Consider the following 59,952-nt stretch of genomic DNA (forward strand, 5'->3'; position numbering starts at 1 on the left):
TTGAACAGTTATTGCGTAAATGCACGGACAACACTGGAAATGCCATTTTTCAATCTTTCAAGAACCATAACTCCTGAACGGTAAAAGTCAAAATCGTCATTATTGAACTTGACCTTCATTTTGTTGTCAGTAACGACATATTAAAATTAGTAGCTTTGGTTCAACGGTTCACGAGTAAATGCACGGACAACATTTGGTTGCCACCGACCGCCGTACATCCCCAAATCAATAACTGACATTTTTGTCACAAAAATCCGGTTAAAAATCAATCCGGGTTACAAACTAAAACTAAGGTAAGCACGTCACTTATAAGAGGAAAACATCAAAACAACAGAAGCACTGAAGTGCAACAAAAAACCAAAACGGAAACGAATAAGGTCACAACTGCCGACTAACTTAGTACAGGACGTTTTAAGAAAAAAATAGTGGGCTGAACCTGATTTTGAGGCTCGCACTTTTTTATACAATAATAGATATAACACTAGAACGATACCACTACATGCCAGGATTACAGTACACATAAATGAAAGAACATTACGAACAGAGAAATACACAAATAAACATTACAATAGGATTTTCCAAAGGTACCAGGTTTATGATTTAATACACCATACGTATTTCTCGTCTACATGAGACTCGCCAGTGAAGCTCTGATCAAAATAGTAAAGAAAGCCAAACAAGTAGAAAGTTAAAGAGCACTGATGATCGAAAATTCCAAAAAGTTATGCCAAAATACGGCTAAGGTTAAATTAACTCATCATAGATACGATGATTGAAATTTTATATTTTCGCCTGACGCAGGTTTCGTCATATCAGTGACGCTCGAATCAAGAAATGTTAAAAATGACACCTTAATTGCGAAGTTGAAGAGCATTGGGGACAACAAATTCCTCAAAGTTTTACCAAATACAGTTTAGGTAATCTATTCCTGAGGTAGAAAATACTTAGTATTTCAAACATTCAAAGTTTTGTTAACGGTTAATAAGTCCTGTAAACATAGTTGCTTTAAACTAAAATCATACAAATTACACTTTAAACTGACAAAAGCAAGCAATCGAAGACAAGACGCATGTCTCAATCTAACCTTTTATGAATTGTTTTATTTTAAATTACAAGTTCACTCCAACAAATGTATGCTCAACCACCAAAAAAATTATCTCGAATACAAGTTAGTCTTTTTTAAGTAAATACAATAAATGTAAAAAGAAATTCCAATCAGATGCATTTCTTATCGTATCTAACAAAACTGTTCACATGAAATCATGCTTGTTTTATATTTGTAAAATTTATATCTAATTTATTGACTAGCATAGATAAATCACCGTCATACTATAAGGTTGTAGGTTTATTTCTAGTCCAGAAAAAAATCAGTTGTCCAAAGTATGAAAAAAACAGTTTTGTGAATATTGCATCAATATGTGATTGTAAGGTAAGAAAATAATCACTTGCAATGATGCATGTTTTTTAATGTCAAACAAGTATAGGTCGCCGTGTGGCCTTCAATAACGAATCAATACCGCAATCTATAAAAGGTCCCTTAATGTCAAATGTAAAAAAAATAAACGAGAAAACTGACAGCCTGTTTCATGTACAAACGAAAAAAAACAGTTTATAGTAACAAACGAAAAACACTGGATTACAGCTTCCTGACTTACGACAGACACATACATAATGTGGCGGCGTTGAATATGTTTTCTGGCGCCTAATAAAACCCTCCCTCGAACATAGGGCAGTGGTGTAACATAACAACATAAGAACATACAATTAAAATCAGACGAAAAGAGCTTAATACATGCACATAACACACACAAAGTACACTGTTCTGAGAGCACTTACAGTAACTGGAAGCTAATTTAAAGTCGATAACAACTATTAAGAACACTAGATGTATGTTTCAGTATAATACTTTTAAATCAACCTTCATTTCAAATTGAATGGTAACATTCATGATGACACGAGCTTCTACAATAAAATGTATAGGTAAAACAAAATGGTAATAATTGTGTTTTCACGATCATAACGAAATTCTTCTTTTAGTAATTTCACAGGGTTGTAAAAGCGTTGACCGGTCGCACATTTTTAAAATAAACATTTGTTATTTACTTCGGTCAACGATTTTACGATCCAATGAATTTACCAAAAAAAAGCATTCAATTCTCAATCAAAAAAACATATATCTAAGACTAAAATTTGTTGTGTAGTTATCACAGATAAAATGTTGAAGAGAAATATAGCGATTGTTATTGAAATAATTCATTGATGAAGTTTTAATCAAATTTCATTTCATACTTCTTTCACTACTGTACATCATACAAAAACGCACGACCCTTTCTGTTTGCAACTAGTAGTAAGTTTGATGACTGGTCATAATACACTGTCTGTGGATTCAAAAGACCTTCGGCGTTCGATAAAATTTGTCTATGATGTTTTCCATCATGAGAGACAACCACAACACTGTTTGAATCAGTCCCCACAACATAAACGTTTCCATCTTTGTCTACAGAAATACCGTGTGGATTATGTAATACTCTTTTGTTCGTGAATTCCCATTGTGTCGTTCCTTGGAAATCAATACATCTCACTGTGTTGATTTCTTGGTTTGTATATAAAATGTTTTTATCATAAATTGTTACATATGAATATCCAAATGCACTTAGTGATCCAGATCTTATTGAACCTCTTGTTTTGTTTTTTAAATCGATTGTTTTCATCCCATTCCCTCCTTCGCAATATATTAATGTTCCTTCATCTGTTAGCACCACCCCCTGATTGTATGATTGAACATCAAACACTTCAGTAACTTTTCTTTGCTCTATATCAATGCAATTGATATAACGAGAGTCAATGTAACGACCAGAAGTAACAGCAATTTTATTGTTACCTATATACACCATATCAAAACATCTACCTGGTTTTATTTCGAAGTCAGTTGTACCATCTTTGTTAATTACTATAATTTTATTTTTCGAGTAACATGTAAACATCATTCTTCCATCTGGTAGTATGGTACACCCTCTAATGTCAGCTGCATCAGTATTGACGGTTCGTCGTAACGTCAGTGTCAGGTTATCAATAGACTTTGATACAGTGGCGACAATCATCTTTTGAGCCTGTTGATCTTTCTGTCTTCTTATCATAAGTTCGTTCGGCTCATTGACAACAATTATTTCTCCAAAGGATTTTACATCTATTGCAATATTTTGTAAAATCGTTTCAATTTTCAAAGTCATTCGATGATGATTTAATTTTCCGCTTTTAGTGATTGTGTGTACAAAGTTTTCATTTTTTGCTAAATCACGCTCCATATCTTTTACTGCTAATAATGTTTGCAAATCGGAAGCATACTGCTTAATACTAGCTAAGGCAGCTTGAAATTCTGTAATCTCTTTTTCGTTCTTCTCAACCTCGCTCAGTAGCTGACGAATCTTCTTACTCTCGGTCTCCTCTGATGTATCAAGATCTCTCAGCAATGTCTGGTGTAGTTGGTCTAGATGATTATTGATCGAGGTTTTAGCTTTTTGGATTTCAATTCCAATGCTCTTCTTTTGATCTTGTAAAGACGCTAAATTTTCTTCACGGTCTTTTCGAATTTTTTCGATATGCTTTTTAACCTCTTTCAGAGTCTTTTCGATATCTTCAAATACATTTGACGACTTAATACCGCTTATGACATCATCTATGTCTTTTAAATCTTCACATTTATTGTGATCCTCGACCACACACCGTTTACAGCACGGACAATCATGCTTCTTACAAAATATTTGATACTTTTGATCATGTTTTCTACAGGACTGTGCGATTTGAACAACGTTGCTAGGTAACTTCTGGTACTCGGCTATCGTCACGGTTTCATGATTACGTGTTCCTTTGGATAAACTGTGATGGTCCTCACAATCATCACAGAGACCCTCCTCACAATCTGAACACCATATGACTGACTGTTTACTGATATTGCGTAGATCACAAACTCCACAAATATTCCAGTTACTTGCCATTACTCTGAAATTATATCTTTCTATGTTCAAATCAAAAGTCAATTTGAAGTTCTATCATAAGTAAATATATGGTTCACTACTGACCCATTACGAATCCATAGAGGGTTAACAAAATCCAAAGGGGTGAGGCCGAATGTCATTATAATGGAATGTAATGAGACTGTCAAACAAGTGAGAGGTTCAGCTAGCTATAACAACAGGTTTAATCAAGCATTTTCTTGAAATGCCTGTACCAAGTCAAGAATATGACAGTTGTTCTCGATTCGATTGATGTGTTTGAGCATTTGATTTTACCATTTGATGAGGGATTTTCCGTTTTAAATTCTCTTAGTGTTCGATACATTTATCATTGTACATTTTTTTATCATCATATCATATACATCTCTTTTACTAAAAACAACAAACAAACATAAAACAAATGATACGATTCAGTGAGTACAACTCGTGGTTATGGCTAAATATAAATTGTCTAGAAGCATAAAAAAAACGGGTCTAAATAGAACAACCAACACTGATGTGACAAACAAATTTATAAACTTAATAACACAGGTTTATACTATAGTTAATATTGATTCACTTATAGGGTCTTTGCATCGGAACTAAACACATTTATTCAAAAACCAGTTGTTGGCATGACACGGGTTATGTTCTGCTCATATATGTTATGATGGTATGATACTAAACCCCTAACGGGAAGGATTGTGCCTGATGTTCATATGATGAAATCATAATCTTTCAGTCAGTTTAATTGAAGTCTGGAGCTGGCATGTCAGTTAACTGCTAGTAGTCTGTTGTTATTTATGTATTGTTGTCATTTTGTTTATTTTCTTTGGTTACATCTTCTGACATCAGACTCGGACTTCTCTTGGACTGAATTTTAATGTGCGTATTGTTATGCGTTTACTTTTCTACATTGGCTAGAGGTATAGGGGGAGGGTTGAGATCTCACAAACATGTTTAACCCCGCCGCATTTTTGCGCCTGTCCCAAGTCAGGACCCTCTGGCCTTTGTTAGTTTTGTATTATTTTAATTTTAGTTTCTTGTGTACAATTTGGAAATTAGTATGGCGTTCATTATCACTGAACTAGTATATATTTGTTTAGGGGCCAGCTGAAGGACGCCTCCGGGTGCGGGAATTTCTCGCTACATTGAAGACATGTTGGTGACCTTCTGCTGTTGTTTTTTTTCTATGGTCGGGTTGTTGTCCCTTTGGCACATTCCCCATTTCCATTCTCAATTTTATAGTACACCAGAACAGATCAGACGCACGTTTCTATTTTTGACGTCTTCCACTACCAACAAGTTAATATATGTGCGAATACACCGAACACGAAGTCGACGACCCTGTGTTTATTTTATATCAATAAAAGAACATATTGGTTCTTAATAAAAATAACAGAGATACATGTATTATTTTATACGATTTTCAGTTCTAATTTATTGAACCAAAGTTGTTTACAAACTTTTACCAAAACCTATGCCCATTGACTGTTTTTCGATCTGTAATGGTTTGTTTTTTCACTATCCTTCAACATGCGTGTATTTTATTTGTAATACTTGACACTGATTGCCTTAAGGGCGTCATTTAGCTATTCTACAGATTTATAACTATAATATATTTGTGATGAACGATGAAACGTGGATCAATTTGGATTACCTCCCGTTTGTCATAATAAATCTTTATTGAAAAGAAGTATATTATCATTGTTTTGTTTGTTGTGTCTATTTTCTTTTTATTATATAGGTAACATTTTGCGTCATATCAAGTATAAAAGCTCAAATACAATAAATGTGACTAAAAGAATGATATCCAAACTTCGGTTCAAATATATACTCTCCATTACTTCATGTTTTGTAGTGTTAACATGAACGGCTATTTCAATTGTAAAGAGTTTTCTGTAACGTATTGGGTTTCGTGTCTAATAATCAGCACACAATTGAAAAATAAAAACGTATGTTTTGTTTATGAAGGAGTATATAAAAATAATTCATAACATTATCAGACGTACTTACAACCCGGAAGATTATAATCAGCATATGATAACACACCCCATTTATCGTGAACAGTTATTTCCCTTAAAGTTTGCATATACTTCTGTCTTGAGAAAGGGAGCGGGTTTGGAATGATTTTCATTACTGTAGTATTTTATATTTTAGACCATTATTATATAACATATGTCCATTATTCACCTGCATTCTTTATATGTTAGCACCTTTTAATTATCTTTTCTTTATTTTTTTGGGAAACATTTTTTCGCTATTCTTAATTTTAACCCATTATTATGTATTCCAGACATTGAGATAGTATTATTATGCTTTCTTACATGGCGAAGACCAAAGTACTTGATTCAGTAAAACATAAAAACAGTACCACGTCTTATTCAGGATTTATCAATAATTTTTCTCATCGAATCGATTTTTGTATTTGTATACGATAGTATAAATAAAAAGTATATGTACTTTCTTTAAAAAATAGTTATCTGACGCATACAGGTGTGAGCATAGAGTTTTTTATCTTTTTAAGACTTTTTTTAACACATAATTCCGTTATTTTATTCTGTCAGAGATTGTGACCTCATTCATTACGTTACCACAGTAAATCGTCCTTCGTAAATTGGACACAAACTGAAATAGTTATAGTTTAAACATATTTCCTTTGCTAAATTAAAGCAAAATTGATTAGACACAAGTACAGCATACTTATGAAATCTTCTCCATAATACAATATAGATAAATACAATAATAGTATGATGACCATCCATGTAGAGCAAACAATTTATAGAATATAACACAAGCTACTATGGGTGAAAAGAAGTGAGAAAAAAAGAATGTTTGAAAAGTCATATAATTCTGTGATGATGAGGTGAGTGTTGATGATGATGTTTCGTCGGTATCAATAACGCTTTATGAAGGTACTAGACATCTGCTTGACCTTTTGATGAAATTTTGAACTGATTTGAAAATGTGAACATTTTGTTTGTTCGAAAGGTCCAAGAAAATTAGTTTCCGCCAATTAATAGTTTTGTATCTAAAACAAAGATTCTGAATAGCCAGTTAAAATTATTGAATAAGGTTTTTCTACATGCATGAGGTGTTTTTTGGATACACGAACAAATAATAATGGACACCCTTAATATCTGACTCACATTGGCAAGAAGGATCGTCTATAATATTAGCTCGAAAAGGTCAAAGTTTAAGATTGAAGCGTCAGAAATAGTCTTACATTAAGTATACGTAAACAGAATTTCAGCAAATATTGATCATATCCTTTCATATTTAATTTCTTTCGAAGAACACCTAAATAGCTTACATACCTCCTATCAGTATAAGATTAAAGTAAAGCTCACAAGCTTTAAAAGCAAACTCTGCAAACTGCGTTCCTTTGAATCTTGGAAGTTGAAGAGAATTTGCAATCTTGAAGATTGACCTATTTCCGTTATATATTTATATGATCGTTTCTGTTATCATCGTGTAGTTTGGTCCAATATGATGAAACTAGTTCAAAAAAGAATATGTGTTTTGGAAGCAAAATCAATAACAAAGATATGTCTTGAGGCCATCTAAGTCATGATGAAATTTGTAGCACTTCCGATCAGGCGATTTTCATTCTTTTACATTAATAAAGAACCATTGAAACATCTTATAGCTGATGTGTTTCTCTCAGTTTTGGTTTGTAAACCGGAATAGTTTTCTCTCAATCGATTTATGACTTTTGAACACCGGAATACTACTGTTGCCTTTATCATATTGTAATTTCGAATTAGTAAAATCGTTTTGTTGATATTTCTTTTTTATAGATATATTCTAGTCATGTGTTGTCTATTGTTCTAGCTTCTTTTAAAACTACAACGGTACCATGATAATTTATTTGTATATATCTCAGTGTTTGCCAATAAAATTTTATTAATCTAGCTACTTTTATGACTAATGCGGTATAGAGTTTGATTCAATAGGCAATTTTATTTCTCAAAATAAATTGTATTACCAAAATCGTTGTTTCTATCCATTATCCAAATCATGTATTTATCTAGACCTTGCATTCGAAGTCAAGGGCTTTACATCATTAAGTTTTGTTTAATACGTTCGAACATTCACGGAAGTCTAGATGAGGTGACAAAAACATAATCAAAACACATATATAGGTTAGCATGCAGTCTGTTCAAGCCTTTTACCATATTTAAGTCTTAAATAAAAATCTACATAAATTATTGGAGGGGTGTCCGCATGTGTACCAAACAAAAGCAGGTGACACTTAGGGGCCCTTCAGAACTAACAAGTCTACGGCAAACTGTCGACGACACTGCAAACAAACAAAATGAAAGATCCTTCTCTAATAGTGGCTTTCCTCATACTGATCATGGTAAGTACGAAATATATGAAAAGCGGGAGGGATTGTGGTAAAGACAATAGGAACAAAGCCGTTGTTACCTCTGACATAGATATTTCATAACTTACTCGCGATGACTCCATTACGTTTTTTCGAAAGTGCCACTTGAAACTCTTGGTTAGTATAGCTTCCTTGTAAGCAGTCATCTTTATTAAGGAAATAGTGATAGGAATTAAATCGCTGGAATGTCTTATTAAGTTGGAAAATATACATTGTATACTCCTTATGCAGGCGCTGCTGGAATGATGATACATAGAATCGCGGAAGGTTCACAACTGAGAAGCTAAGTTCGTCTCATCTATTATAACGTTTTGTTATTGACCGAATTTCTAGATGTAAATCAAGATATTAGACAGACATAGCTGTGTCTGTGGTTTCCTAGTTTTCATGTTTGATGGGATAGATGCAGTCAACAATCACCAAACTTTGAATTATTCAGTGAGAGAACCTTAATATAACGATAGAAGTTAAAGGATATAATGCTAGCTTATTTTCCTGAAAAGCTGCTGTATGAAATCTGCTTTTTATGACAAAGAAACAAATCGGCAAAAATAAGTTGGTTCCTATAGGAATGCAAATTGCATGATATTCCTGTTATACATGCATTCGACTCAGAAGTCTCTTCAGAAGGTAAAGCCGGACAAAATTGGCCAAAAAATGAATAAAACGTAGATGTATTGTAACACTTAGTGGTACACAAAAGACGACGAAAAGATCAACAACTCCACAAAACCATACACTGAAATGAAAAGAATGAACATGAAGAACCCTTAAAAACTTGGGTTAGTCTCGGATGCTCCAGAAGGTTTAGGCAGATACTACTTCAGAAGTAGCATGCATCAGTCATGTTGTTCATGGTAAGAACAAATTCGATGATAAGTCTCATTCGGAGATGTAATCATTGACACAAAGAGGGTGGGATTGTGGTAGCAAGAATAGGAACATATCCAATGTCATATGTGACTGACATAATAATTTCACAACTTTCAATCAACTCGCGATGGTGTCCATAAAACTTCCGAAGGAATGACTTCAATTTTTAGACCTTTGAATCCACCAATAGGAAATGCAAACTTTATAATATTGTTTTAAATAGAAGATATCTACTCCATATGCCAACGCTCATGGAATGTTGCTACAAAGAAATTGAAAGTTCACAATTGGAAATGGAAAAGGGAAATGTTTACGCCAATAAGCTAATTCGTAAATGAATTTTTTTGGCGTAAAGTTTTGATCTCAACCCACACTCATTGAAAATGTCTAGATGTAAGTAAAACATGCAAAAGATGCAAAATATAAAAGAAAAATACAACAAAACATTTTTTTAATAAATTAATTTATATGACTGAATGTAAATAAAATTTCTATTAATACTGATTAACTTTTTGTCCTTCGCATTTCTATGCCTGATCTTCCTTTACCAACACAAATGAATCTCCAAACATTAAAAAATATATTTTCAAAAGACAAAATCCCTGCTTATTTAATAAACAAAATCAATAACCTAATCGTTGTTCTGGGGGATGAGTTATTTTATAAGAACTTGGCACTGTGTATGGAATTTCTTCTTCTTGCGTTTTTAGTCCATTATTTAACCCAAAGTTTCCGTTTTCGATATCGTTTTTACTTTCTTCTGTTCCTTCTCCATTACCGTTTCCGTTCTGTGCGTTTTTGTATGCATGGAATCTTTGTAGATTTTGACGGTATCTTGGTTGTTCCCAAGGCCATGGTGGTCTGTTCAAGGGTTTTGACACAGGTGGGTCTACATTTTCAGATATCCATTCTGGGTGTACGACGAAATATGCTTTAGATGAAAATGAATTCTGCAAAAGAATTTTTCAATGTAAATAATAGAGAAAAAATACAATTCTATTTTTGTTTAATGGTATTAAAATAACATTTAGGACTCATTTCATTTTGGATTTAATGTTTACCTTAAAACTAGTAAGAACTTTTCGAATATAAAAAAATACGATAAGATCATGTGTCCTATGACACCACATCCCGGGCACATTCGGATTTTTTTTTAAAGTTCATAGCATGTGTTCGTTATTTCAAATTCATATAAAAAAATTCCGATATAAGATCCAGATACAGGACGGACAAATGGACAATTGATTGACGGACACCAATATGCTCACTACTTTTCTTCTCCAAATCTTCGGAGACGTGGGACGATTGATCACGGGAAAAGGGCGTCGACAAAATCTAAATCATCTATGCGCAAATAGATTAACTCCACCGCATTTATGCGACTGTCCCAACTCTGAGCCAGGAACCTCTGACCATTGTTAGTCTTGTATGTTTTTTTTTAATTCTTTCATGTATTAGAGTTTTAGAGTGACGTCCATTTTCTATGAACCAGTACTCATTTGTGTTTAGGGACCAGCTGAAACCCGGGTGCGATATTCTCGCTGAGTTGCAGACCCATTGGTAGCCTTGGGTCTTAATTTTCTGCTCTTTGGTTAGGTTGTTGTCTCTCTTACACATTCCCCGATTTAGATGAAATGCTAACTGGATGTCATTCTCTGACCATTTTATGATAAGTATGGTATGTATACAGTATACATCAAATGTTTATTAAATCCAGGTGATCGCATTAAACATTGATCACATGTAATCTTGTTTTGGTGCTTAGATATATGTCTAAAAAGGATCATAGCTTAATAACTTATCAAAACTTAACTTCGTACATTTTAAAGTGGCTGTCACTATAGTGAAAACGAATTAATCTTTAAAATCTGAGCATATCCAGATTAGAAATACCTAACTTTATCAAATCCTTTCAGTCAAAAACAGTAACTTATCTTTTCCATTTACATACATAGTAAAGATTTAGAAACTGGCGCATTATGAAGTTGGCAGTGAAACATATATAAGGTCAAACTTTGTCAAATTGTTTGACCTTGTTTGACACCTTTATCCCGTTTAGTATCAATTATATAAGTTATAAGCATTGATTCCAAATGATATTTTATGTCTAGCTTATGTCGATGATTATATTGTTTTTACCATTTCAGCTTCATTGTATTAAATTGAATAAGCATTCCTAAGCTTCTGTAAAAAAGTGTTAAAATGTAGGTTTATCACTTTATTTTGTTTATAAGTTATATAACTGAAAATTCAGTCTATTCGGGTCATATTTATCTTCTTTTTTTTACGTGAATAGTTGGCAAATAGGGAAAGATATATGCGAATCTCAAATCTTCTTTTATTCTAATGGTCTTGCAGCAAGGAATGTAACACTGAGTTACTTATAAAACGTATCAACAAATTATTTTTTGCTTTGAACAAATGGATAAAAAAAATCTAAATATGTATCTAACATAAATGGAAAATACAATATTTCGTTCATATCAAAGTAAAATCAACCTAACAATTTAACTTTTAGTTAAATCCATAAAGTGATTTTCTCTAAAGATGAATACAAAAAGGCGGAACAGTGATTAAGGAGTAAATATTTATTTGACTACAACTCGGCAAGTTATTAACACAAGGTTTACAAAAAGAAAATCAATGGGGGCACATTCTGTCTCTAATGTTTGTCTTCAACAAACCATTCAAGCCTTGTATGTACGGAAATAATTTATAAATGTGTATACACAAAAAAAATGGAACATAATGCATAGAACAGGTTTCGCCATCAACATGAAATCCTTTAGAATAGAAATTTTGAAATGATATGCCTGTATACAGCAGATTCTACTGAGTGTAACTTACCCCAAACATACTATCTTGATGACTGTAGTCAATATTTGGTGGTCTCAGCTCTCTGGAATAAAAATAATACAAAAGTCAACCACTTAATTTCTGAAATACAGAACAGAACGCAAAAAATTATTCTTAGAAACGTATAAAAAACATTTGGATTTATATTTATATTTGTATTTACTTTTATTTTGAGAGAATTCACAGGTATAAATCAAATTCAAACTCTTCGTGCCTTTGGATAGATAAATTACGTCAGTTTTAATACATATCTGACAGATTTAAAACAAAGCAAAAAGCAAGTAAATATTTCACTGAATTTCTACGTAAAGCCATGTAGATGTATTCTAAAATAATATGTGATACATAAGCTTGTCTCAAAACCCCTCCCTCTGACAAATATAAATACACACTGCTAAGATGTTCGTGTGAGGTTTGACTGTGATGAAAATGTGCACCTAAAAGGGAGCAATCTGGCTGTCTAGTTACAGTAAAAGCATGTACAAGCACACCGAACGATGTGATATTAAATTCAAACTCCCAACACAGTCTAAATAAGCCCACTTAAAGTGGAGCGTTAAAAACTAATAGTACCTTCTGCGTCGCCTATACCTGAAAAACACATCCAATTCAAATTTAAAAGTGATTCTGTCGAGAAAAAAAAATTCAACCAAAAAATCCATTTCCTTTCTAGTTAAAACATTATGTTAATCGGTTTTAATTTAGTTATTTGATATCATATTATATGACATCTAGTTTTTCAAAGTAATTCACACGACAAACCATAAAATCATATATTTTGCAAACCCTGTTTCTAATCTACTCGCAATTTGGACCGGAACTCTTCAAAATCAAAAATGACATCAAAATGTCAACATCAGGTCTTCTACTATATACAAAAGTTAACATAGCTTTATATCCAAAAACAACAACAAGAGGGGATATAAAATAAAGAGATGAGGTATGATAACCAAAGAGACCACTATCCACCAAAGATCAAAGTAAAGTTGATGTAAGCAATTATAGCTAACCGTACGGCCTTCAACAATCAGGAAAATCCCGTATTATATATTAGTCGATTATTAAAGACCCTAGCTATTATTTTGGTTAACGCAGGCCTAGTGATCTTAATCAAGTAACTCATCAGAAAATAGAAACTGCATGAATGCAGTTTACAATTATTTTTATCTCCTTTTTCATCTACAATTACAGTGGTTGGTTCAGAGGGGTGTTGATAGCACATATTTGATCAGGACAATTTCGCCCCTATCCTGGGACACTGGATTCTATCATGAATTTTAACAATTTTTAATACAATTTTATACAGATTATATACTATAGCTGAGTAAATCGTTTCAAAAGTTTGAATATCAGGCAAACCTTAATTAAAAAGCAGGACATTTACATCCATTATTCCGTTTCTTAGCTTCAATTTCACAATAGTTTTACTACCCTTTTCCATTTTAGATGTTTAAAAGGAACATATAACATTGTTAAATATATGCACTTAACAAACATTACTTTTCACACTTTAAGTGGGTGTAATATGCACAAGCAATATCTCTTAACATGTATTATATTAGAGCTTTATTTGAAGGCAATAAACCCGTATTTTCAAATTTAATTTAATTTTTGTATTAAAAGGAATTTAAAACATATTATTACCTAACTTTGGTCCATATGTTATCTCTTTAAAAAAAGTAACTGCATGAGACCCATGATTGACGGCTTTATTAGAAAGATATATAAAACTTTTATGAAAACAAAAGATACCCTACTTTTGATCCAAGCTGCTCAATAAAAATGCTGTTGAATAAATTTACGATATCATAAATGTTTTCATATTTATTTCATAGTGTATTGGGGTTAACTTCAATGAGTATGCAGAATGACAAAGAGAAAATAATAAGAGATTGTCAAAACCTTTTATACATAAATGAAAAGTCTTTGCTTTTTTTATAAAGACATTAAATGTGATAAAAAGATAGAAGTATGATATATTTTGTAAAATCTCATATAAAATGCATTTGTAAATAAAGTTTATTGTTTCTTTTGAAAAAAAATCAAAATAACTGACATTTTTAACTGCTTTTGTCTCTTTATTTTACTGTATGTGGTGGGATTTTTTTTTAAGCACTTAACACAACAGTAGACTTGCATAGTAATGACTGGAGCAAGTAAAACTTATTGGAATATTAATATTTCGATTCTTATTATGCTTGCTGCCCAGAATAAAATGATGATAATAAGTTGATTATGGGTATTATAGAACGTTCGATGTTATATAGGGCACGTGTGCATAATGTTGTATACTGAAGTTAAGATTTGTTCCGAACAGACGGACTTTCCTACAGGGCCTTCGATAAATTAGTACTACGATTGGATTTCTTAACTTGAGTGGTTTCATGGAACTCATTAATTTTACGCGACATTCGACTCGAAGTCAAACACAGCGTGCCGATGAACCTGAAATGCAGCTCAAACATTAACTTGAACTTTATCACGAACTTTCACCCAAACTATAACTTGAACTTTTTCACGAACTTTGAACAAACTTGAACTCGAACTCGAAGTCAAACTCTATGGTTATTCACACTCGTCATGATAAGTCATGAACCATGTGAGAATGATAATCCATTTTGATGTCGACATATTTTGACGTATTGTGCTGAGACGTAACAATATTTAATAATGTGTATAAACGCAGTATAAATTTTCGGGTTCGGTAAAGTTTAATTGCTATGCTTAGTACGGCTGTCAAAATAGGCTTTATATTTTGTTCATAAAAGGAAAAAGGAGATAGTTGCATGTAGTTTATTCCGTATAGAACACCGTTCCGTTCTTACACAAGGAACACTTGGTGTTCAACCAAGGTAATTCTTGGTTCAACTAACATTTTTTTTAAGATATTCAAATATTTCATTGAAAATGATTGAATACATGTGAATTCAATATCATACATGCTTTCAAATAAAAAAAAGTGCATATAAAGTTCAAAATCAAAAGACGTATTAATTTAAACCGTTCAAACGTATAGAAATTAAAACAGTGTTGTATGAATTAAAAGTTGATTTAAATGCTTTATCTGAACGATTTAGTATTTAAAAGAAGTACAACGAAACAACAATCGGTGAATTAATTATTGATTGTAAAATCATATTTGAACAATTGTAATAAAAAAGAAACATTTTGAATTGACTGCTCGCTTGTGACAGATAGACGACATAGATACAAACATTCGAATACATTGTTACAAGTATTATATAGGACAAGTCTACTAATACGTTCTGGGTTAGTGTAACACTATAGAGGGTCTATTATTTATCTCTAAAAATAATATCTGCCAAATAACTTATGATCCTTAAACAAACACTAAAACAAAACATAAATAAAGGTTGTTGGGGGTATTCGCTTGAAACCAATACAACACTTTAATAATATGGAACGATGTCTTTTAGGCTTAATGCATTACATATAAATATTCATATTATTTAAAATGTCAATTAAGAAAAAGAAGAGAGTGAGAAAAGATAAAACAATGACATCGACCCTATAAATTTGTGTTCTTGAGCTCACCCCTTAAAAAAAATATCATACACGTTTGGATTTTTATATAACTTTGTTGGATAGTTGGTTGTCATGGCTCGGCTGTTTGAATGTCTCACAATATAAAAATAGAAAAATATCCTGTACATTGACCTAAAATGGTTACTTTTTCAAATTGTGACTTGGATGGCCTGAGAGTTGTCTTGTTGGCACTCATACCAGATCTTCTTATATCTACGTATGGTTTTCAATGATATAACTCTCCACCAGAGACATGAGGACGAGGAGGTGAACCTACAAGTCGCCATACTGCCTTCAACAATGAGCAACCCTTTAGTGTATGAAAAGCTATAAAAAGTCCCCCGTTACGGCAAAATATGAAACCCTTCAAAAGAAAACCAACTGTCTGATTTATGCTAAAACAGCGAGACCCATTGGAATACAGGTTTTTCACTTGGGATAAGGACATAAGAATATGGCAGAGTTAAACATGTAAACGAGCGCTCGTCCTTCCTGTATAACTATTGGCCCCTCACACAACATATCAACAAACTGCAAAAATCAATTAGAAAATGGGTCATCCGCACAAAAACAACTAAAAAAAAGACATAAATATACAGCGTTCTTAGAGGACTCGCAGTTACTGAAATCAAGTTCAGAGACCACTTTTTACTAATATATAAAACATTGTATCCGTGACTGAGACAAGCTACTGAAACCAAGATCAGAGTCCAATTCTAATTAATAAATTCATGATTCTAATAAATGAAAAAAGATTTCAAAGACTAAGATGTCTATATATGGCAGTCTTATAATTGTTCCGTTATGAAACAAAAAGTTATCTAAATATCATTTCAAATCTTGAATAAAATAACGATTTATGCTGATGATGTGTACAGTGCTACAACTGTGTGCTGACCAGCTAGTCGAATTAATTAAAAGTTTAAAAAAAATTTAAGCGTGTTAGTATCTGCAAACGTATACCTGGCTGAAAAAAAGAATATATAAACAAAAAAAAAACTTGCAAATAAATTGTAAAATCACTTACTCTGCAATTTTATTTTTAGTTGCTGGGTCCGTTGACTGGGACATTGTTCGATCTCTGAAGTAACTCGGAAAAACGTATTCCTCCCAGAAGTGACTATCGTACTTGTCCTCAATCTCTATAGGTAAAAACCGATTAAACATTGTGATTTTAACTTTCCTTTTTATACCCCAGATTATATGTAAAATATAATTAGGCCTAATCAATAGAAACCGACCTTATACACATTACAATATTTATAGGTATAGCTTTACAACATATACCATTTAAATATTTAATTCTGTACAATAAATGTTCCAAAAAATGATTTGGTATGCTTGTTTCTTATGGTATCTTTGTCTAACGTTAATATCTAAAATAATAAAGACGGAGCCGAATGCACTTCAGTTTTTTAACCATGCAGTTTATTTATCAACTGTGTTGACCATTTATGTGATGTGTGCATTAGGTAAAGAACAAACACAAATGATATTTTATTAATGGGTATAGTTTGCTTGTGCGAGATCATCACACTAGATATAGAATATAGCATTTTCGGATTTCGTTTTTAAATTTCGTATGCATTTAGTTTGTTGATTTGTATCTGAATATAGCAGAAAAAGTGTTACGTAGCATTCAAACTTCCATAGACACAAAATTTTATGAAATAGATTTATAATTGTTTAGGACGGATCTTGCCTTTGATAGAAAATCACCTCTGTTATAATCAGGTATAACATAGTAACCATGACGAAAACAACACGTGATCGGTGATTCCGAGGTTAACATGTAAAGCATAAAGGTTCGATCAAGTTTGAAGACTTGAAAAGACATATGTTATTATATGTCTCTGATACTTGCTAGTGTTAACTTCATTAACATATATATAGTAACCATGACGAAACAATTAACACATGATCGCCGAATCCGAAATTTAAAGGTTCAATCACATTTGTTATGTACCATACGGTAATTCTTATTGAACAATCTGATCTTAATGTTTTGTTATTTAATTCTTACATTAACAATTTAATTATTGGTTAGATTACATTCACGCAGCACCTGTCCAACCTTTAAACATTGGATATATGTATGAACTGAAACTATCTAACTTTGCGGGGGTTTAGAATTCACTCATTTCAACGAGGGATCAGTCTTTAAGGGGGAAGTTGCTTATGTATGCCATATAGGTCGCGCGAAGTCAAAATTATGTCAGCTCACAACTCACTGAATCAGTAGAAACCTGGGACTATATAGTAACGTTACGCGACTGAAAAACTTGTATAAACAAATACCACTTCAGTAAAATTCATACAAACAAAAAATTACAATTGGTGGGCTGTCTGTTCTTTGGTCGGGTTGTCTCTTTGACACATTCCCAATTTCCGTTCTCATTTAAAAAAAAATATCGTAAAAAAGGAGGTTGACAATTCACTTGGAAAATTAACCAAAGACTATTATTAGTGTTTTTCGTTTCTCATATTGATTAGACCGTTGGTTTTCCTGTTTGAGTGGTGTTACACTAGTCATTTTTAGTCCAGTCAATCTAGCAGAAATTGGACGATTGCAACAGAAGACTTTTAAGTTTTAATCTTTAGCATTATACCCCAAAACACAGGAAAAAGTTAAACAAATTATAACTTGTGGAAGACTTAAAAATTAAAATTGGAGATAACTCTGCAAAAGAATATTAATAAAAAAATGAAACAAAATTATAACTTTACCGCTTCTTTTTAGCAGAAGGAACTGATTCTTGATATTTTAGCCGTCTTTAGAGTATAACAAACAACTATAAAGGAGTTACCATATCTTTTATCAAGCTTCAACCTAAATTTCGTAATTCATTATGACTAGTTGAACATGATTTATTAGATTTTCGACATGTCAAGGTACAGAATCTCAAATTTAATAAAAATAATTGAGCATATAATCTTCTTTTTGTGGTTTAAAGTTTCTTTAAACAAGGTAGATGCTGAACAAATATGATATACAGATATAAACAATACCAAATTTGCAATTTCTTCAATAAAATATGTGCCCCAAAAAAAGAAAATAACCATAACTCTTTGGTTTTGTACATTTCATGAGAGAAAGATGATATAATATAGTCAAATACGAACGTATCCCATCAAAGTATCATGCTTTATGTGAATTTTAAGAAAATCAACAAAAAACTGACAAAAAAGGACTAATTTTTGCAGATTTATCTTCCCTTTCCAATGATAATTTCCATAGGAAATTAAATTGCTGATTTTGAGATTTCCTCAAGTTAGATTTTATGGGACTTTTCTTTTGTGTATATAGATTAGAACTAAAACATTGTCTGTTGCAATTAGTTTGAGGTTAAACCTTAGTTTGACTAGACTATTTCAGGTCCTTAATAGCTTGCTGTTTGGTGTTAGCTTAGGCTCTGTGTTGAATGCCGCACTCTAACCTATAATGTTTATTTTTACTAATTGTGTCTTGGACGGAGAGTTGTCCTATTGGCACTAATACCAAATCTTCTTATATATATGACAACACCCATACCAAAGAGGAAATCCTAGGCAAACATACGTCTTTTCTGCTTCTAATAATTTCAACCAAAGATGAAAAACTGGATCTTCCTTTATTTTACTGGACACCAAAATAGCATAAGCGTCCTTACAAACAAAAATATATTGCTGAGTCTGCAAAGTGATCTTTAAAGCTTGTTTCCAAACTATCAACAACAATTGTAATAACATTTCTAGATGGGATTCAGAGTTTCTTTAAAACTTATCAATCTAGGGGTAATTACTAAATGGATGTCAGAGGTGGAAACTTGAGAATTCAAAAACTCTTTTGAGGAAATTACAATCCATGTCTCTTTCCTCTGGCAAAATTAACAGTATAAAAGCATTTGACTATCTACTCTTTATACATTATTTCCCAATCTTAGGTTAACAGATTGAAAGAGTAAGTACTGCTTTGTTTCATTGGAAGGAATTGTTAAAGTAGATTCAAATATCTTGTTTAAGGAATAGATGAATCATACTTTGTCAAAAATAAAATCATTTCTTGATTGATAAGAAATTTTTATGTTTGGAAGACAAGTTTTCGAACAGGCAATCAACATTCCTTTTGGAAGCCAGCTTTGTCTCTCCTCTTTTTAACTAGTTTCTTTATTAACTTATCTGGCCCAAGGGGTCAAATGAGCTATTCTCATCACAAGTTGTATGTTTTTAGAGAATTTTGTGTTGCTTGTAGATCTTTGATAGCTGTTGTTGTATTCACACACAACTTTTTTAAAGGACAATTTAGATAATGACACCACTCTTTCAGGTGTTTTGTCTGACGAGGTTCAACAAACATTAATTTAAAAGGTTATCTTTTATAAAAATGTCATACTTTATAACAGATGACTTTGACTTTTTATGATGGACTTGAAAAGAACAACCAGATTATTTAAAATTGTCAAACTAATTAGTTTACACAAATTCACCTGTACAACAACTCTTCAACAAAACATGTTTAAAATTTTCTGTTTATTAATAATAATGCATTATAAAAGACAAAATATAAATCTGTATAAAACTTAAAAGTATGCCCTAGAACCATTATCATTATAAAACATAAAATGCTGTAATTGAAAAATATTTCTACATGTACATCTGAACCTCCACAAAACTATGACACAATATAAGGTTCCAATGTTGGTGCACTGTTTGTCCTTGAATGAACCTAAACCTAAGAAGTTAGGGCTTTGATATTGACCATTACTACAATATGTAGCTTAAGAATTTTTAAAAACATATAATGCATGAAATAGTCTTCAACATGAAATATCATTCATCAAATACAGTAGTACATTTCAAAATTACTGTTTAAAGATCATTTTAAAAAATAATTGTGAATTGTGGTTATCTCCAAACGAACATAAAATTCTAAAATAAACAGATGTGATGTTGTTGCCAATTAGACAACAATCGCACAAAAAGCAAATGAAAAGGATTGTAACAACTATAAGACACCAATATCAACTCTGAAATTTGTAACTTAAATTTCTACAAAAAAAAGCTAAACTTTCTTCACATTCTTTTACACAAATTCACCATTTTTCAACAAAACATTTTTATCCAACTATCTTTTTTATTTAACAATAAAGCATTATAATGAACAAAATATAAAATCTGTATAAAACTTAAGTATGCCCTAAAACCATTATCATTATAAAACATAATATGCAGTAATTGAAAAAATATTTCTTCCTCTGACTCTTAATAGAACTATGACATAAAAAAAGGTTCCAATGCACTGTTTGTCCTTGAATGAAGGGGGTTCAGAGGGGTCCTGATCTGGAAATCCCGGTCTTAAAAACTTAAAAAACATGAAGTCCTGAGGTCCCAAATTTAAAGGAATTTAGATCCCGACATCCCAAAATTTGAAAAGAATTACCGTTTCCCAAAAGGATCAATCCTGAAATCCCGAGCTTAAAAACACCAGATCCCTACATCCCAAAAAAGGTCCTCCCCCCTCTTGAATGAAGCTTATGATTAGTAGATAGTGCTTTGGTATTGGGATTTATTATTAACAGATCCAAGGTTTGAAGAAACAATAAAGAGTTATTGTCTATAATAGTGACATTTTTTTAACTTTTTTATATATTTTTTATGCCAATGTTGTTTTTTTTAATTTTGTTATCATAGACAGACTGAAATCTGTACCACATATATTTATATTCAACAAATAAAACCTATCACTGAGCTTTCTAATTTGATTGATGGTCAGTGACTTTGCAAAATTAATTGGGTTTTTTCTATGGGATTTTAAGAAGACAAAACATGTGCATGGGGAGTAATTCTTTCATTAACTGACACTTTATCATCCTGACATATAATCCTTATATTAAAACATTTTTATTGTTTTAGAAATATATAACATACACATTTTGTTTTTCCAATCTTAAAATATCGATGTGAGCTAAAGTTATTTTTTTTTTAAAACAAAAAAAAAACAGTTAAAAATATTCCAAAATTAAAATCTGGAGAACAAAATATTAATTTCGTGTGACTTTTATTAATATTTGAATAAATTCAATTTATTAAATTATATATAGCTAATGAAATTTATCATCTGATGCATCATCAAAACATGAAAAATCTTGCATTAAATGCAGTAGTATATTTTGTAACTACTGTTTAAACAAAAAAATATAAAACAAATTGTGGGTTATCTCCCATTGAACATAAAAATTCAAAATAAAAAGATCTGGAATTTTAACTTTTCACAAGAGACAAAAGCCTAAAGGACAAGTATATCAACAACTTTAAGATACAAAAATCATCTCTGAAGCAATAATATCTAAAATGTGAAGGCATAGTTAAAAAATTTACAAGAGAGACTACCATTCGATAAATTTTTGCTTTCCAGAAGAAAAAAAATCTTGCAGAAAACTGATATGTGTTTAAAAACAACTTGTATTTACAACTAAATCACAAATCACAAGTTATAATAATAACATTGACAAGTTCCATAACAAAATAACATCACTAAAAGAAAGAAAAAAACACATTTTTTTTATCCAGTTCCCCTCTTCTTTAAAATCTTTAATAACCATCACAGAAAACATAAAAGTAAAACAGCCAATACAATTTCTAACAATCTTTTAAATTTTTGGTGGCTTTTGGGATTCACTCTGAAATTTAGTATTGTTTATTTGACATGTTCAAGAGCTGCTTCTGTATTTTTGTAATCGGGTGAGAAACTGAGATTTCTACCTCCCTGAGGTAGTAAAATTTGCCATAACCTTCCACGTTAAAAATAATTGTGATAATACAAGAGTAAGATTTGACGAATGATACAATAAACTTTTCTTACAGAGACCAACATTTAGTACATTTATAAAATAAAATGTGAAATTTTGGCAAGAAAAAACAAGAATAATAATACTTGTAAAAAATGCCTATAAAATGTGACATTCTTCTAAAAACAAACAAAACACAATAGCAGCAAAGTTTTTTTTAATTTTGAATATGTTTGACTTCATATGTAAACATGCCCTATAAAATTCAATGACATTAACACAACAAATTATTGGTTATTCCAGGAATGAAGGCGAAAATGGAATTAATAACTTTTTTTTAAACTCAAATGAAAATAACATAAAAATGTGCAACAATCACAAAAGTTGCCAAAAAAACTTCTGTACAAGTACATTTGATCTTAGGGAATTAAAAAAATAATTTCAAATTGTTATGCTTTTGGTGTTTTTGAATAATTTTTCTTTCTAAATTTTGCTATTTTGTAGTTTTTCTTACGTTTGAAATCTTTTCTGACCCTTCAACAACTTCTACTCTTTAATAATTGTAAGTGTCTATCACAACATTGATAAGTAAATGAGATACATAACAAAAACTGTAACAAACTATATATATAACATGTATGTACAAGGTATGATAAAAACTCTACATTGGACTAGAAATATACTGTAATTCAAATCATCAAAAACAATGCACATATTTACAAGGATAGTTCAGTTATTATCTTTGCATGTTTATACAGCATGTATAAACTGAAAAAGACAATCAAACAAGCATTACAGAACAAATTAAAAAACAAACAAAACTTCATAACAAATTTAAAACTTAAAATGTTCTTTAGTTTTGCAAAAGTCTGTATATAAGTTTTGCAAAAGTCCTCATACAAGCCTTCAGATTTCATTTACTTCTGCTTACATTAAAATTTTGTGCTTCACATATATGTGAAGAGAACGGGAGTGGATCATAACCCTTGGCTAGCGAAGATGATATACCCAAGAAATCCACCAAAATTTTTATCCCACCAAATATATATACAATATTAGGTCAATGAAAGAAAAATATAAACTTTTTTGTATGAGGCTGAGAAACTGGGGAAGCGCGAGGTTCTACTGAGCCCTTCCCCTGTTTTGCGCCGAGTACAAAAAAGCTTATATTTTTATGACATTGTTATCACGATTGTTATCACATGCCTTTCCGTAAGGTTATCGCATGGCATTCCGGTGATACTCGACAAATTCTGGAAAATACACCTCCATGCTACGTTTTTAGTGAAAAACATTACAAAGTAGTGTACTAAACAATTATTTGGATACAGGAAAGTATATTGTGTACAATAAAAAAAATGAAATTAAAAAAAAAATAAAAAAATTATTAAATAAATGCATTTTTTTAAAGTTTCAAACATATGTTTCTTTAAAAAAAAGTTGACTTTTCCAAACTGTGTTCATTATAGTGTTGAATTATTCTTTTGTCGATTTGTCCATATTAAAATGTTGTTTTTTCTCTGTTGAGGCATATGATAGAAAGATTTCATATCAAATGCATCAAATTTGGTGTCCGACGTTTGTGAAATTTTCACTCTTTGAACTTCTTTTCTGGAACCACGTAAAAGGATCAATATATGAATCTTTTATTTTTCTCTACTGTTGAAGCATATGATAAAAAGATCATAACATGTTACTTTTTCATATCTCATGTATTATCAGCCCTCGGTCAATATTAGCCCTTGAGCCATGCGGCTCTTGGGCTGATATTGAACCTAGGGCTGATAATACATGCGATATGAAAAATGCCATGTAATAATCTAATATTAGCAGTAACTAAGATAAATTAATTAAAAACAATCTAATAACTCATGATGAAAAGGATAACTACATGTATGATAAGCTACTTTGAAAATGAATCATACATCCATAAATACAATTTTTTATTACTAAAAACTAAAATATTTGTCATGTATGCACTTATAGCTACTAGTAGCCATGTTTGTTTACAAATAGATAAATCCCTGTCTTTAACAAAATAACTAACATGGAACATTTTAATAACATGGTTAAGAGCTAATTTCACAAGGCTATCTTAAAATTACAATTTCACACTGCTATTTTCTGTATCTTTTCTGAAAATAATTTATAAACTCTTTTACATATTTCTGCAGTCTTCCCTACCCTCTCTGAAGTCAAGGAGTAACATTCTTTTCTTGACTGCAGCCTTTCATCTTCTTGGATATTGGTTACCTTAATATTACCAACTATGATTAAAAATCAATGTCTCCACTAAAATATCTAGCATTAAATTCATCAAACCCTATAGAGAGTTTTCCATTTTCTCCAACAGAGACAGGATAAACTTTGGCTTCACGGTTTTGTCCCTTTGGCATTCTTACTTTCCCAGTCAGTAAATCAAATCTCCAACTATGCCACGGACATCGTATACATAAAGTATTATCTGGCATTTCTTCAATGTCTCCTAAATGCAGTGGACCACCTAAAACAAAACCATGTGGTTAGTTGTATATCAAAGTTGTACACAGTTACAAAATTAGTTATGAAAAAATAAACATCAGTTCACAAATCCCTGAAGTTGGAGAGAAAAAATAAACCGAAAAAACAGTGTGTACTAAGGTGTTCATTAAGTATCTGCAATTCAATATACACTTGTAGCAAGATCATTTATAATTATTTATATTTTAAATACAATGTACATCTAACTGTATGCACCTGCATGTGGACATTTTTCATTAATGGCAAAAACATCTTCTCCATGTCTGAACAAGGCTATTTTCTGCTCATTACAGTTGATTAAGGAACCAGTTCTACTATTCTGTCGCAGTAAACCAGGACGCTGTATTGAAGTTTGTACTACTTTACATTTTTGTGAAGGATCAGACCAGTCAAACAAATCTGAAAAATATAAAGTTAGATAAATTTATAGAGTAAAGACTTAAAGTTACCATGAATGTTAAATTACGTACATCACACATGTATAAGTACAAGTCAGAAATGTGTTCTATATTTATACATGTACATGTAGCTGATGAAATATCTTGTCTTTTTAGTTTAAACACACAACACAACATTTCAGGGAAACAGGTACATTTTTGTGTACATGTAGTCAGTAATAAGAGTTCATAGTGACTTTGTCTATGTCCTGATGAATTATTATATAAACCTTAAGCATACATGTAGTACATGTAATTAACATGATTAAAGAGATGTTAAAATGAAATACATGTCATAGACATACATTTAGTTTGAAAATGTTTTTCGTTCAAATCTCCCTTAGTTGTTGTCGCTGAGTGGAGATCTTCCTCATTGAAAGTTTCCCAGGTTGGCAGATACATGTATAGTATTGGCTTCATGATGTGTGAGTAACCATTCAAAATCCTAACTGGAACACTTATCTAAAAATTGTCAAGTGGGTTAAAGTTTGAAAAGTTGTTTCAGAATAATTGATAAAATTATGTTTATATCATCATCATATACCATACTTTGTCATGTTCATTGTACGTAAACAGTTTACAGAAACCACAAACTGTAAGATGTGTGCATTGAAAACAATGTTATCTTTTAGTACGTTATTTTTATAGTAATTCAAAATAAAAGTCATATCTAGTTGTTCAGGGGTATACATAGATACCCAACATGGCATGCCCAAATGAAAATTTTAGTGTATAGATCAGACATGGACTCATGATAGAAGTATTTAGAGCTACTAAATTTCCATATGGTACCAGAGTATTTTATCCCATCAACAGGAATGAATATTTTGTAACTGCTTTGCATTTCAGGCCTCTAACTCTGGTCAAATCAGTCTATTAAACTTGAAATTCATATATGACTTCCTCATCTTGATGCATGATGTATATCAATTGATGTTTTCAGCATTTTAAAAACACATGTTCTGGCGCCCTTGTTTGTATTTACATTTGAGTCAAGGACAAATAACTGTAATTTAAGAAACGGTGTCGGAACTAACAATCTTTCTTTCCGGAAACCGACATACTTATAAAAAAACTGAGTTAGCCTTCTTTGGTCATAACACTAAGTTCTGGATTGGGGCCTCTATTTCTTTATTCTTGAATTTTTTCAACAATTTTTCTCTATTTTTTATCTTCTTTGACCCTTATTCTCTAATCTTTTATTATATCGTTCAGAAACCTGATCATTACTCTCAGTCTGTCATCTGTATATATGTCAATTTGAATCAATTGCTAATTTCCCCTGAACTGCAAAACAGTTACAAAATATCGACCAGTAATGGGATTAAGTTACAGAACTGTCCTTGGCATGTCACCGGCAAAAGGCTAGTCACGGCACCCAGAAATGAAAAGTATCATGCTTTCCCAGAAGTCGTTCTATGTTGTTGCATCGAAGAGAACTAGAACGCCGCGAAGGCAGAACATAATACAACGTAAATCATGACATTATGTAATTTATTCATTACAATATATGCGGCCTGAGAGGAGAATATTGTCCACTATTGCGTATTTCGTCGCGCAGACTAAGACCTAAGACTATATATACTATAAAACACATGGCTGAGTTAAACTGAGTAGTCCCATGCATCTAAAACTGACAAGCCAACTTGTGACGAGCAGGTTACTACTCCCCGACATCTCAACGTCACAGCCAGTGCTAGCTTTTGGAAATGTATTTATTCTATTTAGGATTCTTTTCTACACTTTTGTTAATAGTTTTTGGACATGTAAAATAAATGTCCGAAAGATAACTTACCGATGGCTTTACTTCATACATCGCACTAAACATGCATGAAACGGGCGCATTTGCCCGACTAGATGTACATTAACGGCAACCAAACAACAATCAATCAATCAATCACGTTCATCAACATTTGGATTTTGGTTCATGTCGTCTCTGATAAATTTCTAGGGTTCACCAAATTATGTCAAATACTTTTCGACTAGTTTCTCCAAGTGTTCATAATTTCATAGTATGTACGCCGTGTTCCTGAATATCCAACACGTCACTTGGAGAATTTATTAGCATATGGATGTAATTTTTTTTACCGTTTTGTATTAAATAATATAATGACAAATGAGTTATATTATTCCACACACTTAATCGTGGTACAGATTTATATTAATATAGTTTCTATCATCGAGAAAAAAACTATTGTAGGTAAATGACTTTTGATACCTTAACCATGTTAACCCCATGGCGGTACTTTACGTGACAACTAAGCTATGCATTAACCCTAACCTTGACCCTTTACCTAGATATGTGACCTCTTAGCCAAAAACATAATTCAAAATAAACCACCTAAATGTGCCCTAACCATAAAATGCCCTGACACAGTTCTAGTAATAATGCTATAGTATTTTGAACTTTATGCCTGGCTTAGTAGCTGACTCAGGTACCATGTCTGATTGAGTAGCTGACTTGAGTATCATGCCTGGCTGAGTAGCTAACTTAGGTACCAGCTATTTTCTTATCGGAGCAGTGTTAACTTTCGAAGAGCTAGAATCAAGTTTTCATATGATATATATGCATGGTGTCTCCTCGCCTTCATTGTTAATTGAGCCACATCTAAAAACGTATGTTATTCATGATTTAAATTATGGCATTTATAACTACTAGTATTCATATATGTTTGCTAAGATTGGTCAGAAACGTGAAGAACCAAAACATAATTGAATTTCAAAAACATCCACCCTTAGTGTCTTCAGAAACATTGTATACTGTGGATTCATTATTATTCGTTGGATACCAATATTCGTGGGTTTCGTTGGTACAAGTAAACCACGAATTCAAATGTTCAACGAAAACAAACTTCTATAAAGTTGTATCCAGACTTTGGCTGAACCACGAAATCAAATATGCACGAAAATGCAAGGTTTCAGCATTCCAAGAAAATTGGTACCATAGAAAATAAAAGAATCCACAGGACTATATGTCTCCTGTGTTTGTTTTAGTATTGTACAACCATTTGAAATACCTTTTCTAATTTTTTCACCTGGGTAAGGTTCTACCGCTCGACTCAGTAGAGTATGCCTCGTACCAAGTTCTATTCCACAAAAAATTTTTTTATGCCTAATAATGATAATAAATAACATGTTTAACCCCGCCACATTATTTATGTATGTGCCTGTCCCAAGTTAGGAGCCTGTAATTCAGTGGTTGTCGTTTTTTTTTATGTGTTACATATTTTTTTATATCCCCTAAAAAAGTCAGAGTCCATTTGTGCAAACTGCATTCAAGGTTCTTGCACTGCAGTACATTTTATAAGCTGACATGGTTCATTATCACTGAACTAGTATATATTTGTTTAGGGGCCAGCTGAAGGACGCCTCCGGGTGCGGGAATTTCTCGCTACATTGAAGACCTGTTGGTTCTGCTGTTGTTTTGGTTTTTTTTCTATGTTCGGGTTGTTGTCTCTTAGGCACATTCCCCATTTCAATTTTCAATTTTATGGGTAGATAGTTAAATTATATTGACACCTTCATATAAAAAAGAAAATGTGGGTTGATTGCCAATGAGACAACTCTCCAGAAGAGACCAAATGACACAGAAATTAACAACTATATGTCGCCGTTCGTCCTTCAACAAAGTCCATACCGCATTGTCCGCTTTAAAAGGCAACAAAATGACAATGTAAAACAATTCAAACGAGAAAACTAACGGTATATATATATCTCACAAGTCAGACATAATCGTGCATGTCATATACCAATTAGACAACTTTCTACAAGAGACCAACATGACCAAAGGACGATAATATAGCCAATTATATATAGGGCACTGTACGGCCTTCAACTATGAGCAAATCCCCTTCTGCATAGTAAGTTATTTAAGGTCTGGCATAATGCATGACAAAATGTAAATAAATTCACTTAAGTATTCTATAAACAACAAAAGAATGAAAAAATTAACGGACAGCTTTCACATTGTGTCATGCATTATGCCAGACCTTTACACATGTTACAAGCACACATCTAGTCATATAGGCCAGTATCATGCCACTGATCTTAACAGAATTTAAGATATCATAGTATATCTACTTTGGAAATTTAATGGTGTATTTTAAATTTGGCTGATTTTAATTTTAGGTTATTAAAATGTTCTTATCCGTTGTTGTTATGTTTTATCTCAGGGTTTTATGTTTATGTTCAAGTATGCTCTCAAAGTGGGGTCATTACTGGATGGCTATAGCTATAGATGGCCGTATAACGTCCAGTTGAAAATTAAATGAATATTTAACGCATGATAATTCCCTGAGTGCCCTAACATCAAAATTCAGGATCCCGGCGTCTGAGATAGAACATATATAAAAAAAAATACACATAATGATTAATAGTTTAATATATTTTTACAAGGAATTGTATACTAGTATTTTAATAAACAATAATTATTCCTTGATTTTTATAATATAGTCACTACATTCTGATACATGTGATATGTCCCAGCTACATCACGGTTCAAATTAACATATTGTTTGGTTTCGTCAAAATTTAAAAACTAATGTCTTTTTAAAATCTCATTTAGTATAATTTATCTATTTTTACAGAGAATGTTTGTTTTTCTTGCCGTCATACACTTGTTTACATCATCAAGTTTCAAGCAAATGGTATAATCCTAGATCAGTCTAATATGACAATTTAGCGTGGATTATTCTATTTTCCATTCATTGATTACGGTCACTGTGTCAGTCAGATGGAATATTCCAATGATCTGCTGAAGTGACCTGAAATGACCTTTCTTCTCGGTTATCATGACCTGATATGAACCAAGGATCTCAGTCAAGTCCAATCGTCTAGACTGCACCATACCATTCAATTAATAGGGGTGGCAGCTAGCTGTTTTAAGAAATGCTTATTAAGATATTTTGTTTACTCTGCTATTCAAAAGTTTAAACAGTTAGAGTATTCCAAAAACCATGAAAGAGACATTATATTGTGTGCAATATTTTTCTCTTAGAGTTACTTGTATATATATATATATATTATATTACAATGATATTATATTATGCTCCTTGTGAGCCCATTTTATGGAAATAAAGCATCTTCTCTCTTCTCTTCTATATATTTAAATACATCTTAAAAAACGGTCTTCAAAAAATTTGTAAAGTCGTTCTTAATTAAAAGCAGTAGTTTTTTAAGTGTGTTTTGGGGTAACTTGAAAAACATGACTTCTGTATACTATGAATATGACAAAGGAGTGTCCGCATTTATATAAATACGAGAATCCCTCCCCCTTTTTTCCTAAATCGTTTTCTATTAATTTCAATTATTTTCGCGTTGTGCAATTTATCAGTGACCGCTGTGGATAGTGAACTTGGAATAAATAGTAAATTACAAATACAAGTAATTTATGTTTCTAATGATACAGGAAAACGCGAAATAATTGAAATTAATAGAAAACAAAAAAATTACGGATTTTGGAAAAAAGGGTGAGGACCAAAAGAAATTGTCCTTTCCCTCAGTACCTACATGTATGGTGTAACATCTGTCAATACACAATAATAAAAAAGGTCAGAGTTCAACGGATTTTGTAGAATCCTTTTGTGCTTGTTCTAAATGTAACGTTTTTGCATGATAGATTGCTTTCGTTTGTTTTTTAAATCATATTACTGTTCGCCTTCTTTTTTGATCCGACAATTTCATGAATGTTTTCAATGTAGCCTGGGGTCCTGGCTAATCTTGTCAGTATACCTTACGACGCGCAGCTAGATTGGGCCGGATCCCAGGCTAGTTTTCAATGCTGTTCTTTTATTGAATCTAAACACGGGTGAAGGAGCTGGTTTGTGTCCTTGTCCCACGGTTTGGCGAAAACAGAATTACAGTGAATTACGCTTAAAGTATATAATAAGACAAAAGGTCCTAATGTTGTTGGGTTTTTTTTACTGCATGATCACTTCCAGAGGTTCCTACCCTCAGCAACCCCAGTCTACTCGTATGGTACTTCTAAAATATAACACAAATATAAAAAAGAAAAAAAAAAAAATGTGGTATGATTGGCAACTTTCCACAAGAGACCAAAGGCCCCGAACAAAGCCTACTATATTTCTCTTAATATATAATAAAACAAACTTTTATTGATTATATGTCTCATTACTGATAAACAAATATGGATTTAAAACAATATCATTATTAAAATAAATACATCAAATGCTTTACATGTAATTCATTAATGTTGATAGAAATCTAATCGATACCGATGAGAAAAAGGAAGCGTCCTCGCATCATTCTTTTTAACCTTTAGTGACCTTGTTGTCCTAAAACTGATATAATTTTTAGGGTTAATAACCTCTGAAAGATCAGTTTGTCATTGATTTCAAACGTTCATTCAACCCAATAGGGTTCGTTCAACTATTTTCTGCGTGGTCGTTCACCCCAATGTTGCGTAATTGTAAAAAAAAAATATTGGTCTCGTTCTCGTCAAAGTATTGAACATATATATAGGAATTCGGTAGTGAACATTTTACTACGAAGTTGTTTATTACTTTTTGTGTATTGGAATAGAGATCTATAGACAGTCACACCGTCAATCAATATTTTAAGGAAGTATCTGTTTGTTATATTATATTTTATTTTACAATTACCCACACTTAATCAAATAAACTTGAGAACAAAACATTAGGCACGATATAAATAATTCAACATGTTATTGTTTGTTTTCTCCAACTGCAAAAGAAATTGATATTTTAAAAACTTTATCCCTTGTTTGAATAATTGAAATGTTTACATTTTTATTATTTCTACACGATATAGGAGCTAAAATAACAAAGAATTATATTTAAAAGAACAATTGAACATCGCGGATACTTAATTGATAGAGGGCACTTCCCGCTGGGGCTTTGTTTCCCCACTCTTTTCATATATTTTAGATTATAAAAATGTATACCTCTTCATTAGAAAAATGTCGAATTTTGAAATTGAAAAATTTATCAAAAGTTACTTATTCAAACAACCCTCTACATAAGCAAATCAAAACAACTTTAAGAACAACATATTAAAAGATGCAATCTTAATGATGTCATACAAGAAAATCTTGAAACATTTTTTGATCGTTGGTACAATATTTTGTCGATCCTGTTACCATTTTCAGAAGAAATTTTGGGTTATTAAGAAAAGGTTTAGATAAAATGTTAATCTTATCAAAATAGATGTAAGGTGTGTTTATTCTGAATGTTCTGAATCACAAATCCGACAAGCTTTCATTTAAACCATTACAACTGAAATTTCCATTAAAAATAAAAAAAATTAAGCATGGGTGTACTGAAAATTCGACATTTTTTTTTTAAATAACCCATATAGAGAATCACTGACGCGTGACCGGAGCGGGCCCCCTCTTCGGCAGTCAGTGGGCCCCGACTTACATAAATTTCTAGATCCGCCGCTGAGTACCAAGTAATGAAAACTCTATTGACCTTATCCAATATTTCTTAAAGTTTTCCCCACCTATTCACATATTTTCAAGATGGAAAATGTTACCTAGTCCAGCGGCACGTCCTATCGTATGGATATAAAAGATGGTGTCTTCAACCTATGCCAACATTTGATAAAAATATATTCAACCTACGCCTACAAACAAAACACAATAGGTGTTGTTATAGCAATTATTAATTAATAAAAGGTAAAATACAGTCAGTATATTTAAGCATTAAAATTTTACTCTTTGAAAATTCAGAAACTAAAATAAAGTATTTGCAAAATTGTGTTGTAGTACAAAATGAATAATTAAAAAATATCTAAAAAGACAAAAACGGTTAAATAGAACCCTTGATACTAGCAAAATTTTGTTGAAAAAATATAAAATTCATAATAAAAAAATAGATTAAATTTTAAATTAAACACTTTTAAAATTTAACAATACTAAAGAAAACAAGAGTTAAAAAGCTATTTCATTGGTGCAAAGGAGTAGGTCCAGCTAAGGCCCCTTTTTGGCCCCAAAATATAGCAGTTTTACAAAATTGTAAAAAATAAAAAAAAAAAATAAAAGATGTGGTCTGAGTGCCAATGAGACAACTCTCTCATTCAAGTAACAACTTATAAAAGTAAATCATTATAGGTCAAAGTACGGTCTTCAACATGGAGCCTTTGTTCACACCGAACAGCAAGCTATAAAGGGTCCCAACAAATGAAAGTGTAAAACCATTTAAACGGGAAACCCAACGGTCTAATCTATCAGTATAAAAACGAGAAACGAGAAACACCAATCATATATATAATCAACCGCATCATCAAACGACAACTACTGAACATCAGATTCCTGACTGTGGACAGATGCAAACAAATGCAACGGGATTTAAACGTTTTGATATGTACCATCCTTCGCCCTGATCTGAAAAAATAGTGAAACATCACAACATAAAAAAGACACACTATAAGATATCAATTGAATATTGGAAGTGACTCCCTGAGCGTTGTCGTCCGCCAGTCTTCGTCCTAAATTTTGAGAAAAAATCCTCTTCTCAGAAAATGTTGGCCCAAAATGTAATTTTTTTTTACCTGAATTTTTCTTAGGGAATCCGGTTTAAAACTCTGTGGACTTGGCCCACCAATCAGCATGGCCACTGATGGTAAGTGAGCTACCATTTGATTTCTATGGTGGGGGGGGGGGGGGGGGCTATGATGAAATTTAAAAAAAATAGGCAGGACAGGAGTATTGAGTAAAAAAAAAAGCAGGATGAGACACTTGCAAAAAAAAAAAGTCAGGATGACAATTTAGGTAAAAAAGTCAGGATAAACTAAAAAAAAAAAAAAAGGGCAGGACCGAATAGAGTGAAAAATAAAAAGGCAGGACAGAGATTACAAAGACAGGACACAATTATTTAATCCTAGCCCCCCCCCCCCCCATAAAAATCAAATGGTAGCTCCCTAAAAATACAAAAAATACGGGTAAAACTGAATGTTGGACAGAAAGAACATTCACGGTAAAGTTCGGTAAACATATTTGTTTTTCGTTTGTTATTTTCTACATAAACTATACCATTAGTTTTCTCGTTTTAATTGTTTTCATTTGTAATTTTGGGGGCTTTTTTAAAGCAGGCTATTCGGTATGGCTTTTGCTCATTGTTGAAGGTCTCACGGTGACCAAGAGTTGTTAATGTCTGTCTCATTTAGTCTCTTGTGGAGAGTTGTTTCATTGGATATCATACAGGGGCGGCGGATCCAGCCATTTTAAAAAGGGGGGTTCCTAACCCAGGACAAAAGGGGGTTCCAATTACATGTCCCCATTCAAATGCATTGATCGTAAAAAAAAGGGGGGGTTCCAACCCCCGGAACCCCCCTCTGGATCCGCGCCTGTCATACCACATCTTCTTATATTTGAATGATAAACATAAAAGTAAACAATAACGAAAAAACAGATTATCCGTTTTGGAGTCCACCCTTTGAAGATCTTTGAAAAGTCACATTAAAAAAATACCAGTTTTTATTTGATATATTATGCATGCATCTTGTTAAAACTTTTAAAGAAAGGGATACAGTTTATGTTGTTATTTTTGTTTATATGTCATTTATATGATTTCCCATTCAGTCAAAATCTCTCGAAGTTGTGTTCTAAATGCCTAATCAAATTAAAATGGTCATACCTCCAAGGATTTGTACAGTAAGTACTGTACAAATCCTTGATACCTCTTTAGAATAATTTTATGTTCGGAACGACATCCTAGTCCATACCGTCATATTTTTAACTAGAATATGAGTTTCCGGTTGTACAGCGGCATTTTCAAAACAAATGTACGATTGTAATTTTCCAAGTATATGAACTTTATAGTAGTCCTGTATGACATTTTTCAATCAATCAATTATGTTCAGCAGTCTAATATAGATTTGATTCATAGAGCTTATGGTCAACCCCTGAGTGGAAGTACCCATAGTCACCCCACATATAATTTTTAATTTTAATTATTTTTATGCCCCATGCACACACAGGGGTTTGTTACAATTGCCGTGTTTACTATCCATACGAACCCCTAAAAAAGCATGTGTTTTTTAGGAGTTCGTATGGATAGTAAACCCGGCAATTGTAACAAACCTCTTTGCCCTACAAGTATACGATAGCAGAGGGGCATATTTTTATTTGTTGTTCTGTGCATCCGTTTGTTCGTCCATCTGTCTTGCTTCAGGTTATATAGTCTTTGGTCAAGGTAGTTTTTGATGAAGTTGGAGTCTAATCAACTCGAAACTTAGTTCATATATTCTCTTTTTTATGATCTTTCTAATTTTAATGCCAAATTTCAGGGTTTACCTCTTTTTCACGGTCCACTAAACATAGAAAATGATAGTGTGAACGAGTAGGGCATCCAGAGGGGCCCCGGCCCCCCCTTTCGTGGGAAAAATTTGGTTGATTATATAGGGAATCATTTAAGCATGACTGGAGCCCCCCCCCTTAGGTCAGTCAGCAGGCCCCCCCTTAGGAAAAGTTCTGGATCCGCCACTGGCATCCATGTTCTATGGACAATCTTAACAATGATGCTGATGGACACATTCTTGTTTATTAAATAAATGTTTATTTATCACTTTTAATATATGTCACATGTACATTGTATACATCTTATCGCTAATCCCGGCAGACCCGGCACCTTGAACTATTGATGCATACAACAATCACTTTTCCATTGTGGTGTCAAATATTTTGTTTTATGACGTCAGAATTTTACAGGAACCTGTGAGATATCCAGTAATGGTGGACAAATAGCAATATAAGGTGTATTGTATGTAGAAATTAATGTCAAACAGCATTTGAGATTTTTGCCTGTCGACTTGTAACTTGTTAACTTGTAATAGATTTTGATAAAATTGTATATCATGGCTTTGTGACACCAAATATGTTGACCCAGCTTTAATATTGAAACTTTGACCACGAACATTGCATGTATCAGCCAAGTCATAATGTATTTAAAACAGACATACATTTGTAGTCCAAGATTATTCTGATGTCTAACAGCTGTTTTGACCCATGGTCTCAGCTTGTCTGGCAAAACAGCCTTTGGATGTCAGAGTAATCTCAGACTTAACGGAAGTTGATCATGTTGATGAATTTAGTTTTGACCTGTCTGAACTTATCACTTCAGGATGTCTTCCTGTTTGTCATGTTTGTTTGGAAAACAAATTAAGAAAACACTTGTTTCTATCAGTCAGGGGTGCTACTTAAACAAGTGATTTCATTATCACCTATTTCAGTCATTTAATAAATTCAGTTATCACCTATTTAAGTGATTTTGGTGTTTTCTTTGATCTTCAAATGCTTATTTCATTGATTTTCCATATTTTCACAAACTTTTCTATAATTTTCCTACATAGTCAGAGCAATTATCCCTTTTTCTATGGATATTAACCTCACCAGTGAGCTTGGGCAGTAAGTTAGTGCTCTAAAGCTTTTAAAAGTACCCTTGGGAATTGTTCTGTAATCAAATGTTCATTAACTACATGTACTCTGATTATCAGACAAAGGTCAACAATATTAGGTAATCTGATTGGTTTTCTTTAGAGTTAGAATGATATACTTCAAAGTTATGTCCTGATCTACAAATTATTTCAGAAAATGCATATTTTAAATAAATTGTAAAAACTGACAGGCTTATCAAGCAAAAGACAATTTTAAGATGTACATTTTTTCAATGGAATTCTTGTCTTTTTACCAATAGAAAAATATCAAGAAAAAGTTATAAACAGTTATTGAAGTGATCCTCTCAATTTACTTGTTTCAGTGATTTTAAAAAGTCTGTGTCTATTTATACATGTAGATTTTAAAAAAATATTTCACAGCCAAAATCACTTGAAGAAGTGATTCTGAAATCACTTGTTTAAGTAGTACCCCTGACTGTCTATCGAGCAATTTAAAAATACACATGCAACAAAATTGCCAAATATCTGCTGCTCATCCAAAAACCTACATATTGTGACGTGCAGCTGGTATTTAAAATATCAGTATATACATGATATATATCATATACATGTTGTATATGCAGACAACCTTATAAAAAGCAGCAGTATGTCTATAAAAAATATACATAAAATGTGGTGTGCACATTGAATAACCCATACATTATATAGAACATAATTTAAAAGTGTGCACCATATTTTTAAGATTATTTGGAATAGACAAAATATATTGCAGTCATTACTTTTAGTTCAATTCTAAATTTAATATTAAAGAGTATTTAACATGCAGTGCTCTAGCTAGAAATCAAAAGGGGCAGGGTGCCAGTGGAGGGCAGGGCACTTTTTATGATAAGAATAGGCACTGCTCATTTATTTGTCTACGTTTCTGTGTGTATCACGAGTTAACAAATCTCTTTTTTTATACTAGATAATATTTTTAGAGCACAAATTTGTAATAAGCTAAAACAGGGGAAGTAACTTCAAAATAAATTTCCACCACGTTTGGGTTAATTAAAAACTGTGCTTGTCGCTAACAAGTTGAGATGGAAGGCATTTCTGTAAAGGCATAGTTTTATTTTGATGACTTAAATTCAATTACACATTCATCAAAAGTATGACAAAAAGATACATTGTCTTAATTAAATTACCTAGTTATTAACACCTTTGAAGTCTTTATCATTGTAATTGATTGTAATGACATGATTAACCTAAGGGCAATCACACAGGTGTCATATATGTAATTAACTTGGAGATCAGAAATCGATGAAACAAAATTTTACCAAAACGGCACAAGATAATTTTGGAAAAAGACGTCAGGGCAGAAGGGCGCGGATGAAGGCACCCAGGGCGCGGCTGAGGGCACCCAGGGCGCGGTGCCCTTCTATTTTGGGCTAGCAAGACCACTGGGTCACATGGGAAAAAAATATGTTTCTGAGCTGATAGATAAAAATCTTTCAGCCAATCAGAAGACGTGTTAAACCAAAATTAATTTATTTCAGAATGTCTCGTAATTAGTGCCATTGTTCTTGTTGTTTTGATTTTTAACTTTTTTATTAACAGGTAAACAAATATGCCAGAAAAACGACACATGATATTATGTACTGTAACAGATGTCAGAGATGGACAAGTTGTCTACCCTTGTTGCTCACAATGCTGTTCTAAGCTTAGATCTGATTGTTTTCAAGATAGGTATGAACATTTAGTACAAATATTAGTATGGTGTATTTGATATTTATTGCCTTTTAACATGTTTAATCAACTGGTTTACAAACTCATGATAGTTTGTGTTTCTTCTTTATAGTTTCTTGTTTTTGTGTATTTTGACTACATATATCCTCAGATAGTAATTTTTGTATTTTACAAGCATGTTCATGAAGTTAATGTCATACTGGATACCTTTTGAAGAAAAAGTATATGTTCAACATGAACAATAAACATACTAACAAAAGTGTATTTTCATGACTTACTGATCTCCCCAGTATTTTCATGACTTAGTGATCTCCCCAGTATTTTCATGACTTAGTGATCTCCCTAGTATTTTCAAATAGCACCATTGGATGGGGTTTGAAAAAGCACTGTTCCCTAGAAATACTGCACCATTATGATGATACAAAACATTAATAAATCTATTCAGATAGCACCATGTGGTAAACATATAGCACAATTGTACCATGCATGGTGCTATAAGATCCTTGGGAGAACGTTGTCAGGACCATGAGGACATGATTTATTCAATGTTTTAATTTAAACTCTGTTTTCATAGACTAACTTGCATTTTAATTTCCATTTGTGTAGATGGCAGTGCTTAAAATGTGGTTGTAGCTCCACGACAGAAGATTTAGATTGGAGATATAGATTGTCATTAATGGTAACTGATGGTCATACACTGGCTAATATTTGTTTGTTTGGTAGTTTGTTGCAGCCTTATTTTGGGATGTCTACCAACCAGTTTGTGAGGTAAGTTGTCAAACATGATGATCAGACTTTCAGTTGTATTGTCTTATGGATATAAGAAGAAATGGTATGAATGCCAATGAGACAACTCTTGATCCAAGTCACAATTTGTAAAAGTAAACCTTTATATGTCAAAGTATGGTCTTCAACACAGAACTGCAAGCTATAAAGGGCCACCAAAATGACTAACTAGTGTAAACCATGTACCATTCAAACAGGAAAACCAATGGTCTTATCTATACATATAAAAAACAAGGTACGTGAAACACTTATGTTCTGCATAAAAAAAAATGACAACCACTGAACATCAGGTTCTTGTCTGTTACTAGAATCACAAAAGGCCTTGACTTCCATTTTGATATTCATGTAGTTGGGTAACATTCCAGGATTAGATCTGATTCATGCCAGTTAGGCACAGGCACTTGTTTTTGTTAATATGGGGTATGGATAGTAAACCCCATATTGACAGAAACAAGTGCCTGTGCAGTTAAGAGTAAATATACACCTAACAGAAGTTACCATGCTTAAAACAAAATAATCCTCAATGTAATTTATTACACATTGATGATGTATCCGAATATTTCAAAACATTGGATTGCATTTATTTATCATGTTTATTTTTCAATCAGCAATACAATTTCAAAACAACAACTATATTTTCTTTGAACATTTAAAGAAATTTGATTCATTGAAAAAAGATGAGGATTGGTAATGGCAATACACAATACAAAACTCTTATCACCTCAAGAAAAACATTATCAACAGTGTTTGAATAATTAGACAAACAATATTTTACATCATCTGCATCACACAAAAAAATCTGTTTGCATTTACCAAGGTTTGCTTCAAAAGAAACTTTTCTATTTGCAGTACATGATATAGAACTAAATTTAAAAAGACGAAGGGTATATTGTTACGTAGAGTGAAAGACTTTTTTCTAAATATCCCTCACTTGAAACTGTTCCAACCTCCTTGTAGAACTAGTTTTTGTCGAGCCTGTGACTTTTGTCGCAGAAACTTGACAAAGACAAAAAAAAATTTTGTAATGTTAAATTCTCCCTTTTTTTTAAGTAATAGGATAACTTTATTTGGTATGTGCGTTCCTTGCAAGGTCCTCATGCCCGTGAGACAGTTTTCACTTGACCTCGACCTCATTGTTGTATCAGTGAACAAGGTATTCATTTTTTTTACATACATAAATAAGGCCATTAGTTTTCTTGTTTGAATTGTTTTACATTGTCTTATCGGGGCCTTTTATAGCTGACTTTGCGGTATGGGCTTTGCTCATTGTTGAAGGCCGTACGGTGACCTATAGTTGTTAATGTCTGTGTCATTTTGGTCTTTTGTGGATAGTTGGCTCATTGGCAATCATACCACATCTTCTTTTTTATATGTTTGGTGGTCAAGTCCACATCTCAGATACTATCAGCAATAAGTCTAGTATATTCGGCATACGGAAGGACTACATTTCCAACTTGCAGGTGTTATCTGACCTTGACATCATTTTCATGGTTCAGTGGTTATAGTTAAGTTTTTGTGTTTTGATCTGTTTTTCTTACACTGTATGCAATAGGTCTACTATATCTGGTTCATGGAATGATTCTAAGGAGTACATGTCTAGCTGGCAGGTGTCATCTGACCTTGACCTCATTTTCATGGTTCAGTGGTCACAGTTAAGTTTTTGAGTTTTTGGGCTTGTTTTCTAATACTATATTCAATAGGTAAACTATATATGTAACACTCAGAAACGTGTCCTTCCCCCCAAACATGTCCGATACTCCCAAATGTGTCCACATCGACGTCACTGAACTGCAAAACATGTCTAGTTGTAAAAAGGGCGTCAAAGCGTGTCATTTGTATTATTTAAACGCCTAAACGTGTCCATTTTTTAATAAACACCCAAACGTGCCCAATCCGTCAAACGTGCCCAATCCCCCAAACTTGTCCTATAATATAAAGGGAACTAAAAGATTGTTACACTGATATTTCGTAAAAATAAAACTGTCCTTTTCCGCTCCAAAAAAATATAATTTGATTCCGAGTTACGATTAGTGTAGATACCTAAAAACCGTAAAGTGTAAATTCTTATAACTGTACACAATTCATTTAGGCCTAATCCCAAATTCCCGGAATAATTAAGGTACAATCCAAGAGTCAGTCCGGCAAATATTTTTCTGCATCTCATTATATAACTTATCCAAAGTATGTTGTCGTCCTGTCCATGCATGAAATATTTGCCACTGGACGTAATGTCTATTGTTTGCGTGTATTTAAGTGATGCTCGAAACTAAAAGTTCATAATAAAAAACCTTACTACCAGTTTATAGTTTTTAGAGCTTTTTTTTCCATTTTTTTGAGAGAATCAAATAGTTTCTTAGTGATGTTTTAAAAAAAATCGGTCTTTACTGGCTCTTTAGATTTTTAAGTTTAACCAAGGTTTATCCCGAATAAACGTAAACAAATTTAGGCCCAATCTTAAATCCCCGGTATGATAATAAAACTTATGTATAGTATTTATTGTTAATATGATATCGTTCAAATAATGCATGAAATATTTGGCACTGGACTTATTACTCTTGTTTGTATGTCTTCACTTTAGTAGTGATGCTGGAAATCTAAAATTTATTAAAATACCTGATAAACAGTTTATGATTTGAATATCTTTTAAAATATTGGAACTGTTGAAAAAAAGGAAGTCAATTCTTTTAAAATCCTACCGTGCAGTATTCACGGATTAGGCTACAGCTGATTTCCTAATGCTTGCAAAGTAAAACTTTGTTTGGCTTGCTTGCTTTGTTTGTTTAATTGTTAATACAAGCTTTGTAAATAAGACTGACATCTTTAAACAATATGTATAGGCATAGTTTAACCTGAATATATTATATTTGAATTTAATTTGGTGTTATCCTATGGTAAACGCTTAATCCAACTGAACTAGAATTGTTTGTACATGTTTGTGCGCTCTAAACGAGTATAATACTTGCAACTGGACTATAAGCAATTTCAGTCAAAAGTCGATTTATATGTTACAGATTAAATTTGCAATAACAACCGGCATTGAACCAACTAATACTAATAAATGATCATTTCATCAACTGTGTCCCCCATTATAGAATTGCCGTAAACGTTATTCATTTTATTCATGTATTAGCGCTAAAAGACGTGAGACGTCCTGGCGTTAAATAGTGGACACGTTTTGGCGAATAACAATTATCGGACACGTTTGGGGGTTATAAAATCAGACACGTTTGGGGAATATTGGATATTGCGGACACGTTTAGGGAGAATAGACACGTTTGGGGGAATCGGACACGTTTGGGGGACAGGACACGTTTGGGAGTGTTACATATATATTTAGCGTATGGAAATATTTTATGACCCATATGTCTGTCAGGCAGGTTTTATTTGACTTGACCTCAATTTCACAGTTCATTGGTCAGTGTTGAGTTTTTGTGTTTTGGTCTGTTTTTCTTAAACTATAAGCAATAGGTCAACTATATGTGTTGTATGGAAGAATTGTTAGCTGTATATGTCTGCTTGGAATGGTTCATCTGACCGTGGCCTCATTTTCAAGGTTCATTGGATGATGTTTGGTTTTCTTGGTTAATGTTAAGTTTATGTGACAGTTGTAATAAAGCTTTATATTTAGGACTATCAACATAATTTCAATGATTAGTAAAGAAGGCGAGACATTTCAGCGTGTGCACTTTTGGTTCCATTTAACCATTTAAAGTTGATTTTCAAAAAAAAAGATGTGGTATGTCAGCTTACTAATGAGACAACCCTTCACAAGACACCAAATGACACAGAAATTAGATGTATTCTTTTACCATATATTATTTTTCTTAACTTTCAGTACTTTTAAATAATTTTGTAGGTTTTTAAGAAAGATAGAAAGTATGTATGGTAACTCAGAAGATATTCTACTGCTAGGACTAAAACATTGTTTTATTGGACAGCATTATTACTTTGGTGTGAAAGCTTCTACTGCAGGTGGTGGGAAGGAAAGAATATGTCTAAAAGATTTGATGATGCCAAAACGTACTGCATGTCAGAATGCCATGTTTTCCCAGGAAGATAGCTCAAATATGGTGGCTTTCCAAATGGTTCCTGCAATCAACAGAGAAACCAAGACAGTTTATGAGATTATAAGAAATTTCTTTAAAGACGGCAGTGAGGAAACAGTAGACAAGGAACATGTGTCAGATAAATCTAAATCTGGTTCCTCTTATATGCAATATTCAAATATGGGAACAGATTCCTCGCAACAATCAAGGTCAAATGAGCAAAGTTCTATAACTCTAGGTCAGACAACTGCTTTGTTGAGTTGTGAAATGTCTGATATAGAGAAGTCTTCTTTTCAATCAGAATCTAAAAATAGAAATGGTAGAAGCTTTAGAAGACCTCAAACCAGTTTTAATTCCTCAAAAAAAATACAGGTTTCTAAATCAGAATGCACTGCAGAAAGAAGTTCATCAAAAAATGATTTTACTATTGGAAACTTGTCTGAAGAAATTTGTCTATCTAAGGGAGATAATAAGCAAACATTTTTGAATTTTTCTGACAAAGAATTGAAAGTAAGTACAATCTTAAACAAGGAATTGGAGACAGATTCTGAACCATTGTTTTCACAAGATGATGGAGATACTGATCATAGATTACAAGAAGATTCCCCATTCAAAATTAGACAACATTGCAAGGATAATGACATAATAAAAACAAATCTAAAGAAAGATGCAGTGGGTGACCAGAACATTTTGTTTTCAAAAAATCAGGATATGATGGAAGAGGAAGTTCTATGTACAAATTCCAAACCACTTTTCTCACAAGATGAAAGCTCTGTTAATCAGAGCCCTCTTTGCATAGACTCAAGAAACAACAGGTGTGAATTCAAAAATAATCTTAAAACAGTCGATTTTAGTTCAGAAATGAATGAAATAATGTGTACAAACTCTGAACCACTTTTCTCACAAGACGAAAGTTCTATCAGTCATATTCAACATAAAGAACAATCTAATATCAAAGTTTGTAATGATGCAGGTTCTGCTGTATCTACAAATTTTAAACTGGAAAAGAAGTCCAATCTAAAATTAAAACCTTCTAGTGCAAACATGTCTGTTAGCCTTGAAGGATCAATCTTACTGCAGAATCTAAAAGTACCAGATTTGCCAGAAGATGTACCAGATTCTGAAGAATTAGAGCTGTATTTATTTGATGATTCAAGTTTTGAACTTGAGAACCAAACAGATGATGGTTCAACGCAAATGCAGAATAAAGCTGTTAATGTTACAAATGGAAAGCCCAAAAGTTGCACAAGCATTAAAGATATTCCTGTTCAGGAATTTAAAGCAGGGCTAAGATTAAAAGCTGAAACAAATTCAAATTTAAACATGGACAATTTTAGCAGTATGGTAATAAAGAAAACTCTAAACAGTAACCATGGTAACCACGATACATGTACAAAGAAGATGTCAGAGTCAAAAGTAGCATGTAAACATGAAACAGAGGAAGAACAGTTTGATGGCATGTTTGAAGATTCATTTGAACAACTGATTGATGAGGCTTGTGCACATAAAAACAGAAAGCAGCAGCACTTAGACAATGAAATCAGAAAAAAGGAACCAAAAAACATACTTCTGCAAACATCAACTGCTCTACTTCATAATAAGTCGGAAATTGACAGTCAGTTACCCCTCCTGATAAAAGAACACTATAATAAAGAAAAGCTTCAAAATGATAACATCAACAATACATCTTTTGATGATGAAGATGTTATTTCTTGTGCCTCAGAATTGAATGATATTGATATTGAAGATCTTAGTCATGAATTTGACAAAAACCTACAAGCAAATGTAAATCCTAACATTTCCTTGAAAACATGTGATAAAATCAACAAACTAGATAAAATTCCAGCGATATCAATTGAATTAAGGGCAACTCAAACTGATAAAGAATTCAAAGATAACTTGTTTGGTTCGGGAACAAAAAATGAATGTTTACATGTAGATAAGGAAAACAGTTTGGAATTCATTTGTGAAAGTCAGCCCTTTCTAGATCAGAAACACCCTGATTTTAAGGACAGTCTTAATAATCAATTTGAGTGTGGGCACAGTCTTGTTTCAGAATCACTTTATTTAAATGCATCGGAAGATTTGTTTGGGGAAACGTCTGCTGTTTCTAAAAGTTTGACGAGATATCTTGTTGAAAATGTTAATCAGGACAATAAATTTGAAGAACAGGAAAATAGAAGACCCGAAAGACAAGATACTTCAAAGAAATCGGTAAAGTTTTCCCGTCGGCTGAGCTATCAAACTTCTGTTCAGTTGATTGACCTCCAAATGAAAATTAATTCTAATCCTGCAGTGTATAATGGTGAATCAAGAAAATCATGTTTAAAAACAGGGTTGGAAAAAATTCCAGAAAAGGAGATAACAGCAAACCAAACCATGAATTATAATATTATTACTGCAACAGAAAATTCACCGATTGTTAATTATACCAGTAATCGTGTTGACTTATCGCAAGATTTATTTTCACCAAGTCCAGATATATGTTTTAAAAGACCCAAGCCTCTTCAGTTAAACAATAGACTTCAAACTGTCTGTAATCAGCTTGGAGAGCAAAAGGATTTAGTGCAATCAAGCCGACATTCATCTACACCGATAGAATCAGAAACAGATGAGGCTGACAACAAAGTGTATAACAATAAATCGTTAATTTCTATTTTCTCTGAATCTTTTGAAGAGGACTTGGATGGATTTAAAGAAAACATATCTTGTTCAGAAAAGGTTGAAAATTTTGCAAAGAATGACAATTGTGTTAGGTCACCAGCATTATTTTCTCAGAGTAATTCTTTGTTTTCATTTTCAAGTTCAAAATTATCTGAAAAGGGAGACAACAATTCTAAATCAAGTTTTATAAGGGGGAATAACTCTACTAATTCACATTCTGTTAACTACTCCTGTGACCTGTTTAGTCCATCCATATATAACAGTACACATTCACCTTATGGAAATTTACCAGTTAAAAAACTGTTCCTTGATAAGATGTGATATATTTTACATATTTGTTTGTGATTTTTGTAATTGTGATAGAATTTTAAAGAATTATAATTTGTTTTATCTGTACTGGTCTCAGTTCTTGCATTATTTCTGTAAGTCAATTAAGATATATTTCTAATATGATATTTTTCACAGTTTTTGTCTCATCTTGACACAGCAATGTTAAGGTATGCTGTTTCTGGTGATGGTGGCAGTAGCATCGTCAACAATGTATTAGTTTTTTATTAGGTCGGAAACGTCAGTTGATGGGGAAACATAAGTAGTAATTATAAGTCAATGATATTTTGTAGGCACTAGGCAGTTGTATTACCATTTTCACATCTCAATTCCCTGGAGATTATTTTGCCCCTCTCCCTCACTCATGGTCTATTGACATTTAAACATTTAATTATTTTACATACATATGAGTTTGTGATTAGGTCAGTGTAATAAGGACCACTAGTGGTAGATCAATGGTATTTGGTATATAGTTGCATAGGCACATCTCATTTCCATAGAAATTATTTATTTTGGCCCCCTCAGTCATGGTCATTGGCCTAAAATGTTTGGCATACATGTATGTTACATTTTCAGTTTGTGTAAGATCAGTTTTTGAAAAAATGCTAATGTTAAGTCAATGATATTTGGTATGCATTTTATAAGCATTTGCAAGTTTCTTACCCATGGTGATTATATGGCCCCAACCTTCAGCATGGTTTTTTGACAATGTTTTCAAATTTAAGTTTGTGTTCAGGGTATTGTTAAGGTAACCACTTATTATAAGTCAATGATTATTGGTATGCAGTTTTATATGTATTGTCATTTCTCATTTATATTGGGTTATTTGGTCCTGCACCAACATAATAAGTTCATTGACTTTGCATGATGCATAGTTTAAATGTTTTTAAATATTGCTATTTGAATTCAATACTTGCAATAGCTATCAAACTTAGAAAAAGTTGAGACATATCTCTGTTTATTATGGATATTTGGACATCTGTATATGGTATACAGATTCATTGAATGGTATATATACAATTAAAATTGAGAATGGAAATGGGGAATGTGTCAAAGAGACAACAACAGGACCAAAGAGCAGATAACATTATCTTCAACTTTGTACTTGTTTGGCTTTATAAATATTTTGATACAAGCGTCACTGATGAGTCTTATGTAGACGAAAAAGCGTGTCTGACGTACTAAATTATAATCCTTTCATAACTATTATTCTCTCGCTTGACGGAGTCAAAAAGCAAGACACAGGTGTGCTGTTTCCGGCGGCGCCGTCAACAATTATAAGTTTGTGATTAGGTCTAGTTTATGGTGAACTACTAGTGGTAAGTCAAAGATATTTGGTATGCAGTTGTATAAGTATTGGCACATCTCATTAACATGGAGATTATTTGACCCCAACCCCTCAGTTATGGTCTATTGACTTTGAAACTTTTGCTTAGTTTTCATGTATTTGTTTGTGATTAGGTCAGTTTATGGGGAACCACTAGTGGTAAAGTAATGATAATGGGTATGTAGTTGTATAAGCATCAGCACATCTCATTACCATGGAGATTATTTTGCCCCGCCCCATCATTCATGGTCTATTGACTTTGAAATTGTTGCTTAGTTTTGATGTACTAGTTTGTGATTAGGTCAGTTTATGGGGAACCACTAGTCGTAGGTTAATGACAATTGGTATGCAGTTGTATAAACATTTGCAAATCTCATTTCAATGGAGATTATTTGGCCCCACCCCCTAAGTCATGGTCTATTGACTTTAAAACTTTTGCTTAGTTTTCATGTATTAGTTTGTGTTTAGGTTTGTTTAAAGAGAACTACTTATGATAAGTCAACGGTATTTGGTATGCAGTTGTATTATCATTGGTACATCTCATTTCCATGGAGATTGTTAGCCATATACCTTCAGTCATAGTTCATTGACTTTGAATCTTTGCTAAACTTACATGTTAAAGTGTTGCTATTTTTTATTTCAAAATTTGCATTATCGAAATTACAAAAAAGCGAGACATATCTCTGCGATAACAGTTTATGTTTTAAAATATTAGATGTGGATAACCATGTCTAAATTTTCATGACTAATGAGTAAGCTTTACATATCTGATGACCAGAATCATCTAAAATTGACCTCATTTGCAGTGTTCTTTAGAAAGCCATTTTTGCAAATATTTTTGATTTGTTTAAAAATAAGGAGACATGCTATGATTGCCAATGGGTCAATTATGGGTAATTGTACAGCAAACAAGAATGAGCAAAGCATAGACTGTATGTGAAGCTAGTCACTAGAAAATTTACAACCTTATTTATGCTAAAACAGTAAAGGGGAATGTGTTCACAGATGATTCCCCCTGCTTGCACATCATAAAGTTATAAAGGGACATAACTGAAGACCAGTTAAAGTGATGCCACCAAAATTTAAGCTTGATCTGTATTTTGTGGTAATAAGCATGTGTATAAGTTTCATAACATTTGGTTGAGGCAAATTAAAGGAGAACGGGAACAAGTAAGTTAACATTTTCCTTTTGTAATGGAACATAGTGGTTACATACATGTCACTCTAGAACAGTAAAAGTAACACCACCAAAAATAAAACTTGATTTTTATTTTGTGTTAATGAAAACTGTGTATAAGTTTCAAAATATGGTTTTACTTTAGGCAAACTTTAGTTAGGAAACAGAAAAAAAAAATCAGCATTTTTTTCATTTGTAAAGGGCCATAACTCAAGCACAGTAAAAGTCACACTACCAAAAATCAAACTTGATTTGTAATTTGTGGCAATAAGCATTGTGTATTAGTTTCTTAACATTTGGTTGAGGCTATCTTAAGTTAGAGAACAGAAACGAAAAATTTTGCAATTTTTCCAAACTCGAGAACATTTATTTTGTGGTAATAAGCATTGTGTATAAGTTTCATAACATTTGGTTGAGGCAAACTAAAGTAAGAGAACGGAAACAAAAAAAACAGTAATTTTTCTTTTGTAAAGGAGCATAACTCTAGAAATTTTAAAGTGGCACCACCGATATTGGAACTGGATCTGTATTTTGTACTTATATGCATTGTGTATAGGTTTCATAACATTTTGTTGAGGCGCTAACAAAAGTTAGAGAACGGAAACCAACTTTGGGACGTACGGACGTACGGACGTACGCATCGACATACAAGGGTAAAACTTAATGTCCCCTCCGCGATGGTAAAAACTGAAATAGCAGACAGCAAAAAAAAATTGGGATACTTTCATACAGACTGTGGCAAGGCTTAATATGTTTGTGAGCACTAAACCTTAAGGCCTGGTTCATTTCACATATATATTAAGTAATAGACGAACTTCATTGGGAGATATTGTAGTTTCACATGTTTATTTGGCATGGTTCATTAGACTTTCACTTATTTTAAGCTCATGTGGCCCAATATTTCCCCCCATCATCTTGCATCTGTCCTCGGTTATCTGTAATTGTTTTATGCAATCTTGAAAAAATGTTGAGGGGCATATTAATTTACCACTGTCTGTTCGTCTGTTCACCGGTTCATTTCCTCCTACAGTTCTTGAGCTTGGGCTGTATGTTTCTACACATAATAGAGGTGTGCATATCTACAGGATTATAGTTTTCAAAATTAAAAAATAAATTCAATCTCTTTGGACATTGTCATTTTTTGTATTAGCTTCATAAAGAGATCATGTTTGTAGGCTATCTCCTACAGTTTTGGAGTAACAGTAAATTTTCGGACTCAGAATAAAGATGAAAACAAATCATCATGCAAGGTATTAAATTTATAATTTCTTATAATCAGGCGAGGGCATCATGTGTGTCTTAAATGTACACACAGCGCAACACTTTCAATGTCTTCTTCAATATCACTGACTGTCGAATCTAAAGTATGTGAAACTTTGTTCATGCATATTGCAAAGCAGAATGGGGAAGCGTCCATATCTAGTATATAAATACCTTTCCATCAGACACCGTTAAATGGATTTAAAACAAAGCTTGTCTGCTTCATCTAAAGTATACTTTCTATAAAATTTGTGTTTTTGTTTAGGTTGATCAACCAACATTGTCATCATGGTTAAAAAAATGAATAATATGAGGTTCAGACTGTAGCTTTGGCTAATATCTCGAAAGCTATAGCTTTCAGGGAATAAATGTCCAGCTAATTTGATCAATACAACACCTACTCTTTAAAAACAAAGTATTAAATATGTCAACCTACTCGATTAAAAATTCAAGAATTATAACATAAACTTGAGAATGGAAATGGGAAATGTGTAAAAAAAAAACCCAACCCGACCAAAGAGCAAAAAACGCCGATGGCCACTAATGGGCCTTCAACACAGCGAGAAAATCCCGCATCCGAAGGCGAGCTTTAGCTGGTCATTTCACAAAACTGTGTACTACATTTGTAGTTCGATCACTGAAAATGGACGTCACACTAAACTCCAAAACATTAATGTACTAAAATAAAAAAAAAAAACCATACGAGACTATCTATCAAAGGCCATATTGAATGACCTGACAACTTTATTGAAATTATCTCCCTTCTAAATATATAAGTCTGTGTAAAGGTTTTCTTTTGAGGTGAATGCCGAATATGTGCTTTGTATAGAATATTACCATAAAATAAATATAAGAAGATGTGGTATGAGTGCCAATGAGACAACTCTTCATCCAAGTCACAATTTGTAAAATTGGCGAATTGCCACTACATCTGCCCGTTATCCTTGTTCCTACCAGCAAATTGAGTTCTTTTATTTATGTCATTAAAAAGGTCGGAAAGCGCGAGTCCCGCTCTCGTTTCCAAGCAAGCCCAAAACAAGGACATGTAGACCCCAGATATCTATACATATTTCTATCCACAAGAACCGTAGGAGAACTTGGCAAACGAGTGAAGGACAATTACCATCATGTTTATCAACATGGAAATCCTCAAGTACAATCACATTCATACCTTAACAAGTGATCCACATGAGAAGTATACATCAACAACGACGATAAAATCTTTCACAACTGTACCCTTTGTTGAAAATACCTTAGGTCACTGTTTGTACTGTACTATAACTATGTTGAATTATCTTTGGTTATTTTTCAATGCATTAGAATTCTCGTTTTGACTGTACTATATTTTGTACATGTTTGTTTCTGAGAAAATAAAATATATTGTCTTGTCTTGTCTTAAAAAGTTTTTGGTGTTCCAATTATTTTTGACGACCCTCGCCTCACCTATGTCGACTGTTCAAAGTGTTCTGATTCTCTTGGTTAGTCTAAGAAACATTGTACCCGGTCGGTGACCTATAGTTGTTTATTTTTGTGTCATTTTATCGTGTGGAGAGGTGTCTCATTGGCAACAATACCTCATCTTCTTTTTTATATTAACAGATACATGTATTTTGACAGTTCTTTAATCGATCAGACTGAATTTGAATAAAACAAAAAGAGAAAAATACCTAGAGTTGTTAGTAAAGGACTAGGTACGATAAGGCCTGTTTTTGGTCCCCCTTTTTTTCTCAGTTGTCAAAATCTGTTTTGGAAAGCTAATTATTATGTTAAAATATTCCCTGAGGTTTGAAGTTTGTTTTGGTGCACTTCAAAGCCACTAATTTTAACAACTGGGTGAGGTGAGGGGGCAAACTTTCTGTTATTATTCCAATATTGGAATTATTTTTCACTTTGCATGTGTTCCGTACAACGAATTTTTAGTTTTAGTGCCTGCGCCCACGTGACCCAGGATTTTTTTTTATTCCAATGTCATGAGCACTGTGTTTGCTGTCTAAATTGCTATAATTTTCTCCGAGTCACGTAGGCGCACGCTATTAAGTTTTATGAAACAATGGCAAAAACACGTAATTTTTCCTTCTTTTGGCGTTTTTTTATGCATATTTACTACCCTCGCCTCACCCATTTGAAGTTCATCCAAACAAATTTCAAACCTAGGGGAATATTTTAACGTGATAAGTAGCTTTCTAAAACAAAATTTAAAAAAATAGAAAAAAAAGGGGGGGACAAAAACGGACCTCATTGTACCTTGTCCTTTTCGACTAATGAGTTTGAATGAGTTTTGTCTCTCTTATTGAGGCATCACATATACGTCAATTATTTAAAGATAAAATATCTGTCCGTTTATCAGCATTAAATGTTATTTGTGTCCATATACCATGTAATTATCAATGTTATAAATTAAAGAACACGTGTACTAGTATTTGTTGTGACATTTGTCACATGACTAGATATACCGGTTTAAGGTATACTCTAGAGTAATGAGTATTTCACGAGATAATATAAGCGGGAAGAACTGTAACGGTAAATCTGTGTGTAATTATGTATCATTCGACGCTTGCATTTCGGACAGATCAGTCTGGTCATTTGATTTTTATTTTGTCCATATTGTAAATTGATGTATTCATGCTTATAATTGATGTGGATGTTTTTTAAGATTATACATGCTTGAACAGATTGTAACAAAGATATTTCTTTTGTAGATTGTGTATAATTGGAAAATGATATGTTGAAGCAGCGGCTACGGGCGGGCAGACACATATTCATATATTGTAAATAAAATGAATAAACATGCTTAACTGTACTGTCCAGGCGAGCTGATATCCCAAATAGTGTTTGGTTTTTTATTTATAAATAATTTATGTTCGTTTGAGTTGACGAACAAGAACATAATGTTCATTCATCACTAACAACTTTGAGTATATGCAGAATAAAGTAAGGAATCAAAAGTATATCAATGTTGATTATGATACAGGATAAGTCTTACTCATACTCTTTTTACAGGACGTTTATCCTAGACATCGCTTGTTTGAAGTTTATTTTGTGTATTTCCTCAATTAATACGGACAGATTGTAAGTGGATTGCCATGTTAATGTACACTAAGTCTTATTGAAAAAAACCATGATTAGTTGACAAATCATTTATTAATGTATATATATACAAGGTTACGTCTCTCGATTACATAATGTTTAATATGTGTGTATATTCTTATTAAAAAAGATAAATATTGTATTTGAATGTTCACAAAATTTATGGTGACAGTATTATTTTAATGAACACATTGTCAATGGAATAAAATTGTGAATGGAAATGGAAAATGGGTTGAACACTATACAATAAGGTATGTTCAAGAAAATACGAGTAATCAAAGTAAGAATTTTTTTTTGTACTAATGTGAAATGTGTAATAACAGTTTAACAAAATACCAATATGCTACAGATTGAAATAAACAATTAATTTCCCCATAGGCGACAATGGTAGCCTTTTTCGAGACACAGACTTTAGGAAGTTGATTTTTTTAACGAAACCTTGCTAGAATCAAAGAAAAGTTATTAGGACAGTATTTTTTGGTCCAAAAAATATAGGTTCGCGTTGCTTTTCTTAGCGTATTTTGTACTTATCTCCCATGCCTATCAATTTTGCCCTTAAAAATACGTGTCTTGTCCTAGCGTTGAAAAGTCATCTCAGTGCCTTTAGGGCTACGGAATAATTTTTATTTTGCCTTTTGTATAAAGCAGAGTGCACGAAGTCTCTAATAATAAAAAATAACGGGCGCACATATCGACCAATCAGGATTCGCCATACTTTTAATTCTGAATACCATGTTATAATCATAAAATGGCTGCGCCCATAAAATCTAATGGTGTATTAATTGTAACCTACAATACCATAATGTACATCCTAAAGTCGCTTAAAAAATCATAAAACGTATTTCTTTGATCGCGGGTTTTCAAACAGAATAATGAAAAAGTTTAAGCTAAATTAACTAGAGGCTCTGTGTCGCTCACCTGGGTCTATGTTAATATTAAACATTATAAACAAATGGATTCATGACAAAACTGTTTTTATTATCATGATGGTGATGTGTTTGAAGATCTTACTTTACTGAACATTCTTGCTGCTTACAATTATCCCTATCTATAATAAACTTGGCCCAGTAGTTACTATACTATATATAAAAATATTAATTTTCGCGAACCATTTAGGTCACGGAAATTCCAAAATATGGCATCAGTAAGGAGAGTTGTGCAAATAATGTGAATACACAGAACCCCCATCCAAATTATCTCCAGCTAAAAGTATTCATCTTTTTCTATTTTATATGTACTAACAATGTTCCATTTTTCTATAATTTCGATTAAAATATTCCAAAATCTGAGTAAAATTAGATAGAATGCCCCAAATAAACATTGTCTGATTGGTTGAAGTACTGTGGCGTCGATGCTTAGCATAATAAGCCTCGATGTAAAGCACACGCTTCCTCAGAGACGCTTCACAGGAAGAAGGAGAGTTTTACAAATAATGTGAATACACAGATCCTCCATCCTATTTTTATTTTGATGGAAATGTTGCAGTGTTCATCATTTCTGTTTTGATTCTGCTCACAAAATTCCATTTTTTCTATAATTCCGATTTAGATATGTGGAACCCGCAATAAAAATAGATGGCCTCAATCACGTGGTTTCAATGATTTAATAGCAACGCAAAAAATTCCATTAATCATGTTGTACTTTGTTACCAATCGGAACTACTCGGCCTTTCTGGTTGCACGAAGTGAATAGCCGAGTAGTTCCGATTGACGATTGTTACATAAGCCGAATCACACATACGATCTTTGCGCTCAAATGTAGTTCTTGGTGAAGTATACAGGTAACTTCGTTTACGAAAATTTATACACACTTTTTCATTAACATATTATCAGACTTTTGCATATTCACGTTTTTTTATGCTGAACTGTAGTCGAATTCAATTCTATACATTTTTTTTTACGTGAAGCAGTAGGAGTAAGAATATTTCTTCGCGCCAATTTAAGCAGTTTCATCACGAAGAACAAAATTATTTATTGTTATTTTCGTGAAATTTTAGTCATATAGTTTATCAATTAGAGAATTTTTTGTAAGTATTACTTATTCATGTTAAGGTTCTACTGATGTGCTTCTCTAGACCTTTTTGACGGTCCGTTTTATCCCATTTATCTCAATACTATCTCCGATGACAGAAATGTCAACTCGACCTATTCGTGTCGAAAGTGAAAATCCATCTATTTGATGAAATAATTTTTTCTTCAACGGTTCATGCATTATTTTTGTATTATTTGATAACCAATCACATTCACGTTGCATGTTTGCATGAAAATGGTTATGTATTGGTGAATTGTAAGGGCGATGCAACATGCGAGGTCAGTGCGCGATCACGTGACATTATTATTTGTAAACAAACATGCTCCCCGTGTAACACGTGTCTGGATTATCCTTTCAAAGTGTTGTGAATTTTTCAATCACTATTTTATGATATATTTCTTTTTGTTTTTAGGTTTGCATATTAGTAGTCCAAGTGAATTAGACATAGTTCTGAGTCGTGTGTGGTTTTTTTTTTTTATTGAATTAGAAGGTAAGTCTACATAAGTTATATTTAACTTAAGTTTAAAAAGATGACTCCACTTTCACTCTATATTTAAAACCTGCATACTAATTTAAACAGCATTTGCTCTGCTTGAATGTTAATTTGCCCCTTCCCCGTCATTTCCCAGTGACGGATCCAGGAATTTTCATATGTGGGGGCCCACTGACTGACCTAAGAGGGGGCCCGCTCCAGTCACGCTTCAGTGATTCCTTATATAGGCAACCAAATTTTTCCCCAAAAAGGGGGGGCCGGGCCCCCCTCTAAATCCGCCTCTGTTTCCCTTTTAAATTTGCGCAAAAGTCATACTTTCAGTCCATTTCGTTAACGGCTGATTTGTGATTTTACCATCTTAACTGCAATTTTCATATTGAACACATTTGACCATTCAGTATGAGTTCCCAAGTTTTTGACTTATATGAAGGAGGCTTTAGGTCATGTTTTCCTAAACACCTTATTGCTATTTGTCTGTCTGGATTGTTATACCCATAAAATCAGATAGTGATGAATATGCAAGTTTTCAACAATCCCAGAAAATACACCTTATTGCTATTTAGTCCAATCTGGCAAAACCAGTCACATGTAAAACTTCCTGTTTGGGTCATGCGGCTGAAAATAGAGGTTTTTCAGTAGAGAGCTGAGGGAGGAAAAACTTTAGAAAGCGATTATCAAGAAACTTTAATATAGTATGATCCACTTTTTTCGAAATTAAATTGAAGTAAAAATTATTTTGTTTTAAGTATTTACGGTAAGTTAAAAGGGTTTTCATTAAAAAGTATTGTGCATGGTGAATTGTTTCAACGGCCCCCAGATAGCTTCAACTGGATGAAAAAGTTGTGTAATGTTAGAACTTATCCGGTATGGAATAAATAGCGATTAGGTGTATTGACATCCACGGAAAAAAATAGGAAGTAAGGTGCATGTACACATGTATCTCCCCTTTAGGTTTTGATAAATATTGGATATGACATTAAGAAGTTATAAAACTGTATTCTTTGAATATGTTTCTAGCGTAACATGCACGCTTAGTACTGCTTTTTATCAGATATTTTATAACTTATGTCTTAAAATTCAGGTTTTATCCATTCCAATAGGTGGATTTAAGTTAATGAGAAAAATGCTCTGTTCACTAACTCAGCAATGCTTTAACTGTTGTGAATGTGAGCTCCCTTTTGCTATTATTAGAATCTAGATTTACATCATTCATTTTCAACTTATGAGTTCTCCTTTCATTCAAAAGGTAGATTTCAATGTCTGCTGGTCACTTGACAAGAAAATGCACTCAATGATATTATTTGCCTCAATTTACACCTGGAATGCAGATTTTTCACTAAAATAAATGTCGTTTACTTAGTAATAAATAGTTTTGTATATTACTATCATATTCATGTTTTCATTTGACATTACGAAAGTGCTTTTGAGATCCAGGATTCTGACTTGAATAAACAGTGTTTGTAACACACATGGTTTCAACCGTTTCTTTCCCTTCCCTTAAAAGTATCTTTCAGTTTTAAAACTACCTGATAATAATACAGAGTTCACACCTAATTTGAATTGGATTGACATTAACTAATTTGAATTAGTTTAATTCACATTTGAAAAGGTTTACATCCTACCATCAATTGTAATTTGAATTGCAATGCGCCTCAAATTAGCTTAGCTGTCTGAATGACGTTTACTTTTAATTTGTATTAACAAAAACATAGTTCAAATGCGAATGTAAGTGAATTGTTTGTCTATCTATGGTCAATTTTTAGCCACATTGTTGAATTTTATTTATGGAGCTTACTTTTCATTTACATAAATTTAAGATTAATATTTCTGAGTGGTACGTTACTTATAAAGGGGGTGGATTCCCAGATATTTAATGAAATTGTATTCAGTTTATGGTTTGTGGGCCTCTTATTTGGGGTTATTGATATCAATTGAGGTGTAAGAGGGAAACCAAAATAGTGAAAGATCATTGAAAACCTGATCTATTAAAGTTCATTGATACATGTGTATGTTTAATCAGCCAGTCAATTTAGGTATTTAGAAATCCAAGATTCAATAAAAAATGAATTCTTGGGAATATGTAGAATTATTCACTCAAGGTGCAATCAAACTTATTTATTTCACTTTTTGATTCTCTTTATTTCTTGGTCTCTTAGTAGGTGTTGCAGATTAGAAGTATTTTCGTACCATAGTATTGTTAGTGTTCCGGATCCTGTTCAGTAGTTAATATTGAAAATTTAGGTAAGTTTACATTATGTTTATAAATAAACTAAGCCCATGCTAAACTAACTCTAATCTTGCTGTATTTTCCTCAAAATTTTTGAAATACACTTGCATAATATAATAAGAGATTGGCATAAGCTTTCTTCTTCACACTGCCCTCAAAACTCAGTGGCAAAATGACTAGTCTTAGGCAAAAAAATAGTATATGTTTGATTACCGTTACCTGATGACCTACCCTAATTTTAGCACTAACCCTAAGTCATTTTTTTTCCTCTTAAAAGTGAAAAATAAATAGAACTTGTGTCACGAGGGTAATAAGGGTTGCCAATAAATAATATAATAAGAGATTGGCATATATAATTATAATAAGCTTGCTTCTTCACACCACCCTCAAAACTCATTTTAGAATTGATAGCAATACAGTTTTTGTGTCTTTTATTAAACTTAACATTTATACGTTATTCACACACTTTAACAGTGCTTATTGAAAATTGTACCAAAAAAAACGTTAAGTAGGCGGTACTAAGACTGGAAGAAAATTAAGACGCTTAACATTTTTTTATATGACCAGAACAATTTCTTTGCGTTGTATGTATATAAACAAATCTCATGTCGATATATAACATGTACAACAATCAAACATCAACCCACACCAAACTGGCTGTAGTTGAAAAACATCAAAAGGGAAAATACAGTGAAATTTGGAGAATTTATATTATCACATGTACATGCATTTGAAATATATTTAAAATATTTTTTTCAAATTTTTTAGTTTTAGGTTCCACCTAGCTACCATATTAGAAAACTGGGATTTAAACGCTAGTCTATTAGAGGGATATTTCCAGTGGCGAATCCAGAAATTTTCATAAGTGGGGGCCCACTGACTGCCTAAGAGAGGGACCACTCGGATCATGATCCAGTGGTTCTCTAAATAATCAACCATTTTTTTTCCAGACAAGGGGGGGGGGGGGGGGGGGGCTCTTAATTTACCTTTGATTTCATTGGTTATAATTTTTATTTTATCATGAATCAGATTTGAACACGACTTGGGGAATGAAGGTAAAGACCGAATGTCAGTTTTAGTCTTATATATGTACTTTAATTTTAGTCTTACATGTATTTATGTGTACATATATCACTGATTCAGTGGCGATGGTGACTAGCTATATATAGACACTGACAAGTCTTTGATAACATTTTATAGTTTTGAATGTTTCTTCATCAGTTGACTAAAATTAGGTGGAGGTATATTTTTATTTCCAACAGAGGGGCACTCATGCTCAACCTATATCAGTTTGTGCATGAAGCGATTGATAGTTGCCAGACACTGAATGATTATACCACCAATTTGTGAAAGTTTTAACCTACATGTATGCATATATACTTTAAATACAATAAAAAAAAAATCATGTCTTTTTCAGGACTTCTGATCCAACCATGTAGAATGGCATGTTATTGAGATATGGTTCTGGTTGATGGATGTTCATGAAGGACCTGTAGTACAAAGTATATCACTGGATTGAGCTCTCGGTCAAAGTGTATTATTAAAGTGCTTTGCTTTGAGCTCAGTTCATTGTTATGCAATTCATTCGTTGTGAAATAAAGATTTTACAGACAACTCTCATGTACAAGGATGTCTCCAAGTATTATCATTTCTATGTACAATGTAAGTAACAGGGAGATAAAAGCATTTTTTTCTGTTTGAACCAAACATTATTTGTCCATTGACCAAAATTGTTTTGCTTTCACCAGCTTTGAAGGAGATATTATCAAAGAATTGATAGAAAACAGCACAGAAGCTTACTTTCTAGCTCATCAGGCCCAAGCATCATGTTAGGCATCGTCATTACTAAAAACCAATAAATGTCTTCTAATCTGAGGATCAATTCAACATTTTAAGGTGTTTTACTAATGATACTGACAAGCCACCACAAAGATATACTGAGTGCCAATGAAAACGCAACACTTTTGTTTTTCAAAAAAGTCTGATAATTTTTATTTATTTTAGTATGAAATTCAAAACAGTGTAGCTGTGGCCATTGATTGACCCAT

The 59,952-nt window shown here is 32.6% G+C and overlaps 4 protein-coding genes across 6 annotated transcripts; 1 reads left to right on the top strand and 3 right to left on the bottom strand.

Annotated features, from left to right (window-relative positions):
• Positions 1-1,068: 1,068 nt before the first annotated feature.
• On the bottom strand, positions 1,069-6,055 carry LOC143083171 (uncharacterized). Its single transcript, XM_076259406.1, has 2 exons — positions 6,009-6,055; positions 1,069-3,999 (listed from the first exon to the last, which is right to left on the bottom strand). The coding sequence occupies exon 2, from the start codon at positions 3,993-3,995 to the stop codon at positions 2,298-2,300; it is 1,698 nt and encodes a 565-aa protein (XP_076115521.1). The 5' UTR covers positions 3,996-3,999; positions 6,009-6,055; the 3' UTR covers positions 1,069-2,297.
• Positions 6,056-9,689: 3,634 nt separating this feature from the next.
• On the bottom strand, positions 9,690-16,877 carry LOC143083172 (uncharacterized). Of its 2 annotated transcripts, XM_076259407.1 has the most exons (4): positions 16,685-16,877; positions 12,685-12,702; positions 12,103-12,154; positions 9,690-10,205 (listed from the first exon to the last, which is right to left on the bottom strand). In XM_076259407.1, the coding sequence occupies exons 1-4, from the start codon at positions 16,822-16,824 to the stop codon at positions 9,879-9,881; spliced, it is 537 nt and encodes a 178-aa protein (XP_076115522.1). In that variant the 5' UTR covers positions 16,825-16,877; the 3' UTR covers positions 9,690-9,878. The 2 variants fall into 2 exon arrangements, with proteins under 2 accessions (XP_076115522.1, XP_076115523.1); XM_076259408.1 differs by lacking the exon at positions 12,685-12,702 and having other exon boundaries at positions 16,685-16,870.
• A 3,267-nt stretch (positions 16,878-20,144) lies between these two features.
• LOC143083174 (Rieske domain-containing protein-like) lies at positions 20,145-26,372 on the bottom strand. The gene is made up of 3 exons (XM_076259409.1): positions 26,174-26,372; positions 25,161-25,343; positions 20,145-24,927 (listed from the first exon to the last, which is right to left on the bottom strand). Exons 1-3 carry the CDS (start codon positions 26,223-26,225, stop codon positions 24,698-24,700), a joined length of 465 nt encoding a protein of 154 aa, XP_076115524.1. The 5' UTR covers positions 26,226-26,372; the 3' UTR covers positions 20,145-24,697.
• An 8,732-nt stretch (positions 26,373-35,104) lies between these two features.
• LOC143083175 (uncharacterized) lies at positions 35,105-46,371 on the top strand. Of its 2 annotated transcripts, none has more exons than XM_076259410.1 (4): positions 35,105-35,143; positions 38,351-38,479; positions 39,086-39,247; positions 43,122-46,371. In XM_076259410.1, the coding sequence occupies exons 2-4, from the start codon at positions 38,361-38,363 to the stop codon at positions 46,294-46,296; spliced, it is 3,456 nt and encodes a 1,151-aa protein (XP_076115525.1). In that variant the 5' UTR covers positions 35,105-35,143; positions 38,351-38,360; the 3' UTR covers positions 46,297-46,371. The 2 variants fall into 2 exon arrangements, with proteins under 2 accessions (XP_076115525.1, XP_076115527.1); XM_076259412.1 differs by having other exon boundaries at positions 35,131-35,187.
• The last annotated feature ends 13,581 nt before the right edge of the window (positions 46,372-59,952 follow it).

The sequence above is a fragment of the Mytilus galloprovincialis genome, chromosome 7 (genome assembly GCF_965363235.1).
Source record: "Mytilus galloprovincialis chromosome 7, xbMytGall1.hap1.1, whole genome shotgun sequence".
NCBI lineage: Eukaryota > Metazoa > Mollusca > Bivalvia > Mytilida > Mytilidae > Mytilus > Mytilus galloprovincialis.

Coding starts and splice junctions, on each gene's coding strand:
- LOC143083171 (XM_076259406.1), bottom strand. CDS start 3,995: ATGGCAAGTAACTGGAATATTTGTGGAGTTTGTGATCTACGCAATATC.
- LOC143083172 (XM_076259407.1), bottom strand. CDS start 16,824: ATGTTTAATCGGTTTTTACCTATAGAGATTGAGGACAAGTACGATAGT. Junction 10,206..12,102: donor ATCAAGATAGTATGTTTGGG/GTAAGTTACACT, acceptor ATTCTTTTGCAG/AATTCATTTTCATCTAAAGC.
- LOC143083174 (XM_076259409.1), bottom strand. CDS start 26,225: ATGCAAAGCAGTTACAAAATATTCATTCCTGTTGATGGGATAAAATAC. Junction 25,344..26,173: donor TGATGGGATAAAATACTCTG/GTACCATATGGA, acceptor TATATTTTTCAG/ATTTGTTTGACTGGTCTGAT. Junction 24,928..25,160: donor TGAAAAATGTCCACATGCAG/GTGCATACAGTT, acceptor GTTTTGTTTTAG/GTGGTCCACTGCATTTAGGA.
- LOC143083175 (XM_076259410.1), top strand. CDS start 38,361: ATGCCAGAAAAACGACACATGATATTATGTACTGTAACAGATGTCAGA. Junction 38,480..39,085: donor TCTGATTGTTTTCAAGATAG/GTATGAACATTT, acceptor CCATTTGTGTAG/ATGGCAGTGCTTAAAATGTG. Junction 39,248..43,121: donor TCTACCAACCAGTTTGTGAG/GTAAGTTGTCAA, acceptor ATAATTTTGTAG/GTTTTTAAGAAAGATAGAAA.